A 72,089-nucleotide genomic window follows, 5' to 3' on the forward strand; every position below is an offset into this window, starting at 1 on the left:
GTCCCCTATGTACAGGGATATAACTACTATAATACTGCCCCCTATGTACAAGAATATAACTACTATAATACTGCCCCCTATGTACAAGAATATAACTACTATAATACTGCCCCCTTGGTACAAGAAAATAACTACTATAATACTGCCCCCTATGTACAGGAATATAACTACTATAATACTGCCCTCTATGTACAAGAATATAACTACTATAATACTGCCCTCTATGTACAAGAATATAACTACTATAATACTGCCCCCTATGTACAGGAATATAACTACTATAATGCTGCCCCCTATGTACAGGAATATAACTACTATAATACTGCCCCTATGTACAGGAATATAACTACTATAATACTGCTCCCTATGTACAAGAATATAACTACTATAATACTGTCCCCTATGTACAAGAATATAACTACTATAATACTGCCCCCTATGTACAGGAATATAACTACTATAATACTGCCCCCTATGTACAGGAATATAACTACTATAATACTGCCCCCGATGTACAAGAATATAACTACTATAATACTGCCCCCTATGTACAAGAATATAACTACTATAATACTGCCCCCTATGTGCAAGACTATAACTCCTATAATACTGACCCCTATGTACATGAATATAACTACTATAATACTGCCCCCTATGTACAGGAATATAACTACTATTATACTGCCCCCTATGTACAGGGATATAACTACTATAATACTGCCTCCTATGTACAGGAATATAACTACTATAATACTGCCCCTATGTACAAGAATATAACTACTATAATACTGCCCCTATGTACAGGAATATAACTGCTATAATACTGCCCTCTATGTACAAGAATATAACTACTATAATACTGCCCCCTATGTACAGGAATATAACTACTATAATACTGCCCCCTGTGTACAGGAATATAACTACTATAATACTGCCTCCTATGTACAAGAATATAACTACTATAATACTGCCCCCTATGTACAGGAATATAACTACTATAATACTGCCCCCTATGTACAAGAATATAACTGCTATAATACTGCCCCCTTGGTACAAGAATATAACTACTATAATACTCCCCCTATGTACAGGAATATAACTACTATAATATTGTCCCCTATGTACAAGAATATAACTACTATAATACTGTCCCCTATGTACAAGAATATAACTACTATAATACTGCCCCCTATGTACAGGAATATAACTACTATAATACTGCCCCCTATGTACAGGAATATAACTACTATAATACTGCCCCCTATGTACAAGAATATAACTACTATAATACTGCCCCCGATGTACAAGAATATAACTACTATAATACTGCCCCCTATGTACAAGAATATAACTACTATAATACTGCCCCCTATGTGCAAGACTATAACTCCTATAATACTGACCCGTATGTACAGGAATATAACTACTATAATGCTGCCACCCATGTGCAGGAGTATAACTACTATAATACTGCCCCTATGTACAAGAATATAACTACTATAATTCTGCCCCCTATGTACAAGAATATAACTACTATAATACTGCCCCCTATGTACAAGAATATAACTACTATAATACTGCCCCCTATGTACAAGAATATAACTACTATAATATTGCCCCCTATGTGCAAGACTATAACTCCTATAATACTGACCCCTATGTACAGGAATATAACTACTATAATACTGCCCCCTATGTACAGGAATATAACTACTATAATACTGCCCCCTATGTACAAGAATATAACTACTATAATACTGCCCCCGATGTACAAGAATATAACTACTATAATACTGCTCCCTATGTACAAGAATATAACTACTATAATACTGCCCCCGATGTACAAGAATATAACTACTATAATACTGCCCCCTATGTGCAAGACTATAACTCCTATAATACTGACCCCTATGTACCAGAATATAACTACTATAATACTGCCCCCTATGTACAGGAATATAACTACTATAATGCTGCCACCCATGTGCAGGAGTATAACTACTATAATACTGCCCCTATGTACAGTAATATTACTACTATAGTATAGCAATTTTTGCACTAGAATGTTGTGTTGCCTCCTTGCTGTATAGTATATATAGAGTTACATGTGTAGAGATGATGCAATGCTCTCTGTCTCTCTCTTGGTATCGGGGTGGACAGTGTGCCATGTGCTGTCCTGTGCACTGGGGTGTATGATATATACAATATTCTCTCGTCCTCCCTCGTGTTGTGTGCTGAGAGATAATAACCTGCTTTTGCTCCTCACGCTTAGTTCTCGCTGCAGTCAGCGGGGATGGAGTCACTTGGCATGAAATGCATTTGTGACTTAAGTTTCTAGTTATTGCAACTGGAAAATTAGTGTGAAAAGCAGAGAAGGCAGAATAATATCTCGCTGTGAGAGAGAATCAGGTTGGCAGGTATAAAGTGGCAACGAATGTTCCGCATAGCAGAACCTGGAAGTGTCGTGGGCACAATAGCTGAGAGCTACGTGCTGTAGTGTGTAACTGGAGCAGTTATCTGAGGGAATGGCGTGAAGATTCCAAAGGTCCCGGAGCTGAGATCAAAATGGATCATATGAAAATACCAAAAAAGCTGGTGGTTCCTCTAGAGATGGGTCTTGTATTAGATCTCTCCAACCAGAACCAACCTTGATTCATGGGCCATCGCAGCAGTCAGTACCACACTTACATTTTATTGTGTTTTTTAAGACAATTGAGGGGGATTCAACAATGGGGGGATTTATAAATGCACTTGCACCACAATTCTGTGGATTTTGTGCCAAAAACACTGTCTAAACTACCTTGCACCACAGTTAGACCTTTTTTTGACACTTTTCTGACTTGTCCGATTAAGGGGCATGCATAAGACTGTCGGTTCCTACTTTAGACCTACTTTTAGGTCGCCAGAATTTTGGGTGCGCGACGATTTCTCGCAAACCGCGCCCCTTTCTCGCGAGGTCATGCCCATTTAATGGAGAACACGGCCCCTTAATCCTTTCCCAAAATTGGAACTTACCTCCTCCTTCTGCCCTTTAGCTTCTTCCTAATCGTAGCACTTTTTGCTGCTAGCGCTAGAAGCAATGGAGAGCTCTGTCATCTGATCAGTCAGAGTGGCCTATCGCAATTCCCACTGGGTTATTTAAAGGGGTTGTCTGAAGGATTAAAACCATGGCTGCTTTCTTCCAAAATATGCACTTCTTTTAACCATGAGTGGTGCATGGTAGTTCAACTCAGCTCCATTCATTTCTATGCAGATGATCTATAACAGCAGCACAAACCGTGGTCAGGTGTGGTGCTATTTGCAGATGAAAGCAGCCAGGTTTTTCAACCTCTGGACAACCCCTTTAAGACACTTTCCTCCATGAATCAACTCCAAACCTTTTCACTTGTCCTGTCCTCCTGTGTTCTGCCTGAATTACTTTTAGGCATGAAATCTGCTCTGATCTTGGGTTTTCTGCTACTCACATCTCTGCCATTCTTTTACATGTCCAGATTTACAGATTTACATAAAGACAATGATGGAAGATTCCTTCAAGAAAAATCTCTATATGGAAGATAAATGTTGATTACTAGGGGTTAGGGGACCTGTTAAGGTTCGGGTGAAGATAATCACGGGGAGGGACGATCCTCAGGAAATGGCAGCAAGTGCGCCCCCGGCATTTAAATGGCAATGCACACACACTCCCGCAAACTCAGATGAGCCCTGACTTCTGTATGAAGTTTAAGTTCTGAGAGCCAAACATTGTGGGTTCGGGTCAGCTCATCACTAATGAGTGCCATGGAAGCACTTGGGTATGTCCCTCCAGAGTGGCCACAAGTAGTGGGTACATACATTCTACATTACAGCAGGACTCAGTGTGGAACATAATTATACAGGAGACATGTTTTTGATGAAGTTATCCAGTTATCCATGGGGGTCCTGGGCAGCTGACCACATCCATAATGCCCTGTCAATTTTCCCTTCATTATTATTTCAACAGCGCCAACACAGGAGATTTCCTACTATTGGCTTCGATATTTCAGATATACAGTACTGTAGTATCCACAGCTGATGGGTCAACAAGTATTTTGAGAGATCAGTAAGTAGAGAAATAATCTGCAGCCCTCGCTGTGACTTCTCTCTGTTTTTCCGGAGCAGTAATTACTGGAGCATTGAATCTTTAGGACTCCGACGTCAGTCTCAGGCCAAGATGTGGATTTATGCTTCACTAGATACAAAATACGACATTTACCTCCCCTGACCCAGCGATGCTGGAACATCCCTTTAAAGTCATGAGGAGGCCGGCTGGTATTACATATATAATCCTGCATACACGGCGGGCTACTGTTTCATCTGGAATGACAAGCACAGAGTCAAGAGCCCTAGAGATTTCCTGGATAATTCTCCTCCGCCTGGCGCGGACGACTGATGTGCCCTGGAAGTTCTGCTCATACCACTTGGGAATCTCTGAACTTCCTGAAACAAAGCTAAAGTATGCGCTGAGACAGCGAGCGTCTACGGGGCTGAAGTGGTTTGTTCTCCTCCAGGGATAGAAGAACGCGGCGGCATCATTGACTTCAGGAGATGCAGATAAAATTGCAGCTGTGAACATAGATAAACTTTATCTGTAGGAAATGGGAGTAAAACGGAACAGTTTAAAAAGTTATAAAAGGGGCCTGACACAATGATGGGACCCAAAGGTTGCGTAGTTTACATTGGATCCATGAATACATGAGAACATCATCATATTGCACATATTTTCCGATTTTTGGTGATCCTTTAGATTAATATCTTTTGGTAGGCCCTAGTAAGTTCCGTTTGACATAGAGGGGCACATTTATTAAGAGTCCATGGGTTTCCCGACTATTTCCGTTTTGCGCCGCTTTTAACAGGTATTTTTGGCGCAATCAAGACTGATTATCACTGAGCACGAGATTTAAAATTCAAATTGTGTCGCAAGACAATGCACCTACATACACTGGGAAGAAGAAGGTGAACTCCGGGGACCTGAGCGGGGAAGCGACACATGCAGGATCTCGGGCGGACGATCTTTTTGAATTGCGCCAGACTTCATCCTCGTCAGACAAAGAACCTCGGGGATTGCGCAAGGACTGGGTTAGTAAATGTGGCCCAGAAAGTTTGATTTCAGACTATTCGGGAATGGGCAATTTAGTTCCGGCTTTACACTGTTGTGGCCCAAGGGCCATCTCTTGGTTAAGATGAAGCCACAAGTATTACACATGCCAGCTACCGCCACAGGTCTAAAACTTGTCATACCGTGCAATGACATTTCCAAAAACTTAAAGGGGGAACTCCCCAGTATCCTTGTGCTTGGTTATAAGATCGTGTCCAAAAGTGACTGCCTGCAGATATTCCGCTGACCCCCGATTACTGATCCCAGTATGACTTTCTGATTGGGTATTTCCATGCCTATCACTGCCTTGTTGTTTACTTGCTGCTCACCCACATCTTTCCTGGCTATGTCTCCAGGTCAGCCTGGTATCGGCTATTGGGGACTATTCTAGGGACTGCAGCCTGTGTGTCCAACTGCTACCATGAAATCTCCTCCCTGCACTGCCTATAGACCCACCCAACCCTGGACCACCCAGCTCTATCAATATCCACCATCTAATATGGGTCAGGGTTTTAAAATTGTAAGTCCACATCCTACCCAGAAAAGTTGTGATGATCTCCGCAGTCCTGAAAAGCAATGCAGACCCAATATACATCCGCCGCTTCAGTATTTGTACAGAAATGGGGCTAGTTACCATTCATTGTAAAAATGTAGGATATCAAACCTTAGGAGATTCGGAAATTGAGGATATTGTGAGAAAGGAAAAAAAAAATTTCATGAATGTTACATTAATATTCATTCCCTATCACAATAGTGAAAAACCAGAAGATGACTTTGGGCTGAGACGTCACCAGAGAGCAGAGGGGTTAATTCCTCTATCTGTATCTTCACCATCTCAAATATAGCAGCAGCTACTACAATAAGACAATGGGGAAACCTTATCTGTCACACAGATGCAGAAGCCAATGTAGCCGGGATGCGGAGAACAATATATGTGATTGCCCGTAGTAGAATGATGGCTTCCTGATCCAATCACAGAACTGCAAGACGGAAAAGTCAAGACAAAATCTTTGCTTAACCCTTTCCTGGCAGCGGGACTGCGGCGTTGCAAAGATTTTGTTTTGAAACGATATTTGAAACGATAGCTCCTTGGGTCCACCAGAGGACATGTCTCTGAAGCCCACCCTCCATAGTGTACATATCATCAATAAGGTCTTACAAAGATTCCATATGTAATAGTCCCAGGTGGCACATGGTTTCCTTGAATCACCATTGGGGAGGTGTCTTCTAGGCCTTTGGATTGTATAATGATTGGATTGGGTCCCTTTGCGCACCCTCTGGTATCTTGTGATCCTGACTAATTTTTGTAATTGAATGAACAGACCAATTGTCGTCTTCAAGACGGGTTGTGAGACCACATACAGGTCAAAAACACCCGTTACTATGGGAATTCCTATCATTGAGGTATTATTGTCCTTATTGCTGGTTCACCTGCCCCTAGTTCCAACATTTTACTGCTGAGTGACATGTAAGCATTAACCCCTGGTATCTTGAAGGTCTACAAGGTCTACTAAAACCTAACATTGTAATCCTCTCCACTATCAGAGAGGAGAAGTTGGAGTGGAGGAGGGTGTGTGTTTTATGTCAATCTTCTCTGACACTGTCCACTGTCTGCTCATTTAACTCGCTGTCTAACTGATTGGACAGTGTCAGAGAAGATTAGTATAGCACACACCTCCTCCTCCTCTACTTCAGCACCTCCTATGTGACAGTGGAGAGTATTACAAAGAACAGATACCAGGGCTGATATCTCAGCAACTGTGGGGGCTACAAAGAAATTTCCTGATTGCCCCTGAATCTGTGTAGCAGTAGCAATTATTGTCACTGTGCACGAGGGTCTTATACCTGCTTTTTACCTTTGGACCCTTCCTCTTTAGTATTTCCATGTTGATAAATCTATTTTTCTTGTAATGTGACGGTAAATCTGATCACAATAAACTTCTAATAATACGGATTCATTACAAAGGTGCTCATTGAGAAAATCAATGCAGCAAACCAAATGCCCAACCTCCAGCAGCTGCCGCTACAGCCCTGGCTGGATGTCTGGAGCTCATTATCTTCCGCCTGGTGGTGTAATTCCTGGCTCTTCCTGCTTGGTGGTTCGGGGTGGTGAGTTTTTGCAGGAGGTGTTTTCCTGTCATGTGGAGTCTTCCTGCTAATGAAGCCGAGTCCAGGCATGATTTCCACTAATTAAAGGCACCCCGCTGGAGGGCTGGTCAGAGGTCATTAGTAAGGGGCACGCCTGGCTCCGAGGTGAAAACAGACTAATTATCGGGACATCTACACCTCTGCATGTGACGGAGGATCACTTCCACCTCTGATGTAGCTCATCGTCACACAGGGGCACATGGGACTGCAACGGTTAAAAGGGATCAACGCATTTTGGTGAATGATATCTCCCAATTGATGAGGAGTTCATTATGATAATTAAGTAATGATCTCTTATGGTAACTTGTAAACTTCCTCCACGGAGATCTGTCCTATGTGCAGGGAGAAGACCCATCCCCTCTGCAACACGTTGAGGTTTCTTAGCTGAAATATATATGATCCCAAAAACTTTTCCACGTCTGATTATTTGGCTTTGCAGCAGCTGCCTGACACTTGCTCACTGTGAGTTTTCTATCTATTAAACAATATTAAAGGTGTTTTATCATAGATAACTATCCTCAACCCAAATAAGTGAGACAACCGAAACTTCCTGCTGATTGCCCTTTGTGTATGTTGATAGTAGCAGCAGGACTGTGGTATTTGGATTTATGTTCCAGGATTGTAGCTTCTATAAGTGCACTGGGGGTCTGTCCTCACCTCCAAAGCACTTCAACCAGTGGTGTAACTAGAAGCTGATGGGCCCCAGTGCAAAGTCTGTGCCAGGCCCCTCAACTATAATGTATGGTTTATAGTAATAGTCTTCTCATATTGAAAGTGACACCATAAGGGCCCCCTAAACCTCTTGGGCCCAGGTGCAACCGCAACCTCTGCACCCCCTCAAGTTACGCCCCTGCCTTCAACTGTTTTGGCATTCAACTAAATGTCTTCGGCTGTGTTCACACCTAGCATTAACAGTACAATACAACAGCTGAAAAGAAGAGGTTTCCCTAATTACATTGCTATTAATATTTGTGTTTACAAAACATAATTTTAGCGTATAGGTTAACATCCCGTAAACATTTTGTGTTTTGTTATCATAATGTTAACATGTTGTTAGCTCATTTAGCTCATTTGTAAACACAATTAGGCAAACACCTCTGAGGACCCCCCCCCCCTCCCATGCACTTGGTGAAGCTACAATCCTGGAATATAAATCCATATATCACAATCCTGCTGCTGACATGCACCAAAGTCTCTCTAGGGACAACACATTACTGTAGAGAGCACAGAGCACAGCAGTGTAAGGACCAGCCCCCACTACAACCCTGGAATAAAAAAAATCATATATCACAGTCCTGCTGCTACTATCAACACACACAAAGGTCTGATTACACAACTCTCCAGGACCTATACATAACACTGGCTGCATGGTCACTCCTGCTGACAAGATCCCTTTAACAATGTAGGTGCTGGATTATGTGGATTTCTGGTGATTTATCTTAGCAGACAACTAAGTAAAATACACAGCAAATTATCCCACTCCATATACCATGCACAATGCTGAGCGCTCCCATTAACCCCTGGTATAGGAAGGTATTTGCACTTGAGTGATGTCTCACCCCAAACCACCAGACGGCGACTGCAAAGGGTTATAACAAGTGAGCAGCAAGTAAGGAAAAAGAGAAAAACTCATTACCTTATAAAACCCGCCATAACTTCTACACTGCTCAAGCTGTTCATGTGTTTTATTGTCAAATCTATGAGCAAGTCGCAAAGGAGATCTGTAAGATAGTTACATGTCCGATAGAAATATGTGCCGAACTGTGGGTTATAATTATGCTAACCAGTATAACTCCACCAGCAGGATAGTGAGTGCAGCTCTGGGGTATAATACAGGATGTAACTCAGGATCAGTACAGGATAAGTAATGTCATGTATGTACACAGTGACTGCACCAGCAGCAGAATAGTGAGTGCAGCTCTGGGGTATAATACTGGATGTAACTCAGGATCAGTACAGGATAAGTAATGTCATGTATGTACACAGTGACTGCACCAGCAGCAGAATAGTTAGTGCGGCTCTGGGGTATAATACAGGATGTAACTCAGGATCAGTACAGGATAAGTAATGTCATGTATGTACACAGTGACTGCACCAGCAGCAGAATAGTGAGTGCAGCTCTGGAGTATAATACAGGATGTAACTCAGGATCAGTACAGGATAAGTAATGTCATGTATGTACACAGTGACTGCACCAGCAGCAGAATAGTGAGTGCAGCTCTGGGGTATAATACAGGATGTAACTCAGGATCAGTACAGGATAAGTAATGTCATGTATGTACACAGTGACTGCACCAGCAGCAGAATAGTGAGTGCAGCTCTGGGGTATAATACAGGATGTAACTCAGGATCAGTACAGGATAAGTAATGTCATGTATGTACACAGTGACTGCACCAGCAGCAGAATAGTGAGTGCAGCTCTGGAGTATAATACAGGATGTAACTCAGGATCAGTACAGGATAAGTAATGTCATGTATGTACACAGTGACTACAGCAGCAGAATAGTGAGTGCAGCTCTGGGGTATAATACAGGATGTAACTCAGAATCAGTACAGGATAAGTAATGTCATGTATATACAGTGACTGCACCAGCAGCAGAATAGTGAGTGCAGCTCTGGAGTATAATACAGGATGTAACTCAGGATCAGTACAGGATAAGTAATGTCATGTATGTACACAGTGACTGCACCAGCAGCAGAATAGTGAGTGCAGCTCTGGAGTATAATACAGGATGTAACTCAGGATCAGTACAGGATAAGTAATATCATGTATGTACACAGTGACTGCACCAGCAGCAGAATAGTGAGTGCAGCTCTGGGGTATAATACAGGATGTAACTCAGGATCAGTACAGGATAAGTAATATCATGTATGTACACAGTGACTGCACCAGCAGCAGAATAGTGAGTGCAGCTCTGGAGTATAATACAGGATGTAACTCAGGATCAGTACAGGATAAGTAATGTCATGTATGTACACAGTGACTGCACCAGCAGCAGAATAGCGAGTGCAGCTCTGGGGTATAATACAGGATGTAACTCAGGATCAGTACAGGATAAGTAATGTCATGTATGTACACAGTGACTGCACCAGCAGCAGAATAGTGAGTGCAGCTCTGGAGTATAATACAGGATGTAACTCAGGATCAGTACAGGATAAGTAATATCATGTATGTACACAGTGACTGCACCAGCAGCAGAATAGTGAGTGCAGCTCTGGAGTATAATACAGGATGTAACTCAGGATCAGTACAGGATAAGTAATATCATGTATGTACACAGTGGCTGCACCAGCAGCAGAATAGTGAGTGCAGCTCTGGAGTATAATACAGGATGTAACTCAGGATCAGTACAGGATAAGTAATGTCATGTAGTTTCTCTTTAGTAGGATCCTCCGCTGGATGATTACAGGGTGGTTTTCTATAAGTCGGGGGCTTGGTCTGCGCTCGTCAGGTAGAGCTCAGCTCTTGATGGGTGAAGGATATTTGTAGTGAAACAATGGCGTCCTCCGTGCTGCAGTCAAGCAGTTAATGTTGGTAATGTCTCTGAATCGCGGCTGTGTCTCATTAAGCCATAGAGTAGGACGCTGGAGTCAGGTGGATTTATCTAGGTAATAATCAGTGACTTTTCTGAGATCTGAATAGATTGCAGCGTGAGTACTGTACTTTACTCAGCGGCGCCATTGACATGAGAGAGAGATGGCAGCCCCTCCATTCAGAGCGGGGCGCGGCGGCTCTATCACCAACCTATCATTACTACTATTATTTACCGCTCAATTGCTAACGACTCCACAAATAATTATGACATGACTTGTGATTTTCTCAGTGAAATTGCAAATGAGCTAAATGTCTGCAGAAATGGTGAAGACGCATAAACTTCCTCCATGGCGAGTCCGGGCGGAGGATGTGGACGCCTGACAGCTGCAAAAGCGTCTCCATGTGATGCCAGGTACAGGCAAAGTTTCATTTGATGCTGATAGTCGCTTGCTGTCAGTGAATATGAATGTCTAGACGCTGACCATGTCCTAATACTGCTGTGCTCCTAGCTCTCTGCATTGAGGTGTTGCACAGCTGCACTACTCTGTTTTGAGGAATTATTATTGCATTGCTTCTAGTGGATTACTACAGCAGTCACTCAGGACAGGGTGGAGGAGCTGTAAGAGCATTTAAGTGCAGAGAGCTAAGAGCACAGCAGTGTGAGTACACACCCTATTGCATTTCTTGTAGCCAGTCAGGTTCAATGAGCTGTAGACTGTCAATGAGGTTTGCCAAATGTGCAAGTCTGTCTAAGTAGCCATGATCCTCGCTCTGTGCTCTCTGCATTTATCAGCTTAACATCGCCTCCACTCTACTCTGAGTAACTGCTGTAGCACTGCAGTTTTTACTCTGAGAAGCATTCTGGGAAGCTCTAATCCTGGAGGATAAATGCATATATCACAGTCCTGCTGCTACTAACAACATACACAAAGATCTGATTGCACATCTCTGTTTCCCATCTTATCCAGACTTTTTATACTCTTGTGGATGGCTCTTTGTGACCCCCGGTCTCTGTAGACCCTTCTACATAAACATGGCCGCTCCACCTGAAACTTTCTGCCCATTGCTACTTTCCTGATGGAATTATAATCCCTGCTTTTACATCAATAATAGTTAACCATTTAGCTCCCTTTAAGGCTGCAGGCGGCCATTATAAGGCAGTCTCATTAGTTATACACGGCAATAAGGCACTAGGTAGGGGAAGTGAAGCGGAGGGCGATGATAGCCCTGATGGCAGGGATGTGTAATAAGAGCGCTATTAATGCCTCCGATGGCGGGAGATGCCTGCACTGCCTAATTGGCGTCTAACCATCTCCTTGTAGCGGGTGATTCCATACGCGTTAATTGCTGAGCCGCTGATTGACATTTAATAAGTCTGATAATGAGCGGCCGCCTCCTTACCGCTGCCCGCCTATCACGCCAATTTAATGCCTAAACGCCAGGCGCAATTAGATTAAAAACAAAGCGAGAGTAATGTATCGGAAAGAGACGAGACCTGCGCATCGCCACCCGTGAGGACGGCAGGGTGTCAGTGACAAGACACCAGCCTGGACCTATCTATCAATATACCAGGAAGAGGCAGTGCTCCAACATTAAGATTAATGATTCTCTATTCTGTGATACAACATTTTGGAGTGGGCAGCTTTTTAAAAAAACACCAAAATGTTGCATCATGGAGTAGAGAATCTCCGCGTGTTTCATCTCAATCCTGGAGCGCTGCCTCTTCCTGGAACTTGCACAGACTAAGGGTGAAGACACACGTGGCGTTTTTAGGCCGTTTTTGGGCCGTTTTTAGCTTTCAGATCGGAAAAAACGCATGCGTTTTTGAGCAGTTTGAATTAAGATAATTGGTCAAACCTGTCAAAAACGCATGCGTTTTTTACGATCTGAAAACGCACTAAAAACGGCCCAAAAACGGCCTAAAAACACCATGTGTGTCTTAACCCTAAGGCCGGCGGCACACGTGGTGTTTTGAACCCGCTTTTGGGCCGTTTTTAAGCAGTCCGTTAAAAACGCAAGCGTAAAAAAAGCATGCTTTTTATTATAACGCGTCCGTTTTTGACCAGTTTTTAGATAATTGAGAAGACGAACCCTTAGGGTGAAGACACACATGGCGTTTTTGGGTCGTTTTTACTAAGTGCGTTTTCAGATCGTTAAAAACGCATGCGTTAAAAAACGCATCCGTTTTTTAAAAACGCATCCGTTTTTTGAAACCGCATGCGTTTTTGTCCGTTTTTCCGAAATTGCGCAATGAAAAACGGACAAAAACGCATGCGTTTTCAAAAAACGCATGCGTTTTTAAAAAACGGATGCGTTTTTTAACGCATGCGTTTTTAACGATCTGAAAACGCACTTAGTAAAAACGGCCCAAAAACGGCCCAAAAACGCCATGTGTGTCTTCACCCTTAGGCCGGCAGCACACATGGTGGACTGCTTAAATACGGACTTCTTAAAAACGGACCATAAACGGGCTCAAAACGCCACTTGTGCCACCAGCCTTAGGCAGCGGACACGCGGTCGGCTGTAGCCGGGTGGACACGCATCGGTCACGCTGGAGGGGAGGAGAGGTGAGGGCTGCTCTCCCCTCTCAATAGATAATAGAGCCGCACAGCCAAAAATAGCGCATGCTACATACGTCCCCCATATGTTCATATGTGAATGCAGCCTAATCAGGGGCTATACAGCTAAGAAGCCACCAATAGTGAAGTGCTTTTTCTATCTCATATCTATAATAATAAAAAGTATAATTATTTCTTTATCTATATAGTGCACACAGATTACGCAGCGCTACACAGATCAGTCCCTGTCCCCATGGCGCTCACAAACTAATCAATCTACCAGTATGTTTTGGAGTGTGGGAGGAAACCGGAGGACCTGGAGGAAACCCACACAAACACGGAGAGAACATACAAACTCTTTGCAGATGTTGACCTGGCTGTAGTGCTAACCACTGAGCCACCGTGTTGCCCATATCTCATAACTGTCTATCTCTTTATCCCTATCATTTTCTCTATTTGCATATTAAAATATGTTTTTCCATTGTGAATTCTGAGACACTACATCTAAGCGTTGTAGACCTTTTCAGTGTGTAATTATTAACCTTTTTTTCCACCAAAACTGTTCTCCCCCTTCAGACCCCTTGGTCCATTAGGAGCTCATCGTCCAATCAGGGCAGGAATAGGAGCACAATTCACCCCTGTGGCTGCTGTTTTTGTGGTAAGCTTAGGGCCGCCATTGGTGGACGTGTGCGTGGAGCCTTAGGGTGAAGACACACATGGCGTTTTTAGGCCGTTTTTGGGCCGTTTTTACTAAGTGCGTTTTCAGATCGTTAAAAACGCATGCGTTAAAAAACGCATCCGTTTTTAAAAAACGCATGCGTTTTTTGAAAACGCATGCGTTTTTGTCCGTTTTTCTGAAATTGCGCAATGAAAAACGGACAAAAACGCATGCGTTTTTAAAAAACGCATGCGTTTTTAAAAAACGGATGCGTTTTTTAACGCATGCGTTTTTAACGATCTGAAAACGCAATTAGTAAAAACGGGCCAAAAACGGCCCAAAAACGCCATGTGTGTCTTCACCCTTAGTCAGCACTGCAATGCTTTCCTGCTATTATTACTCCAGGAAACACTAAGGACCACATTTATCAGGGCTTTTAGTACCTGAAATCCAGTGTACAAGCCCTGATATAGGCACAATTGCTGGCACACACGTGAAGCTGGGCATGCCTGGCGGATGAGTGGGCCGTTCCTGTGCATTGCCTATAGGTTAGATCTGGTGGGTGCCCATCATACACTGGTGCACTACTTACTGCTGGTGTATGATATATGTGCCCCATATCCTGCCTGGTGCTGGTGACATCTGGGTGGCCCTCGCTCCCCAAATAACCACAGAAAGCTTTGAATGAGCTCTCAGCCAGCGCCTTAAATTAAATTTCAAAACAGTTTAATTTCCTAATTGCTTGGTTATTTTGTGCAGTTTATTAGTGGAAGTAGTTCCACAGGCGGAGGCCGGGCCGGTAATGCAGAAAATTGGCATTTCAGCTGGAGGGAATGGAGCAGAACACATCGGGCGCCCGCACATGGGAATACTATCCAGAATAATTAAACAGACGTTGTGGGGATTCTTAGTTCATCCTAAGGTGCACATAAATCTCAGGTATGTGATGGTGTCGCAGCAGAGGGTAGGCTGCCCAGATGTATAACGTCCACCCTGCATTGGTGCCTGGGTCTTAGGACCCTCGATCTGGAAGATAAGCAATCAAATGTGAGAAGTCTGAATCTCCATACCTCTCATTAAAGAGATTTAGATCCAAATATGCCACTGTATCCTCCTAAAACGGTAGCTGGCAGGTGCTGGAGTATTAGTATGTGCATTGTTGCAGGTTAAGGCTCGCAACTTTTTTTTGAAATTTGACCAGTGTCTCTTTATATGGTTATAACTTTTGAACACTGTTACTTATCAAAGCGATTCTGAGATTGTTTTTTCCCCACATGTTGTACTTCATTTTAGTGGTAAATTTTGGCTGATACGTTTTGCGTTTATTTACAAAAAAAGAAAAAATTGATGAATTTTTAGAAAAATTTGCCATTTTCCGCGTTTTCAGGCAGATAGATTTAACACCTAAATAACTTGCAGAATAACATTTCCCATTGTCTACTTTACATTTTCATAATTTTTGAAATGTTTGGATAATTTATTTTGACGTCACGCGGCCTACAAATCGAATAGCGATTTTCCGTATTTTCGGAATTGACTATTTTGGGGATAAATACTGTTTGAAATCAAATTTTACATATTTAGCAACAAAACCGCCTATACAGGCAGTCCCCGGGTTACATACAAGATAGGGTCTGTAGGTCTGTTCTTAAGTTGAATTTGTATGTAAGTCGGAACTGTATATTTTATCATTGTAATCACAGACAGAACTTTTTTGGTCTCTGTGACAATTGGATTTTAAAAATGTTGGGTAGTCATAAAAATCAGGATTAACACTAAAGCTTCATTACAGACACCTGTGATAACTGTTACAGCTGATCATTGTAGCCTGGGACTAAAGTACAATAAATTACCAATATCCAGAGGTCCGTTTGTAACTAGGGGTCGTATGTAAGTCGGGTGTTCTTAAGTAGGGGACCGCCTGTATAACCAACCCATTTTCAAATCTGCACCCCTCAAACTATCAGAAACAGCATTTACAAAGATTGTTAACCCCTTGAGATCTTCATAGTAATTGAATCAAAATGGCGGTGAAATTTAGAATGGTCAAATTTTGTCGGTTATACGTTCATCTAGCCCTAAAATTTACACATTTCCAAAAGATAAAAAGAGAAAACTCACCATAAAATTTGTTCTACAATTTCTCCTGAGTGCAGAGACCCCCCACACGTGGCCGTTACTTGTGTTATGGGGGCACAGCAAGGCGCAGAAGGGAAGGAGCACCCTGCAGCTGCCAGGATTTTAGTTTCCTCATTGGCCCCTTTTGAAGGCTATAACATTTTCGCTTTTCCGTTATTTGGGCCATGTGACAGCATTTTTTTTGCGGGACGAGATGCTTTTTCCAGTGTTACCATTTTGGGGTTGGTATCACCTATTGTTGAAAATTTTGGAACTTTTTTTGAGGTCATGAGTAGAAAAGCATCAATTCTGTACTGGATTTTTTACTTTTTTTTTTTTTGTGTTCACCGTATAGCCTAATAATCCTGTTATCTTTATTCTATGGGTCGATACGATTACGGGGATACCAGACATGAATATTTTTTCCTATGTTTTACTAAATTTGCCAAATAAAACCCTAATGTGGGGAAAAATCTATCATTTTTGCATCGCCGTCTTCCAAGTGGCATAACATTGTTACGTTTTTGGCTACAGAGCTGGTTGATGGCTTGTTTTTTGCGGGACATGTTGTTCTTTGCAACAATATCTGGAGTACATATGTTTTGTTGATCACTTTTTATTGCATTTTTAGTGGGATATAATAGGTAAAAATCATAATTTTTGGCGGGTTTTTAACGTTTTTTTTTACGGCGTTCATCATATGGGTTCAATAGTTATTTAGTTTTATTTTATGGATTGTTACGGACGCGATGATACTATATATGTGGGGTTTGTGTTGTGATTTAGACTTTTTTGAGTGTTATATGTCTCTTTATATGTTTTGGGGCTTATGGGCATTTTTAGTGATTTATAAAGTAATTTTTTATTGAAAAACATTTTTTTTTACATTTTTTACATGATCCACCATGGGATATGAACAAGCAATCATCTGATTGCTTGTTCTTGATAATACTCTGCAATACTAATGTATTGCAGGGTATTATCAGTGCCAGCCTATGCAGATGCATAGGCTGACACTTTGCCTTTAAGATGACGTCACAGACGCCATCTTAAAGGTAAACCCTCCAGGCTTCTCTGGGGTCCCGATCGGACCCAAGAGGTGCCAAAACAGCAATCGGCCCCCCCGAAAACGGTGCGGGGGGGCCGATTGTGATGTAAAGACCCCTAGAAGGCATGTTAAATGCCGCGGTCGCGTTGACCGCGGCATTTAACGGGTTAAACACCCGCGATCGGAGCCCACTCCGACCGCGGGTGTTAGCCGGGGATGTCAACGGTAGATTACCGTTGAAATCCCGCGGCTAACGATGCCGGTTCGGCTGCTATACAGCGCTGAACCGGCATCGTCTCTGCGCAGTAGCTGTACTGCGCTGAGCGCTATTCACGGGACTCAGCGCAGTACAGCTACGGCGCAGAGCGCTAAGGGGTTAAGAGCTGTGGGTAGTAGGATTTGGAGTGTTGAGCCTACAAGGAGTATTACAAGGTTCTTTGTATCTCTCCTAAAAGAGGTTTAGTCACACTGTCATTGTACAGAGCGACTGCTGTCCAAGGTGCTGAACACCCCTGTATATACTGTATATGCACGGTCAGCACCAGCAATGGAGGGTTATACACTGCTCAAAAAAATAAAGGGAGGGAACACTCAGTGACCCAGATTGGAATGAATTAAATATTCTCATTGAACGCTTTGTTCTGTACATAGTTGAATGTGCTGACAACAAAATCATCAATGGAAATCAAATTTATTAACAAATGGAGGCCTGGATTTGGAGTCACCCACAAAATTAAAGGGGAAAAACACACTACAGGCTGACCCAACTTTGATGAAATGTCCTTAAAACAAGACAAAATGAGGCTCAATATCATGTGTGGCCTCCACATTCCTGTATGACCTCCCTACACCACCTGATATGGCTCAATTTTGAGTGTGGTGTCCTTGTGCCTGTATGAACACCCTACAATGCCTCAGCATACCTCCTGATGAGGCTCGGTATTGTGTGTGGGCCTCCACATGTCTATATGACCTCCCTACAATGCCTCGGGATGCTCCTGCTGAGGCTCAGTATAGTGTGTGGCCTCCAAATGTCTGTATGACCTCCCTACAATGCCTCGGCACACCTCCTGATGGGGCTCGGTATTGTTTTTGGCCTTCACATGTCTGTATGAGGTCCCTACAATGCCTCGGCATACCTCTTGATGAGGCTCCATTTTGAGTGTGGCCTCCTTGTGCCTGTATGACCTCCCTACAATGCCTCGGCATGCTCCTGCTGAGGCTCAGTACTAAGTGTGGCCTCCTTGTGCCTGTAGGACCTCCCTACAATGCCTCGGCATGCTCCTGGTGAGGCTCAGTACTTAGTGTGGCCTCCTTGTGCCTGTATGACCTCCCTACAATGCCTCGGCATGCTCCTGATGAGGCTCAGTACTTAGTGTGGCCTCCTTGTGCCTGTATGACCTCCCTACAATGCCTCGGCATGCTCCTGATGAGGCTCAGTACTAAGTGTGGCCTCCTTGTGCCTGTATGACCTCCCTACAATGCCTTGGCATGCTCCTGATGAGGCTCAGTACTAAGTGTGGCCTCCTTGTGCCTGTATGACCTCCCTACAATGCCTCGGCATGCTCCTGATGAGGCTCAGTACTAAGTGTGGCCTCCTTGTGCCTGTATGACCTCCCTGCAATGCCTCGGCATGCTCCTGATGAGGCTCACTACTAAGTGTGGCCTCCTTGTGCCTGTATGACCTCCCTACAATGCCTCGGCATGCGCCTGATGAGGCTCAGTACTAAGTGTGGCCTCCTTGTGCCTGTATGACCTCCCTACAATGCCTCGGCATGCTCCTGATGAGGCTCAGTACTAAGTGTGGCCTCCTTGTGCCTGTATGACCTCCCTACAATGCCTCGGCATGCTCCTGATGAGGCTCAGTACTAAGTGTGGCCTCCTTGTGCCTGTATGACCCCCCTACAATGCCTTGGCATGCTCCTGATGAGGCTCAGTACTAAGTGTGGCCTCCTTGTGCCTGTATGACCTCCCTACAATGCCTCGGCATGCTCCTGATGAGGCTCAGTACTAAGTGTGGCCTCCTTGTGCCTGTATGACCTCCCTACAATGCCTCGGCATGCTCCTGATGAGGCTCACTACTAAGTGTGGCCTCCTTGTGCCTGTATGACCTCCCTACAATGCCTCGGCATGCTCCTGATGAGGCTCAGTACTAAGTGTGGCCTCCTTGTGCCTGTATGACCTCCCTACAACCCCTCGGCATGCTCCTGATGAGGCTCAGTACTAAGTGTGGCCTCCTAGTGCCTGTATGACCTCCCTACAATGCCTCGGCATGCTCCTGATGAGGCTCAGTACTAAGTGTGGCCTCCTTGTGCCTGTATGACCTCCCTACAATGCCTCGGCATGTTCCTGATGAGGCTCAGTACTAAGTGTGGCCTCCTTGTGCCTGTATGACCTCCCTACAATGCCTCGGCATGCTCCTGATGAGGCTCAGTACTAAGTATGGCCTCCTTGTGCCTGTATGACCTCCCTACAATGCCTCGGCATGCTCCTGATGAGGCTCAGTACTAAGTGTGGCCTCCTTGTGCCTGTAGGACCTCCCTACTGAGCCTCGGCATGCTCCTGGTGAGGCTCAGTATTGTTTGTGGCCTCAAAAAACTAATTGCTGCCTTTGAAATTCTCCTCTATTGCAGGGGCCCAACCCATAACCTACACTGTATCAAGATACCGCCTTTAATTAAAGGGGCGTATACCACCTGTATTTTCTCTGGACTTGTTTCTGATGCCGGTGTCTGTGTGTAGTTTGCAGAAGGAGCATTGTGCAGAGCAGGGTGGATGTTGCAGGAATTAAAGGTGATGTTGATGCATGGATGTGCGGTGCAGAGCGGCCTCCTATCTGCGGCGCTGGGACGATTTCTCCGCATCTCACATTCATTTTCTCCATGTTTCTGAAATACAAATCAAAGACGGTTAATGTGACAGCTCGGTGGGAAAACATATTCCGTTCTTATTTAAGGGGAAATGGCTTATGACGGCTACACGGGAACCATACATCACGCCTTGTAAAAAATGGTAATTTCTTTGAACAGTGATGGGCTGCGGCTTAATAGACTATCCATAACTATTACGCTTTGATTTCTTCCTAAGGAGGAAGGTGTCTGATCAGAATATGATGGGCCTGACTCTTCTGCTGCTGCTTTTTTTCCAGGAAATTGGACAAATATCTCTCATATTTCCCTGAATTTAACCCTTTACTGCTACAAGTATGTGCACCAACTCCCCAATGCAACCACTACCAACACATACTGAATGTATCACTGTTAACTGCCGGTTATACCGGCTGTACATATATCATTATATACAGGAGATCCCCGGGTTATACCGGCTGTACATATATCATTATATACAGGAGATCCCCAGGTTATACCGGCTGTACATATATCATTATATACAGGAGATCCCCAGGTTATACCGGCTGTACATATATCATTATATACAGGAGATCCCCAGGTTATACCGGCTGTACATATATCATTATATACAGGAGATCCCCAGGTTATACCGGCTGTACATATATCATTATATACAGGAGATCCCCAGGTTATACCGGCTGTACATATATCACTATATACAGGAGATCCCCAGGTTATACCGGCTGTACATATATCATTATATACAGGAGACCCCCAGGTTATACCGGCTGTACATATATCATTATATACAGGAGATCCCCAGGTTATACCGGCTGTACATATATCATTATATACAGGAGATCCCCAGGTTATACCGGCTGTACATACATCATTATATACAGGAGATCCCCAGGTTATACCGGCTGTACATATATCATTATATACAGGAGATCCCCAGGTTATACCAGCTGTACATATATCATTATATACAGGAGATCCCCAGGTTATACCGGCTGTACATATATCATTATATACAGGAGATCCCCAGGTTATACCAGCTGTACATATATCATTATATACAGGAGATCCCCAGGTTATACCGGCATGCTCTGTATCCTGTATATCCTGTGCTTGATTCTGCTCGTCTCCTGTACAGTCTTGGTGTCTATTAACTTGTGATAAAAAGATTAATAATATTAATTTCCCTCTTTATAATGAGCTCCTTTATGCCACCAAAGAGAAAGTATATACAATTGCGATGACTACGGAGCTTGTGATTTAATTGGGACCCTGGGACCTTCCTCTCGCACAGAGGATTTTAGGAGTCTGCAAGTCAAAGGCAATTTGAAGTGATCATAATAGTGAGATCATTAAGCGTGGAGGCTTCTTCTCCTGCTAATTGCTATTGTGAGCAGTGACTATGATGCTCATGTAATGGAAGGAGGGGGGAGAAGAGCATGGAGAGATCAGTCTGTGTATTATCCCTGTACTGTGACATCACTGAGTGTATTATCTCTGTACTGTGACATCACTGTGTGTATTATCTCTGTACTGTGACATCACTGTGTGTATTATCTCTGTACTGTGACATCACTGTGTATTATCCCTGTACTGTGACATCACTGTGTGTATTATCCTCTGTACTGTGACATCACTGTGTGTATTATCCTCTGTACTGTGACATCACTGTGTGTATTATCCTCTGTACTGTGACATCGCTGTGAGTATTATCCCTGTACTGTGACATCACTGTGTGTATTATCTCTGTACTGTGACATCACTGTGTGTATTATCCCTGTACTGTGACATCACTGTGTGTATTATCCCTGTACTGTGACATCACTGTGTGTATTATCTCTGTACTGTGACATCACTGTGTGTATTATCCCTGTACTGTGACATCACTGTGTGTATTATCTCTGTACTGTGACATCACTGTGTGTATTATCCCTGTACTGTGACATCACTGTGTGTATTATCCTCTGTACTGTGACATCGCTGTGAGTATTATCCCTGTACTGTGACATCACTGTGTGTATTATCCCTGTACTGTGACATCACTGTGTGTATTATCCTCTGTACTGTGACATCGCTGTGAGTATTATCCCTGTACTGTGACATCACTGTGTGTATTATCCCTGTACTGTGACATCACTGTGTGTACTATCCCTGTACTGTGACATCACTGTGTGTATTATCCCTGTACTGTGACATCACTGTGAGTACTATCCCTGTACTGTGACATCACTGTGTGTATTATCCCTGTACTGTGACATCACTGTGTGTATTACTCCTGTACTGTGACATCACTGTGTGTATTATCCCTGTACTGTGACATCACTGTGTGTATTATCCCTGTACTGTGACATCGCTGTGTGTATTATCCCTGTACTGGGACATCACTGTGTGTATTATCCCTGTACTGTGACATCACTGTGTGTATTATCCCTGTACTGTGACGTCGCTGTGTGTATTATCCTTGTACTGTGACGTCACTGTGTGTATTATCCCTGTACTGTGACATCACTGTGTGTATTATCCCTGTACTGTGAGATCGCTGTGTGTATTATCCCTGTACTGTGACATCGCTGTGTGTATTATTCCTGTACTGTGACATCACTGTGTGTATTATCCCTGTACTGTGACATCGCTGTGTGTATTATCCCTGTACTGTGACATCACTGTGTGTATTATCCCTGTACTGTGACATCACTGTGTCTATTATCCCTGTACTGTGACATCACTGTGTGTATTATCCCTGTACTGGGACATCACTGTGTGTATTATCCCTGTACTGTGACATCACTGTGTGTACTATCCCTGTAATGTGACATCACTGTGTGTATTATCCCCTGTACTGTGACATCGCTGTGTGTATTATCCCTGTACTGTGACATCACTGTGTGTATTATCCCTGTACTGTGACATCACTGTGTCTATTATCCCTGTACTGTGACATCACTGTGTGTATTATCCCTGTACTGGGACATCACTGTGTGTATTATCCCTGTACTGGGACATCACTGTGGGTATTATCCCTGTACTGTGACATCACTGTGGGTATTATCCCTTGTACTGTGACATCGCTGTGTGTATTATCCCTGTACTGCGACATCACTGTGTGTATTATCCCTGTACTGCGACATCACTGTGTGTATTATCCCTGTACTGCGACATCACTGTGTGTATTATCCCTGTACTGCGACATCACTGTGTGTATTATCCCTGTACTGTGACATCACTGTGGGTATTATCCCTGTGCTGTGACATCACTGTGGGTATTATCCCTTGTACTGTGACATCACTGTGTGTATTATCCCTGTACTGCGACATCACTGTGTGTATTATCCCTGTACTGCGACATCACTGTGTGTATTATCCCCTGTACTGTGACATCGCTGTGTGTATTATCTCTGTACTGTGACATCGCTGTGTGTATTATCCCTGTACTGCGACATCGCTGCGTGTATAATCCCTGTACTGTGACATCACTGCGTGTATTATCCCTGTACTGTGACATCACTGTGTGTATTATCCCTGTACTGTGACATCACTGTGTGTATTATCCCTGTACTGTGACATCACTGTGTGTATTATCCCTGTACTGTGACATCACTGTGTGTACTATCCCTGTACTGTGACATCACTGTGTGTATTATCCCTGTACTGTGACATCACTGTGTGTATTACCCCTGTACTGTGACATCACTGTGTGTATTATCCCTGTACTGTGACATCACTGTGTGTATTATCTCTGTACTGTGACATCACTGTGTGTATTATCCTCTGTACTGTGACATCACTGTGTGTATTATCCTCTGTACTGTGACATCACTGTGTGTGTGTGTGCATAAAATATTGATTAGAATAAAACCTAAGAACTATAACTTCTATAAATTGTAATTATACAAGATACTATGTGGGAAAAAAACCTTTTCAACGTAAATGTACTGAATAATATTTGTTTCCTGAGTCTATGAAACAGTATAACCTTCATCAGATCCTCCTTAATAGACGACCTCAAGTCTGAGCTCATTATTTTAAGGCTAGAGAGCAGCCCCTCTTCACTGGCTTGGGTTGGTGGCAATGCAGTAACCACACAGGTAACATCACTGGATATAGAGGAATTGGCCAGCTTTGGTCAGGTTCTGGGAACAGCTCATTAAGTGTCTCACCTCATAGTGCAGCACAGTCTGGCAGATAATATGAAGGCTCGGCTTTTATGCCTATAGTAGTTTTTCATGTCTGGTTTTCTGTATTTGAGATTGTAGGAAACAGTTTTCCCCTTATATTTTCTGTATAGTGTATGGAGGGAAAGCAAACTAAAACATAAAGCAGTGTACAGAGAGAGCATACACTGGACAGTCCTGCCTTCATCCTGTTTTCCTGATCACTCTAATAGTTCTAAAATAACTGCAGCCATTCCATCCCCTCTGATCTGTAGCGGAGGAGCTTCACTACTGAGCATGTGCATAATGGGGGTCATTTACTAAGGGCCAGATTCGCGTTTTCCCGACGTGTTACCAGAATATTTCAGATTTGCGCAGATTTCCCCTGAATTGCCCCGGGATTTTGGCGCACGCGATCGTATTGTGGCGCATCGGCGCTGGCGTGCACGCGATGGAAATCGGGGGCGTGGCCGAACGAAAACCTGATGGATTCGGAAAAATCGCCTTATTTAAACAAAATGTGTCGCGGAGCCTGCACTTACCTTCACCAGGAATAGGCCGGTGAACTTGAGTGCGTTCCGATGCTCTTCAGCGCAGAAGCGCCACCTGGTGCACGGCGGAGGAACTACCTTAATGAATCCCAGCTGGACCCGAATCCACCGCAGAGAACGCGCCGCTGGATTGCGAATGGACCAGGTAAGTAAATCTGCCCCAATGTGCAGTGACATTCATTTCAACTAAAATCCTAAATCCTTAGATCAGAAATAGATCAGACATTTAATAGACATTCCATGATTTCCCCAATTCCTGATGAAATGGATAAGCAGCACATCCTGCAGTGAACTTATTGTAACAATGTTATATATCGTCGGAGTCGGTCCATTTTATTCCAACTACGACTCCACCAAAACAGTCTCCACCTCCACAGCCCTGCTAGTGTCACACAGTACACCCGTGCCTTTAAGTTTCTCTGTAATATTTTCTCTGCAGAGCCCTTTAGGGGGCGTTTCCACATTGAATATTTTTGATGCAGTTTTTGAAGCCACAAGCAGGTGAGAAGATACTTGATGAGAAGAGATTTTTTTCTCCTCTCTTTGTTTTCACTCCAATCCATCAAAAACTGCATCTGAAAATCTGAGTGTGGGAATGCAGCCTAAAAGAGCACAAATGAAATGTTACATTGTATCCTGCCTGTGCTCCTCTGATTTCTATCTGTCAGGGCCAAGTGGGCGGAGATCCAGGAGGAATATATTAGCTTTTTCTGTGAAGCCAAAATCATCATCCCACTCCCCGAACCTAAAGCCCCAGTGTGCATCAAAATAGAATACATTTTCATTCCAGGAGAGAAGCAGCTCCCGTACCCTGCACTTACCGCTCTGATAAGAAACACAGAGCAAATTGAACTCCTAAGTGAGACGCAAAATCTTAACCTTGAGAAGAAGAGACGGATCAATCCTGACATAAAGCTGCCTGAATATGTATGGACATAGCGATAAATGTGTCTGCACACAACACTCAGAAGACATGCACTACACTGCTCCTGAGTAACATCCTGTATCATACTCCAGAGCTGCACTCACTATTCTGCTACTGGTGCAGTCACTGTACATACATGACATTACTTATCCTGTACTGATCCTGAGTTACATCATGTATTATACCCCAGAGCTGCACTCACTATTCTGCTGGTGCCGTCACTGTGTACATACATGACATTACTTATCCTATACTGATCCTGAGTTACATCCTGTATTATACTCCAGAGCTGCACTCACTATTCTGCTGGTGCCGTCACTGTGTACATACATGACATTACTTATCCTGTACTGATCCTGAGTTACATCCTGTATTACACCCCAGAGCTGCACTCACTATTCTGCTGCTGGTGCAGTCACTGTGTACATACATGACATTACTTATCCTGTACTGATCCTGAGTTACATCCTGTATTACACCCCAGAGCTGCACTCACTATTCTGCTGCTGGTGCAGTCACTGTGTACATACATGACATTACTCATCCTGTCCTGATCCTGAGTTACATCCTGTATTATACTCCAGAGCTGCACTCACTATTCTCCTGGTGCAGTCACTGTGTACATACATGACATTACTTATCCTGTACTGATCCTGAGTTACATCCTGTATTATACTCCAGAGCTGCACTCACTATTCTGCTGGTGCAGTCACTGTGTACATACATGACATTACTTATCTTGTACTGATCCTGAGTTACATCCTGTATTATTCTCCAGAGCTGCACTCACTATTCTGCTGCTGGTGCAGTCACTGTGTACATACATGTACATTACTTATCCTGTACTGATCCTGAGTTACATCCTGTATTACACTCCAGAGCTGCACTCACTATTCTGCTGCTGGTACCGTCACTGTGTACATACATGACATTACTTATCCTGTTCTGATCCTGAGCTACATCCTGTATTATACACCAGAGCTGCACTCACTATTCTGCTGCTGGTACCGTCACTGTGTACATACATGACATTACTTATCCTGTACTGATCCTGAGCTACATCCTGTATTATACTCCAGAGCTGCACTCACTATTCTGCTGCTGGTACCGTCACTGTGTACATACATGACATTACTTATCCTGTACTGATCCTGAGTTACATCCTGTATTATACTCCAGAGCTGCACTCACTATTCTGCTGCTGGTGCAGTCACTGTGTACATACATGACATTACTTATCCTGCACTGATCCTGAGTTACATCCTGTATTATACACCAGAGCTGCACTCACTATTCAGCTGCTGGTGCAGTCACTGTGTACATACATGACATTACTTATCCTGTACTGATCCTGAGTTACATCCTGTATTATACTCCAGAGCTGCACTCACTATTCAGCTGCTGGTGCAGTCACTGTGTACATACATGACATTACTTATCCTGTACTGATCCTGAGTTCGGTCAAGCCGCGGGATTTAACTTAAAAATTGTGTCGCAAGACATGCACTTACATACATGAATCGCTTCTCTTGTCTGCTCATTGCAGTCTTCTCTACCTCCTTCCTCTCCCCCTGAATTATAAGACCAGCTCAGACACAGGCACTTCCTGTTGGCAAGCTGCAGCTTGGAGAGACTTACTCTACAAGCTACAGGCAAGATAAGGTCTTTATCCAGGAGGGAGGCATGTAGCAGGGATGACCCTGTGTGTGTTATAACTCAGAAGTAGTGACGCTGAGAATGTCATTGTGTTGATCCATCTCATGTATGTCATCATCTCTGATCTGTCTCATCTCTCTTTCTATGTGTCAGATACTATTGAATGTTCAGAAGCTAGATAAAACTGTATGTAAATCCTGTTTCCTGATAATCTAAGCACATTGTCAGCACACAGCATCTCATAGCACAGAGGGATCATGAAGTGTCTGCTCAGACTTTGGAATCTTACACCGACCATCACTGAGTGATAGGAGCTAAATCAGCAATAATACTGAGTGCAATTGTAAAGTAAGGGGTTACATTTATGTTTAATGTGTAAGCATCACTTGGGGATTGAAATTTGCGGACTTCCTTTCATGAGCAAACCTCTTCAAATATCGGTCAGGGACTAGACTCCGTATGGAGGGTGAGGTATTATTGGCCACTTTTGCAGGCGCACAGGGGCTTAAAGGTCATGTTTCCTCTTTCTTCCCTTACCTTTGTCTTCTGTCTGTCATCTAGCGAAATCAATTCCCTGCACTGTGCTAACGAGATGCAATCACATTGAAACAGAACTGTCTACAGTTGGGATTCTGTTACTTTGGACTCGATGGGGGACATTTACATAAAGTGTCGGTGTCTGCATTGGCTTTGTTACTGACCTGCTCTACTTTGGACTCGATGGGGGACATTTACATAAAGTGTCGGTGTCGCATTGGCTTTGTTACCGACCTGCTCTCGGTAAGAAGACACACATTTAATATTGTGGAGCTGTGCAGAGACATTTCTGGCGGCGAGACCATTTTCTGTCTCTGGGACCAAAATCTGTCCCGAGCACCAGAAATGTGTCCAACAGTCAGAGAACAGGCAATAGCACTGTTTTGTGTCCCTGCTAGACCAAATTTCTTTTGGTCTACTTTACGCCAGTTTACAGCGCCCAAAAATGTCTGTGACACATATTAATTGTGTCTGAGTTTCCACTCCGCCAAAGCCACGCCCCTTTTCGAGAGAAGAGTCGGAGCAGGTGGAAAACGTCATTTTTTCTGGCGCCGCCAGCTAATAAATAGGTCTGAGAGCAGAAGATGCGGTGAGACAGCCACAAAACTGGCGGAAACGCCATAGTAAATGTCCCCCGATATGTTGGTTTGGCTATTATAAGGATTCCTGGAAGTCACGCTTGGGGTCACGGAGCTGCCTTACATTGTAGCTTGGAGGCAAAGTTTTCCTTAAACATATTTGCACAAAATCTCTAGTGGAGCATTCCTGGCCTTTAATCCTGCAATGGCGGCCTCTAATTCTCCGTAAGGAGTCCAGTTTCTTCCTTGATCCGGTATTGCCCTCATTACATTCTTCTGACAAACTCATCTCTGCTATGCGTACTCTGCAGATCTCCAGGTTTAGGAGAAGGTGTGTGACATGTGTCTCTATGGGGGAAATGTAGGACATTGTGAGTGACATGTCAGGCGTATTAGGGTGGTAGTGACACCCCCTGCAGCATGGCCATAGTGCGTCTACCTGACAGCCCGTCACCTGCAATGTCCGTCATCCCCCTGAGCTGTCATATAGGATCTATCAGGCCCCTGCTCTCTGCTGAGTCGTCTCTACTTCTCCTACTGAAAAGGGAGGAAAAAGATATTTTCCTAATTAACTCTATCAGTGACCCAGGTATGAGCCCCCCCCTCCATCCCGCTGGGCCGTTGGTGCGTTCCGGCGCGGCGCAGCGATGGGTTTGTAATTTTCTGTTAATTTATGCTCACACAAATCATGCATAAATAATGGGTAAATTTTTCCTTGCACCTGATTGAAGCCCCCTCTTATAGCGACGGCGCGATATCCTCATTTTCATATTTAGCGGTGAATGACTCAAGGGTCTGTTTACTTAAGTGGCAACAAGTTTAACCCTCTCCGCTCCGCAGAGGCCTTCAGTACATGGCCTGCAGTGTAATCCGGGATTGGGGTTTATTGTAATCACCGGCCCGAGCTCCTGAGAATGTATCATTTTTCATCATTAAGTCACATCGCAAATATTTGAACACAACATAATCTCCTAATGCTGAAAATTCATTAATCCGTCACATAGTTACACACCGCAGAGATGAGAGCGGCAAATCAGAGGACACCGGGGGGTATGGAGAAGAGGGAAATTATCTTATACACAAGCACTCATAAACACACATATGCACAGGCACTCGTACATACACAATGGAAGTCATGTATACTTATATATACACAGATACAAACAATCACACTCGTATTCACACATCAAAACTCAGATTAATACACAGACACTCATACTTATTCATATACACAAAGTTATACTCAAGAACTCAGAAATAAGACTCATGGGTACTAATGGATATGGACACATAAAGGCACCAATACACACACACAATCACATATATACATACACACACACACACACACACACACAAAACAATACATACATACATACATACAGAACCACATATATACATACACACATACAATCACATATATACATACACACACAAAATCACATATATACATACACACAAAACAATACATACACACACAAAAAACAATACATACATAAATACATACACATACACACAAAACAATACATACATACATACATACACACAAAACAATACATACATACATACAGAACCACATATATACATACACATATCTACATTCACATAGGCTCTCCTGCATATATAAAGGAACTCATACAGGCACACACATATACACAATAATAATACTCAGGAAATCAGAAATGTACAGCGGATCTCATACATACTGATGGATATGCACACGTAAAGGCAGCCGAGCACTGACATACCGGTGTGCGCCCCTGCTGGCAGGATCTGCTCTTCTTTAAGCTTCGAATGTGCTTGTTTCTAAGAAAAAAAAGGCTTTAAAAATTATGCAAATGAGCCTGAGGGGCTCCAGGCTCCATTAGGGGGGCGGTCATACATACTGCTAGTGTACTGGGGTGGGCTTTGGCCCATACATATACGTGTTTCTATAGAAACACATGGGATCGGTCACCATTGTTTAAACGCAAGATACTAGGTTGTGGTTACCAATCACTTGCGGTTTAATAGAAACACATCTGCCATCGGTATGCTAGTGGTATGTGTGACCACACCCTTAATGGGGCATGGAGCCCCTGAGGCTCATATACCTTTTTTCTAAAAAAAAAAAAAAAAAGGACATAGGAAGCTCAAAGGAGAGCAGATCCTGCCAGAGGGGGTGCACACCAGTATGTCAGTGTACTTGGTTTACAATCCTTCATCCTGGTGGTAGATAAGTCGGGGACCACCTGTACATACATATGGACTAATGCACATGCAGGTCATAATATAAATATAGACATAAATGGACAATCCATACCCACAACATTTTTGTTTGGAAAAAGAAATTGAGGTTTTTGTTGTTTTCTTTAATAAGCCATTACAACACAATGCAAACTATAGAAATTTGGTCTCGCTGTGATTGGGCTGACCCATAAATTAGAGGTAACCCATAAATAAAATATGCAAGAATATGGTGCAAAAAGGGAAACGTTGTCAGGTATAGTAAGATTGCACACAGATGTAGCAGAGCTGAGAAGATGTAAGGGGTCACCTGCGGGTGCTGCACCCACTGATGTGCTGCGGCTCTGGTGTGGGTGATCAGGCCGGCCTCCAGTTTGTGTGACAGCTGAGATCCACAGGTTCTCTCCTCCATAATGGAATTTCCTCCCATTGAATGAGATGCAGGTGCCGGAGCGGCAGAAGGTTTCCAGCGGCACCTGTCAGCGATTGTGACCTTGACAGGTGCCCTCTACAGGCTGGAGGAAGGAGCGCGCCACTTGACATTAATATCCTCCCACTTATCCGGTAAAGTGTTTCCTATATCCCTGGCCCATGTTGTGCACTGGTGGCTTCCCCTCCCGTGGGATCATTAGCCGCCATTGTGTGGGTAATTATCCCTGAGCTTGTTCACTCGCACAAACAATTGGAAGCTGATGGGATGGGGGAGGGGCGACAGCCTAATGAAGCGGAAAAATGTTTAGACTTTTTTCAATTGGGATGAGGTCTCCCCCCTCCTCCTCAATGTACCTGGCGCAGTGGACGGTGATGATGATGATGAGAGTGCTTCATGTAATATAGGAACAGCTGGGCACTGATATGGCAGAATCCTGGCCCTTCCTGCTGGACACCATCCATTCTCATTACTCATTACCCGGCCTGCTGATTCTGCAAGAAAAGGTGTTTCTGATTATTAATATCCTTTACTTTACCCTTAAATTGCATCACGCAGCACTTTACAGCCCGCTTTATTTCCATCCCGCTAATAATATGCTTGCCGAGCAAAGTCAGGGGCATAAAATTAGCCGCTCGCTTACAAAAGACTCAGACTGACTGGAATAAACTCGCTCCATCCAAGGTCTGAAGCTCCTGCCAAATGTGGACAAATGTGATGAATTGATGTCAACGAGTGAGAACATTCTAGTTTAATTTGATGTAGTTGTATCATGACAAAGCTCTACGAGTTAAACAGAATGGTATCCAGTCTAGACAATCCTCTGTGAGCTCAGTATTATTGTATCCGGTCTAGACAATCCTCTGTGAGCTCAGTATTATTGTATCCGGTCTAGACAATCCTCTGTGAGCTCAGTATTATTGTATCCGGTCTAGACAATCCTCTGTGAGCTCAGTATTATTGTATCAGGTCTAGACAATCCTCTGTGAGCTCAGTATTATTGTATCCGGTCTAGACCATCCTCTGTGAGCTCACTAATATTGTATCCAGTCTAAACAATCCTCTGTGAGTTCAATATGATTTTACCCAGTGTAGAGAATACTCTGTCAGCTCATTATGATTGTATCCTGTCTGGACAATCCACTGTGAGCTCTGTATGATTGTACCCAGTCTAGACAATCCCCTGTGAGCTCAATATTATTGTACCCAGTCTACACAATCCGGTCAGCTCAGTATTATTTTATCCTGTTTTGACAATCCTCTGTGAGCTCCATATGATTGTACCCTTTCTAGACAGTCCCGTTAACTCAGTATTATTATATCCAGTCTAGACAATCCTCTGTGAGCTCAGTATTATTGTATCCGGTCTAGACAATCCTCTGTGAGCTAAATATTATTGTATCATGTGTTGACAATCCTCTGTGAGCTCCATATGATTGTACCCATTCTAGACAGTCCCCTGTGAGCTCAGTATTATTGCATCCAGTGTAGACAGTCCCCTGTGAGCTCAGTAGTATTGCATTCAGTGTAGACAGTCCCCTGTGAGCTCAGTATGATTGCATCCAGTGCAGACAGTCCCCTGTGAGCTCAGTATTATTGCATCCAGTGTAGACAGTCCACTGTGAGCTCAGTATTATTGCATCCAGTGTAGACAGTCCCCTGTGAGCTCAGTAGTATTGCATCCAGTGTAGACAGTCCCCTGTGAGCTCAGTAGTATTGCATCCAGTGTAGACAGTCCCCTGTGAGCTCAGTAGTATTGCATCCAGTCTAGTCCTCTTTGAGATATACCCATCAGCAACACAGACCTCTCTGCTCTCTCGATACAGGTGGTCCCCGAGTTACTCCAGGCAAAGTATTTTTGGGGACCTGTGGTATTAATTATTTTAGTTTAGTTACTGCTGGGTCTGTTTGTTTAGAGACCCATTAGTGGGTCAAAATCCTTGGCAAACAAGTGATTTTCTGTAGGTTAGTTGCAGCCGTGTAACCTTGGACCTGCTGAGGAGTGAGCAGCGTCAGGCAAGTGGGCAGAGTGTTTATTATTTCTATATTGTGTAAGTACGATGCATGGACAAGGGCATGTAAGTACCCAGAGAGCAGGCACCGAAGCTGCAGAGAAGCTGTAAGTGACACAGGCAAATGAGGGCAAAACTCTGCTATAGTCATGTGAATTATGGCTCTTCTCAGTGAGCTGGTGCAGTAGGCTCCGCTCACTAAGAAGAGCCGGCTCTTCTGGCTCCTGAACGGCTCCCTATTACATGTATGATAGTAAGCCACAGTCCAGCCAGTCGCCCCGCTACATACCACTTTTAAATGATTGACACCATACCCCAAACTTCAGGAGATCAGATCAATGATGTCCCTGGACACATCAATTACAGTGAAGGCGGGATTCTAAGGCCGGGAACTTCAGGGTTAGACTCTCCGCCTCCTTGACGTCATAAAAACAATTTACATCTCACTTCAAATTTGATTTTGTGGATGATGCCACCACATCAGGCCATGAAAGACACATCATCCAGACGCTGCTCAGCTGCTTGACAACATAATTGTTATAATTGTAGCGGTTTATTAGGCCAATGTCTGCTGACAGGTTCGCTTTTACATTTACTGCATTGTAAGTGTAACAGATACATTGTAACAGGAAGTGTAACCCCTGTGTGCCGGAACTTCCTCTGCTGCAGTGAGATTACATCAGGCAGAGGGATGAAGAAGTGCTGAGGGAGAGAGAGTAACAGCCTGTGAAGCTACAGCACAGAGGGGCTCTGGTAACACCCCACAAAATTCTTTTGGCTCCTTAGCATAATTGTAAAAGTTGATTTTATAAAGAAGTAAGCCATGCATAACAAATATATGAAATATATGAAAGATCCCGGTGCCTGGATCTATGAGTAACGATGGGTTTTGATGGTAGATTTCCTTCAATCCCTTTCCAGTGGGCGGTCCAAATCAGTGATTGACACCTATTTCTGTGTGTACTTATACAGGGAGGGGGATGTCATTACCCAAAACAGCAGGGATATAAAGGAGTGGATATAAATCAAACTATCGCCTGGCTACAGGAGAGTTTAACACCAGGCAGTCTGTCTATAACATAGTGCAGTGCACCAGAATTCTGCCACATTTTTCTCAGTAAATTTCTCCCAATTTTACTTTAGTTTTGTGAGTGTGTAGCGTGTCCCCAGTTTCAGGCAGCTGCTTACAATCTCCACGGGGCAATAGGTGTACCCCCAATCTGCTACCAGTTGTCTCAGGTTTAGGAGCAGGGGTACAGCTTGAGGTCGCAGTCACGTGCCCGGCCCCTTGTTCAGTAACACTTAGTATTCTGGGATACAGTATCTGCATGTTTCCGGAGAGATGTGTTTATCACAGTTTTACTTTTTCCCTCCTGCGGCGCAGATATACATTACAGGCAAACATAGGGGGAGGGGTGTAATAACAATCTGCATTTCCACAGCCGTCCTCGGGTCATGGTGCCCCGTGCTGTTCTCTTCCTCACTTTATGCATTACATTAGCATTTTACTTTAAAGATAAGCTGAGGGAAAATAAAAAGTGCAGAAAGTCGCCGTTACCCAGGAAATCTGGGAGAGATCGGAATCTGATGGCCGAGGAGCAGTCTGAGAGACTGGAAGATGGGTCTGAACTCATGCATGATGGTAATGTGTATTTGAGGGGCGTCCATTCTGATTGCACCTACATTATCACTAGTAAGTCATATCACATATTAATATTATATAAAGTGTGAAAAAGGAACATTCTAGATCAAATGGACACAGTGGGGCACATTTACTTACCCGGTCATGCGGCGTTCACGAAAGTGCATTGTCCGAGTATAATGCGCTGTGCGGGGAGTCACTAAGATCGTGCTCCCAAGATCCTACATGTGTCGCTTCCCCGCTCAGGTCCCCGGAGTTCATCTTCTTCCTCCTGGTGCATATAAGTGCATTGTCCGTGTATAATGCGCTGTGCGGGGAGTCACTAAGATCCTGCACCAGATATCCTGCATGTGTCGCTTCCCCGCTCAGGTCCCCTGAGTTCATCTTCTTCTTCCTGGTGCTTGTTCTTGCATCACAATTTGAAAGTTTAATCCCGCCCTCAGTCTGAATCAGTCACCCCACCCCTGATTTCTGTTGCATGAAAGCAGCGCAGCTGCACCACAATCCGATCATGTGCAACACAATCCCCAGTTAAATATCTGTCCCCCTGTGTAAATCCCGAAAACATTGTAAAAAACGACGAAAGTAAATAAGCCCCATTATGCCAAGTGCAAGGAATACTGGATTGGTCCATTGTCTCCCTCAGTGTAGAAACCATCCCTCTTCGTGTAATATCTTCTCCTTTGCAGCATCCTCTCTGTTCACTCCCTGGACTCATCTATATGATCAGAATTGAGTGCAGGGGTTACCCCTTTGTTGCCCTACACCCCAAGAAGCCTTAGGCCCGTTCCACACTTGCGAGTGTGATGCGATGAACTTGCATCACACTCGCAACGCAAGCTGCTGGGAACGCACGGCCTGAACACTGCACCGCGGGAGTGAACTGACATGCTGAGTTCACTCCCGCGGTGAAGCGTTCGGGCCGTGCGTTCCTGGCAGCATGCGTTGCAAATGTGATGCGAGTTCATCGCATCACACTCGCAAGTGTGGAACGGGCCTTATACTGACCCTGATCACTGAGCACTTCTCCTCCCTCTGACTGATGTTATCTCACACAATGGGAGGGGGTAATTGCTCCTGCACAGTGTTACAGCCTGTGATGGTTCAGCACAAAGGAGCTCTGGTAAGCCATATTGCCTCATTTGCATAAATTGATTTTAGGAGGAAGGAGGCCATGGATTACAACTATAAGAAGATCCCACAGTCCCGGTGCCTGGATCTATGAGTAATGTCCCTGGTTTATCAGGACAGATTTTCTTTAAGGGATATGGATAGCAACCTTCGCTGCACTCTACCTGCCCACATCCAGCCCCTCCTCCCCTTTAATATACGGCCATGTATTACCCATTGCTGGGCGTCCAGGTCCAGTATTTCCATTGCTGATGAGCACAATCCTGCACTGAGGGATCACTTTGCAGATCAGTAGAGGCAGAAAGCGATGGTTTCCTTGGCCGGGGGAGTCGGTGCCTTCATCTTCCAGAGCAGATGTTCGCAGGAGCGGGGAAACATGGCTGGAGCCATCGTAGCGCAAATCCGAGTCTGTGTGCCAGCGCGGCAGAGACGAGTGACAAAACAGATGTTCACAGTCATTTGAGGTGTTTTTAAAGGCAGCTATTTACTAAAGTTACTAAGTAAATGTTTGCAAATTCACAAGTGTTCTCCTCACATCAAGGAAATGCCAGCAGCAGGATCGTCTTCAAAGGTTACTGCGCTCTATTAGCTGCAGAGGAGCACGCGCCTGCGCCGCATCCCGGAGTAGGAAACATACCGTACATTCACTAATAAACTGTAAAATCAATGATGCGTCTTTCCCATTCACATCAGATTATGGGGCTCATTTACTTACCTGGTCCAGCGAGTTCCCCGAAAGTGCATTGTCCGGCGATAATGCCCTGTGCCGCGATTCACTAAGATGTGCGCCCGATATCCTGCATGTGTCTCTAACCCGCTCAGGTCCCAGGAGTTCACCTTCTTCTTCCAGGTGCATGTAAGTGCATTGTCCGTGTATAATGCGCTGTGCGGGGAGTCACTAAGATCCTGCGCCCGATATCCTGCATGTGTCACTTCCCCGCTCAGGTCCCCGGAGTTCACCTTCTTCTTCCTGGTACATGTAAGTGCATTGTCCGTGTATAATGTGCTGTGCGGGGAGTCACTAAGATCCTGCATCCGATATCCTGCATGTGTCGCTTCCCCGCTCAGGTCCCCGGAGTTCACCTTCTTCTTCCTGGTGCATGTAAGTGCATTGTCCGTGTATAATGTGCTGTGCGGGGAGTCACTAAGATCCTGCATCCGATATCCTGCATGTGTCGCTTCCCCGCTCAGGTCCCCGGAGTTCACCTTCTTCTTCCTGGTGCATGTAAGTGCATTGTCCGTGTATAATGCGCTGTACGGGGAGTCACTAAGATCCTGCACCTGATATCCTGCATGTGTCGCTTCCCCGCTCAGGTCCCCGGAGTTCACCTTCTTCTTCCTGGTGCATGTAAGTGCATTGTCCGTGTATAATGTGCTGTGCGGGGAGTCACTAGGATCGTGCGCCCGATATCCTGCATGTGTCGCTTCCCCGCTCAGGTCCCCGGAGTTCACCTTCTTCTTCCTGGTGCATGTAAGTGCATTGTCCGTGTATAATGCGCTGTGCGGGGAGTCACTAAGATTGTGCACCCGATATCCTGCATGTGTCGCTTCCCCGCTCAGGTCCCCGGAGTTCACCTTCTTCTTCCTGGTGCATGTAAGTGCATTGGATGTGTCACAATTTGAAAGTTAAATCCTGCGCTCAGTCCAAATCCATCAGATCGTCCGATGGCCCGGCCTCCGATTTCTGCCACATAAAAGCAGTGCAACTGCGACACAATCTGATTGCGTGCGACACAATCCCAGCGCAGACACCTGTTAAATACCTGTCAAAGCTGCGCAAATCTCGAAAACTGTGCACAGTCCGAAGAAAGTGTGATCTGCGACCCTTAGTAAATAAGCCCCTATGTCTGTAAACAAAGCTTAAAGTTAAGCTATCAGCAGCTGTTTTCATACTGACTGCAGCCAGTGTTATGTATTGTCCCTGGAGAGATGTGTAATCAGACCTTTGTGTATGTTGTTAGTAGCAGCAGGACTGTGAGATATGGATTTATATTCCAGGATTGTAACTGCTCCAAGTGCACTGGGGTTGGGTCCTCACACTGCTGTGCTCTCTGCAACCAGTGTTATGTATTGTCCCTGGAGAGATGTGTAATCAGACCTCACACTGCTGTGCTCTGTGCTCTCTGCAGCCAGTGTTATGTATTGTCCATGGAAAAATGTGTCATCAGACCTTTGTGTATGTTGTTAGGAGCAGCAGGACTGTGAGATATGGATTTATATTCCAGGATTGTAACTGCTCCAAGTGCACTGGGGTTGTGTCCTCACACTGCTGTGCTCTCTGCAACCAGTGTTATGTATTGTCCCTGGAGAGATGTGTAATCAGACCTCACACTGCTGTGCTCTGTGCTCTCTGCAGCCAGTGTTATGTATTGTCCATGGAAAAATGTGTCATCAGACCTTTGTGTATGTTGTTGGGAGCAGCAGGACTGTGAGATATGGATTTATATTCCAGGATTGTAACTGCTCCAAGTGCACTGGGGTTGGGTCCTCACACTGCTGTGCTCTCTGCAACCAGTGTTATGTATTGTCCCTGGAGAGATGTGTAATCAGACCTCACACTGCTGTGCTCTGTGCTCTCTGCAGCCAGTGTTATGTATTGTCCCTGGAGAGATGTGTAATCAGACCTCACACTGCTGTGCTCTGTGCTCTCTGCAGCCAGTGTTATGTATTGTCCCTGGAGAGATGTGTAATCAGACCTCACACTGCTGTGCTCTGTGCTCTCTGCAGCCAGTGTTATGTATTGTCCCTGGAGAGATGTGTAATCAGACCTCACACTGCTGTGCTCTGTGCTCTCTGCACCTAGTGTTATGTATTGTCCCTGGAGAGATGTGTAATCATACCTCACACTGCTGTGCTCTGTGCTCTCTGCAGCCAGTGTTATGTTTTGTCCCTGGAGAGATGTGTAATCAGACCTCACACTGCTGTGCTCTGTGCTCTCTGCAGCCAGTGTTATGTATTGTCCCTGGAAAGATGTTTAATTAGACCTTTTTGTATGTATGTTAGTAGCAGCAGGACTGTGATATATGGATTTATATTTCAGGTTTTTAGCTTCTCCAAGTGAACTGGGAGTGTTTCCTCCCCTCACACTGCTGTGCTCTGTGCTCTCTGCATTGAGCTACTCCACAGATCTTCCTCTCTATTTTGAGTTACTGCTGTTATATTCAACTGGTAGTTTTGTTCAGGTTTTTATTGGTGCAGAGAACTAAGTGCAAAGCTGTGTGAGGACATATGCCACATAGTCCTGCTGCTACTAACAACATACACAAAGGTCTAATACATAGCACAGGGTGCAGTCTGGTTGATCGCACCTGCTGACAGGTTCCCAGTAAGGATGCAGAGATCCGGGATCTGAATATTTTTGAGGTCTTAATCATTTAGGGGTCTGATCTGAGGTGTAATGTTGTGGTATTTCCTGACCCTATAGAATCCATACAGTAATTGTAGTGTGTATAGCTGGGGTCGCGCTTGTGACAGTGACATGTATTGGCATCACTTAATCTCCGAGGCTTTCATCCATTATTTAGAGTCCACGGAGCCCGGAGGGTCACCCACAAATACCAGCTCCTTCTTATTGTGGCCCCTTCTATTGATCATTTTAGGGGGTCAATCCAAAACCTTTAAATATCAACATCTTTATTAACACAATACTGCGAGAACAAGCAATCATTAGATGAATGAGGATCCTAATTATTTCCAGTAGATTGGCCCCGGCATAAAGTTTTTTGTTCGTTCTTTTTAGCTCTGTGCCGCGGACATCACACAGAATAATTACCGCAGAAGGTTTTTTTCTTCTTCCCTGGTTTATTTTTAATGAAATCTTCTGAAATCCGTGACATCAAACGTGGCGAGCGGCTGACAATCTCTGCTCCGTCACTTGCAGTGTCTCCAAATAAAAATTGGCTGAGAAAAAGTTCCCATGAAAGCGCTGCCTGGCGCGGTTTTCGCAAAAGTTTTCCGGATACCCCGCTGACGGGAGAAATCTCGGCTTCATCTTAAATAAAATATCACAGTCTGTCGCCTCGCGGTTCATCCATCTCTCCTGCTGTCTCCTAGAGAATTGTCCACATTATCCATCCTTCAGCTCCTATACGTATAACCTGTACCAAGTTCACAAGTGCAGGTGAATTCTGCATACAAATGCATCTTATACTCCACTCACATCTAAAGCTGCATGTAAAATTCTTTAATTTGTATATTAACCATGTTGCACATGATATACATTAATTACCTTGTATATATCCTGCAATACATTTATTATTCTTCTCTGTTATAAAGTTGCATTCATTACATATTTAAAGTTGGCTTATGCTCTAATCACTTCCAAAGCTGCATTCGGAATTCTTTATTTTACATCTGCTTTAGATGCTTTGCTTACTTAGTACTTATCCGGAGCTGTCACACTTATACTATGGTCAGAACCAAAGCTGCATTCCAAAAGCCCAAATATTTAAGTTACTCTATTCACACCCAAAGCTTGTTTCACAATTTTTAATTTGCATAAAATATATAATCATTGTGATTGCGCCTTCTAATTGAGAAATGTTCATATTAAATTCATATAATTTACATTGTACTAAATACACAAGTTCGGAGGAATCTTAATAAAGAATTTACATATTATACTCCAAGCACATCCAAAGTTGTAGTATGAATTCTTACATCTATATATATGTATAGCATCACTTTCTCAGATCTTTACCTCCCTAGTCCTAATCCTGAATGAAGTCACATGTCTTCCTACGGTCAGATCCAAATCTGCACAACAAAAGTTTAAATTTCCATTCCTATTACAAATTGCTACAATCACACCAAAAGCTGCAGTCACAATTTTTCTATGTTTGTAAAAAGTCACTTTATCAGGGATTTACATGTCTTGTACTGAGCCACAGCGATGTCCTGCCTTATGCTAAGGTCAGATCCAAAGCTGCTTTTAGAAATCTTTGCACTGATTTTAGTAATTTTTTTTTATACTTTGTGTTACTTACATTCTTAATTTCATAATCCATTCACACCCAAAGCTGCATTCAGAATCTGACAGTTGAGTAATTTTGTGGAACTGTTACCAATTTACATTGTACCTATAAATAACAGTAGGTCTTATACTCCAGTCGCATCCAAAGCTGCATTCAGAATGAGACAGTTGAGTAATTTTATGGAACTGTTACCAATTTACATTGTACCTATAAATAACAGTAGGTCTTATACTCCGGTCGCATCCAAAGCTGCATTCATAATGTTTAAATCATTGTACAAGTAAATAATAAAAGTGTACCGCAGCTTTAGGTGTGACCAGAGGATGGATCTCTTGTCACATTTCATCCTGTTTTCTTCTCTCTCGCTCCCGTGTGACGTCCGGGGGATTATTCTGCAGAGGGATGATGTCGGAATAGTCGCATCTCTCCATTAAACAGTCTTTAATTGTGTTTGTGAACAGGACTAGGGACACACTGCTGACATTTCTGAGCCGAGCAAACAGAGAGCGGCAGCTTAGTATTGATTATGTTTGTTTGATAAAGGGATTGTGGAGTGAAGATGATCAGGAGAGGGCTGAACGTCACTGACGATGAAGACCCCCGACTTCTCTTAATCACTCCCAGCATCAGGTGTAGCAGAGCCGAGTGAGGAGTCATACACCATCCCTATGCTATATGCTCTATGGATGGAGGGAACCCGTCAGCTGTTATCTCTCACTAATTCTGACATCATTACCTTTTAGATCAGCTCACCAGGATTCCATCCCAGCGGTTATCTTGTTGATCTATGTATCAGTCATCGGAACCCCCCCCCCCTCCCCCCACACACACACACATTTTCTTTATTATGCAAATGAGCTTCTGCAGGGAAGTTAAAGGGGTTGTCTGAGTTTAAGAAATAACTTAGGGCCGGGTTGGGCTATTTAAAAAAATTAAATGTGTATTTACTTCCTTCATCGTTGCTGGTGACCTGTGTCGTGGTCCGTATGATCCGTGCCCCTGTTTGTTTTCATGAGCAAAGAAGGCTTCCGGCTGACCGTGGTGGCCGCCCACTCCATCCGTCCCTATCTCTCAGCATTGTGTGAGGTGTCGGATGGGAGCTTCCAGTCGTCCGGAAGCTCCCTGTGCGCCCCCTGTCAAGACGGACCGCGGAGCGGGACATCAGCAGCGCTGGAGGAGGTGAGTACACGTTTATTATTAATGCCTGACCCAGCCTGGCCCTAAGTTATTTCTTAATCTCGGACAACCCCTTTAATACTTCCTTGCTACCCCTCCCATCTTCTTCCCCATGCTCATTTCTCATTGTCTTGGTAGTTATTTTACATTAGCTGCTGCCTATGAGAGACACAGATAAGGCAGTAACTGCACAAAGTACCTGACCTTTTTTCCTGTCTACACTATTAGCTCCCTTCCCATGTACAGAGACCGCATCCTGTAATCTTCCCTCTGCTCCTCTCAAAAACTACTAGAGTTCTGTGAGAAGAAGGAGGAAGACGGAGCTGAGAGAGGAGCAGACATTGACCTCCGGCTCCTCTCAGCACCAGGAACTATACAGATCGTGCACAGCTCTGCATTCAGGATCATCATATAAGCTGTCAATCAAGGATTGGGAGGTGTGGCTGCGCAGCAAACTCATGAATACGTCGGATTCAGCTTCAGGGAAGACGCTGATCGGACTCACTTTGTGTGATTTCCATACAACTTTAGGAACCGAATGTTTACGTTGACAGGCTTGGAGAGGGACACTGTAGGGATACGGGCAAATCTTTCTAGTTGCAACTTATGAAAATATATTTAGTTTTGAGGGGTAATTTGGCTGACAGGTTCCCTTCAAGGTACTTAACAGTCTTGAAAGCTTGAAAGACCTAGTAGATGAGCGGCAGATATCACGTAACATCAGCAAAGGACATGTATAATGTTGACACAGAACTAGTCACAAGTCAAGACACAGGGTGTCATTTACTAAGGGTCGCGAGTCACGTTTTTCCACCGGGTTACCCAAATATTACCGATTTGCACCGTTTTTCCCTGAATTGCCCCGGTTTTTTGGCACGCGTGATCGGATTGTGGCGCATTGGCGCCGGCATGCATGCAACGGAAATCGGGAGGTGCGGCCGTCGGAAAACCCGACGGATTCGGAAAAAACGCGCTATTTAAAAAAAATGTGTCGCTTGACACGCGCTTACATGCACCCAGGATAGGACGGTGAACTCCGGTGGACCTCGGCGAAGCAGCGACACCTGGTGAACATCAGGCGCACTACCTTAGTTAATCGCCAGAAGACCCGAATCCTCGACGGAGAACATGCCGCTGGATTGGGACAGGACCGGGTAAGTAAATGTGCCCCACAGTGTAAGGTTTCGGAATATTGAGGCAGGGATGTGATGTTACACAATGCCAAGGGTTGGGATTGTAATGTTGGAATTGTATGTCTTTTACTTCTTCTTCATCTAAACTTGACCACCATGAAAACTTTTACATTCACTTTGGAAACGTCTTTGGCCCTAAACTTCTTTGATCATGCCTCTGTAAAGACGGCTGATCTTTGGGCTTAGACTTCTCTGACCCCATTGTGACAATAGCTATTGGGGTGCAGCGAAGGCTGTGGGTGTATTGGGAAGGGTATGTCTAAATGTTCTTCTATAACCCCATTGACACATTTTCTTTCCAATACTTGACCATCTGATCCGGATCACCATGATGACTCCTCCTGATGGCTGCATTCTACTGTATTACCTACAGTTTCTTGGCCGCGCAGTGGTGCAGAGAATGTTGATAGTGGAAGTTTGTGATAAGGAAAATGAAAGGTATTTCCGAATATTCCTCTAAAAACACAATGATTCATGTTTTCCTTCCTTTGCTTCTCCACCCAGCCCAGACCACTACGACAGCTTCTCCTAATGGCTGCTGTGGAGACATTTTTTCACTTCTTGCTTCTGCAGCCGTCCCTAATTTCTGTATCTACAGATAATATACTCAGACTAAACCCTTTAATGACTATTTAACCTCACACCAGAACTTTTAGGCAATTGACTCTAAAATATGGGCTCCAGATCCAAAATCTATTAATACTAATCTCTTCTTGCTGTTCTTTGATTGGCCAGACTTCTTTTTGGCTTTCAGCTCTGATGCGTGGAATATGCAGTGCTGGTCAGGTTGTGCAGTAGGACCCAGGTCAGATCGCTGGGGGTCCTATGGGGTCCCATGGGCCTACTGATGAAGATCACTGCCAGCGGCAGTCCCATATGTGTGAATGGAGCAGTGGTCACACATCTGCACTGGCTATACTGGAGTGTAACAAGCTTTATCGCTGTTATCATAATTGACTATACGGATACAATGTGACAATAGTTTTATGCATCGACAACAAGCAGATATTATGGAATAAAGGAGAAGCTTCATCCCATGGAAATGCTCCTCACTCCTGGTCCTGTGGAGGTGACTGATGGATGGAGGCGTTTGGTGCGGGGGGCGGCTTTAGCCGTCAGTAGAGTTCTGCTGCAGCAATTCATGGCGGAGACTATAAATTCCAGAATGTATCCAGATTGTAGCGCTCAGATTCCGAGTGTGTGAAATACGAGCGGATCAATAGTAACTCAATGAAGACTGCAGCGCGCGACCATAAATACGTCCCCTGCCAGATCTTCTGCTTCCTTCTCCTCTGTGCTTTTCCCTTATTTAAGATTCGAAAAATATCTTGTCCTGTCTCCAGCGTCATCCTAGGGACAGGCGGCCATCGTGTCTGACTCTTCTACTTTCCAGGAGAGGGGATAGGAATCGTATCATCTTAATTGACTCGACTCACTTAACTGCATGCAACCGATCAATTTGGACAGTGTCAGCTCAGGTGCGCCTCGAGAATATACTTCCCCCCGCTACCAGCAGAGATAAGATCCTTATCAGGAAGAGGCGATAAATACAAAATGACTCCAACACTGTGTCGTGTCTGTGCAGAAGAGAAGCAGCTGGGATGTAGGCAAGAATGGAAAAAAGAATTGTGGTGGAACTATTGTTCCTTAAAGGGGTTGTGTGTGAGTGCAGCTCTAGAGTATAATACAGGATGAAACTCAGGATCAGTACAGGATAAGGAATGTCATGTATGTACACAGTGACTGCACCAGCAGCAGAATAGTGAGTGCAGCTCTAGAGTATAATACAGGATGAAACTCAGGATCAGTACAGGATAAGGAATGTCATGTATGTACACAGTGACTGCACCAGCAGCAGAATAGTGAGTGCAGCTCTGGAGTATAATACAGGATGTAACTCAGGATCAGTACAGGATAAGTAATGTCATGTATGTACACAGTGACTGCACCAGCAGCAGAATAGCGAGTGCAGCTCTGGAGTATAATACAGGATGTAACTCAGGATCAGTACAGGATAAGTAATGTCATGTATGTACACAGTGACTGCACCAGCAGCAGCATAGTGAGTGCAGCTCTGGGGTATAATACAGGATGTAACTCAGGATCAGTACAGGATAAGTAATGTCATGTATGTACACAGTGACTGCACCAGCAGAATAGTGAGTGCAGCTCTGGAGTATAATACAGGATGTAACTCAGGATCAGTACAGGATAAGTAATGTCATGTATGTACACAGTGACTGCACCAGCAGCAGAATAGTGAGTGCAGCTCTGGAGTATAATACAGGATGTAACTCAGGATCAGTACAGGATAAGTAATGTCATGTATGTACACAGTGACTGCACCAGCAGCAGAATAGTGAGTGCAGCTCTGGAGTATAATACAGGATGTAACTCAGGATCAGTACAGGATAAGTAATGTCATGTATGTACACAGTGACTGCAGCAGAATAGTGAGTGCAGCTCTGGGGTATAATACAGGATGTTACTCAGGATCAGTACAGGATAAGTAATGTCATGTATGTACACAGTGACTGCAGCAGAATAGTGAGTGCAGCTCTGGGGTATAATACAGGATGTAACTCAGGATCAGTACAGGATAAGTAATGTCATGTATGTACACAGTGATTGCACCAGAAGCAGAATAGTGAGTGCTGGCTCATTCTGCTGTGTGCTACTGACGGGTGTGGTTGTGTGCTGCTGAGCTCCTGCACCACCTGGTGGAAGACCGATCCACCCAGGCCTGCTCTCTCCTCCCCAGGGAGGGAGTGGGTTCTGTGGGATGAATCCTGCAGGAAAATCCCAGGCTTCTGCCTCCCGGACCAGGCCGGCGGGAGGCAGGAAAAACCAGTTACCGGCCAAAGCGGAGGGGGTGAGAAGATCTGCCCGGAGCCAAGGACGCAGCGATGTGACCTCGGCTGCCACCCCCAAGATCCAGGGAAGCCGCAAGGTCTCCGGTTCACAGAAGATCAAGGCAAGTAACATCAGCCTAAGTGCTCCTCCTGGAAAGCTGAGTGACTGTGCGGGAAAGCTGGGTGGTTCAGCTGAAAAGCTGGGTGCTCACGGAGGTGTTGAAAAAGCATGGGGTGATCTTAAGGCCCGGGAGTCTGCTTCCATCTATGGCTCCCGGATTGCTGAGCACCTCCGTGAGTACGAGGAAGCTGGAAAAGCGCTGAGGAGGCTCCAGGAGGAGATAAGGGAGACCTTGGCCCTAGCGGGGGTGGCTACACAGAGAAAGAAAAAGTCTGATCTTCTTACCACCATAGACAGACTAAAAGCCGAGGTCACCGCTCTGCAGGAGAAGCGACATTTTATCCGGGAGCACAGCGGTCCGTTCAGGGAAAAGCTGGAGAATGACGCCCGGTTTGAGGAGATGCGCCTGGAGCAGCTGAGAAAGCAGAAGGGGCTTGAGATCCAGGCGGATGAAGGCGATGGCGATGATAATGAGGAGGAGGATGAGGAAGACCTGCCATGTCCGTCTGGTGGCCTGCACCAACACCAGCAGGCCTCGCACGACAGGCTGCCTGCGGAGCAAGCGCCATTACCATCAGGCTGCGGCTCTGCCAACCTGGAGGAGGAAAGTGATGACAGCGGCCAGGGGGGGCGCTAATGGCTCAGATCCGACAGCTCGAGTCCCCAGTTCACCTCCAGAACTTTTCCTTCGGCGATGATATGCCAGATGACGACCAAAAGAGGAAGAAGAGACCCAAGAAAACCAAGGCGTCGCAGGAGGTGAATCTGGTGTTTCGTCCCCTCCCTGTTCCCTCCGGGCGGGCAGCAGTGCCAGCCTGTCGTGTAGGCCCCGTTACCCAGCCCAGCACGAATCCTGCAGTGGACTCGGTGCCAGGGTGCGGGGAGATTGCAAAGCCACGTTCCATCATGGCGCAGAGCACCAGCCTTGTTTATAGTAGCAAGGATGGTGCAGGGAAGGCATCGGCCGAAAGGCCGGACAGTGAGGGCGATCCAGCAAGTCCTGGTACTGTGCGCTGCCCCCTGGTGGGAGGGGGGGTGGCCCAGCGGCTGTGGCCCCTAGCGCTGTGGCTGCATCTAGCAGCGGCAGTGTGATGGGGCTGCTGGGGCTTGTGGTGCAGCGCCTCCCAAGCGTCCTGTGCAGCCTGCGGGAAAGGGCGAAGGAAAAATGTTGTTTTGCATTGGGGCATCAGACCCAGGAGATGGTAATAAGAGACTGTCCGGACTCAATAAAGATAAGAGGCCTCTTCCATCCAGAGAGCAGCGGTGGACAAACATTAAAAGAAAAGCTGGACAACAAGGGGTTAATGCCAATGAGGCAGAGGGCACAAGTAAGATCGGGGTTGGAGCTGCCTCTTCTCAGGCTGAATCAGCTATGGAGGTGGCTCTACCCCCAGTGTCCAGTGACGCCGAGGCAACCCCAGGTCCTCCTGGCCCAGCTGGTGTGAGTGATGCAAGGAAGCGAGGGAAGCGAGGCAGTACTGTACATAGTGTGGTGAATGTGGGGGTGGTGAATGGTGATGGGGGGGATCCTGGTAGGAGTGCTGATCCATCTGCACCCCCAGTGGTGGCCGCTCCCATAAGGAGCTATGCGAGTGTCACCGCTGGGGCAAGTGGGGTTAACTCCTTGTCTCCTGGCTCTGGGAACAGCGTTTTGCAAAGGCATCTTCTGGAGGCTCTCAGGAGAGGGGAAAAGTCAATCAATGTAGAGGGGAGAGAGGTTGATCTGTCCTTCTGGACAGACAGGCATGGCCTGGCAGCCTTCCAAGAGAAAAGGGGGGGAGAGACTGTATGGTCTTTACCCACAACTGGGCCCGGAGCTGCCCGTAGGAATGTGGTTCGTCTTCGCTGGAGGGGCATTGACGCATGCCCACCCAGGTCAAGGGTGGTGGAGCTCCTCCTGAAGATGAACTTCAGGGCTAGTGACATCTTTGCCCTGATACATCCTTATGGTACTCCGGAGTTCGATGTCAGCTTTGTTCGGCCGGAGGGCTTAGAGCTCTTCTGGTCGAATTATGAGCTGGCAAAGAACGAGCCTGGCTGGCGAGACTTTGCTGTGCAAGCAGTGTCTCGCCAAAACGCAGTCAAGAAGGTGACCGTTTTGACCCGTAACGAGTCACTTTCTTGCATGGACATCATGACATGGCTCAGCCGTTATGGTGAGGTTGTACAGGTACCTCAGAAAAACCGTGATGAATTTGGCATTTGGTCTGGACCTTCATGATGAAGTTGAAGTGTTCAGGCAGCACAGTCGCCCACATTCCTTCTTCAGCCTTTCTTGGGCGAGTCAGAATCCTGCTTTTCTACCAGGGGCAGCCGAAGGTCTGTCACAGGTGCGGTGACCCCACACACTTTAGCGCCAGCTGCCAAGTGCAGAAGTGCGCTTTGTGTGGTGGGCTAGGTCATCTTGCTGCATCCTGTAAGGACATTAGGTGTAACCTGTGTGGTGAGCTCGGTCACCCTTTCAGCCGTTGTCCTCGCTCCTTTGCCAATGCGGTTGTGACCCCAGTGGAGGAGAGCCATGAGGTTGCTTCTGCTGGGGAAGGTACCAGCAGAGGTGGAGGAGCTGAGGGGCCTGTGAAGAAAAGAAAGAATAAGTCACCTTCTCAGTTGAGGCGGCTTGAAGCCAGACAAAAAGGGAGAGAACTGGGGAAACCTCAGGTTGATGGGGTGACCTTTGGTCCTTTCTCAGAGGCTGGTCTTGCTACTGAGGCCCTGAGGGATGATGAGTTGGATGAGGAGGTCAGGAGGATGGAGCGCGAGAAAGGTGCCATGTCCTCCACGTCCTCCCATTATGAGAGTATGGATGAGTATAACAGGATTTGGCTAGAAAATAAGCGCAAGCCGAAAAAGAAAAAACGCGGCGTATCTAAGGTACCTAAGGAAGGGAAAACTTCCTCCCCTCTGGTTGAGCTTTCCAACCGGTTCTTCACCCTCGATGAGATCGCCTCTTCGGGGAGAGAGACTGAGGGTGGGGTTCTGGAGGTGGCGGCGGAGCAGCCTGCAGGGGGCGCCGAGTCTCTATCCTCTGGGGATGCTGGGTCCTCAGAGTGGGAGACTGACTCAGAGTCAGGAGACAAGGACGAAGGAGAGGGTGGTCCGGGTGGGTCCTTGGGGGCCAGTAATAACATGGACACCTCAATTTCATTAAAAAGAAGTTGCCCCAATTCTGAAGGGAAAAGGGATCCTCTTCAGAGGAGAGTCGTGGGAAGGGAAATAGTAAGAAAAATCACTCATGATGGCGGCACCCACTCCGTTGACGCTGGCGTCCATTAATGTCGCCAGCATTACGTCTGATGCGGCTAGATTTGCGGCCTTTGATTTTCTCGGCCGCGTTGAAGCCGACATTTATTTTTGCAGGAGACCAGGCTGCCAGATTTGGCGGCCGTGTTTAAAGCTAAGAGGGAATGGAGACACGGGCCTTCCTATTGGTCTCTTGCGGCCGAGCCGTATAGCGGAGTGGCGGTCCTTTTTACCGCACCGGTAGAATGCCGACGAGTTATTGAGTTAGAAATGGGGAGGTGCCTGATCCTGGATGTCCTCATGAAGGGACAAGAACTTTGCCTAATTAACATATATGGTCCCCAGTCCAAGTGGGACAGGAAGTGCCTCTTTATGAGGATCAAGCCCTACCTTTTTACAAGTCGGCAGGTGGTCTTTGGAGGGGACTTCAATGCTGTCACGAGGTCCCAGGATAGGGGAGGTTCCAGAGACAAGCTGACTTATGATAGCGTCGCTCTTAATAGCATAGCTAGTGAGGCTCGCCTGGTGGATGTCCACATCCGGCACACCCCAGGCCACGCGGGGTTCACCTATTATAGGGGTAGCTGCAGGTCTAGAATAGACAGGTTTTATTTAAAGGAGGAAGCCATTTCTTCAGCAGTGTCCGTTGTTGAGGTGGAGTTCTCCGACCACTGTCTAATTTTGTTTTCTCTGAATGTTACAGAGACCCCCCGGATGGGAAGAGGCTACTGGAAGCTCAATTCGTCTCTCCTGGAGGAAGCGGAGATCAGACAATCCTTTGAGGACTTTCTTCAGAGCCAGGTACCATTGCTGGGCCTTTGTAGCAGTAAGTCAGAGTGATGGGAGATGCTCAAGAAAAGGGTGGCGAGATTCTTCCGCCAGCTCTCGAGCCTCAGGAGCCTGGACAGGTACCGCCTGTATCAGGGCCTGAGGAGGAAACTCGAGCATCTCGTCTCGACTGGAGGTAGTCGTGAGGACATCTCCAGAGTGAAATCCTTGCTGAAGAGGTGTCAGTACGATAGACACGCATCTTTGGTTTTTGAGAGGGATTACGGGAAATACCGCTCACCCGACCCTTACAGAAACTGCAAGATGTCAGTGAATGGTAAAGTTGTCACGGGACTGGTTGACAGTACGGGATCCCTGAAAAGGTCCAGATCAGGGATTCTGGAGGTTGTCAGATCCTTCTACTCAGGGCAGGAAGGATCTAGATCGGGATGTGATGTCGGCTTTCCTGGCTGAAACTGTCCCTGAGCCAGGAGTAGACCCCTCTCTTGATGTTTTGACAGAGATGATCAGGGAAGAGGAAGTCAGCCGGGCGATTGAAGGGCTCGCCCTCAAGAATTCGCCAGGTCCGGATGGCTTAACATCTGAGTTTTATAAGACCTTTAAGGACGGCTTGGTTCCCCTCTTGACTGAGGTATTCAATGAGTGTCTTTCCTCAGGCGCTCTGCCGAAGTCAATGAGGAGGTCTGCCCTGATCATCCTGTCAAAGGGTAAGGACCGATCTCGTATTGAGAACTGGCGTCCCATAGCGCTTCTCAATACGGACAGAAAGGTTTTGGCAAAGGTGCTGTTTAATCGGCTGGTGCAGTTTGCGCCCCGGCTCCTTTCGGGGACCCAGCACTGCTCTGTTCCAGGCGGCAGTACATTTAGTGCTGTGCTTTGTGTCCGGGAGGCAGTGGAGCAGGGCAGGGCTGGTAACTGGAAGGGGTACTTGCTGTCCTTGGATCAGGCAAAAGCGTTTCATCGGGTTAACCACGAGTACCACCGGGATAAGTGTGAGAGTCTCTGGCTGGGAGAGGGAGGTCCAGGCTTTCATCTCCCGGACACTCTTCCAGGGCCCCAGGACTCTGCCAAAGTTCTCGGCATCGAATTTGGCCAGGGGGATTACCCCATGCAAAATTGGGACGGCAGGCTTAAGATCGCCGCTCAGAAAGTGGACCAGTGGAAGGGTTGGTCTTTGACCCTCAGAGAAAGGGTGAACTTGATTAAAACTTACCTGCTCCCATTGCTGATATATCTGGGCAGTGTGTGCATGTTGCCAGAACCCCTCTGGACTCGGGTCTACAGTCTGTTCTTCCAGCTGTTATGGGGGAATAGGCTGAACCTAATCAAGAGGGAGGTTACTTACCGCACGAGGAGACAAGGAGGGTTGTGTATGGTCAACCCTGTGGTGTTCCTAGTGAATACCTTTCTTAAGATCAATGTAACAAACCTCTGGAAAGAGAGGGCTCCTCCGTGGGTATACTCCTGCAGGGGATGGTTTCGGCCTTTCTTCCAGGAATGGGAGACAGGAGGGCAAGTGAAGGATCTTCGCACACCTCATGGGCATCTTCCGGGTTACGCTACCCCGGTTCTGAAGGTGATTCACCGGTGGGGTCTGGGAATGTGGGAGATCAGGACCATGTCGAGGAAACTCCTTGACAAAAGGGTTCTGTTGACCCATTTCCAGAAGCCTCTGGCCCTCAGGGATTGCCCAAGTCAGGATCTGGGGGTGGGTTTGAGTTTATTGAATTCCATCAGGATCCCCTTGAAGTTTTGGGACTTGGCTTGGCGCTGCTTCCATGGAAAGCTGTGTGTGAGGGACAATCTGAAGTGTAGGAGCTCTGAGGAAAGGGGTTGTCCCCGGGAGGGGTGCGGTGGCCTGCTGGAGAGCATGGACCACTTCCTGCTTCAGTGCCCCTTTAACACAGAGGTGTACAACCGGGTGGGCGCTTCCATCCATTGGCCCGGGTTGGCCGGTCTCTCCTATGCGGAGTGGGCCTATGGAGCATTCAGAGGCCTGGGTGGCCGGGACCGCTGCACGTTTTTTCTAGTTAGTCTAGTGGTCAGGTACCACACGTGGAACGCACGGTGTTTAGTATCGACGCAGCGTAAAATCCTCCCGGTGGCTGAGGTGGTTAGGAACATTCTGGGTGACCTGGTGAAGGTGCGCTCTCTGGAGTATGAGAGGCTGGGCACGGGGAGGGCCTCTCTCCTTTGGAGGGGGTTCTCCTTTAGTGTCCCTTAGTCTGTCGTCTCCTCTCCTGGTGTTGGGCTGAAGCTGACACTGTAGATTTTTGTTTTGTATCTGAGCATGTAGTGATGTAGCGGCTTGCAGGCGCCGAACCTGGGCTTTATGTTATTGATTTGTTTAGAGATTTGATGTGTGTTACAGTGTATTGTTTTATATAGATTATTATGGTATTTGTGTATATTAGTTGGTTTGGGGTGTAGGAATTAGGTTGGGAGGGTGGTGGAGAGGTTTTGGACATTACTATCTTGGGCACTGGTCTGGACTACTCAATGCAAACTTTGGATGTTAGACCAGTGTCCGGGTGGCGCGGGATTTGGTTAGTTATGTCTAATTTGCTGTGTATTGTTTAGTTATTTATTAAGAGAGAAAAAAAAAAAAAAAAAAAATTAGGTGGTGGGATTGGGTGAAGGCTTTGGTTTATAATGCTGCTTGTGTGGTGTGTGTGTGGCTGGGCCAGGAGATGTTCGTAAGTCTCTTTTAGTTTATATTATTGTTTTATTATTATTATTATTTTGTTTTATTTTGCCAGAAGTTATGGCTTGATTTATGTTTATGATTATTATGTTTCTTATTTTTAAATAAAATAAAATATTTACAGGATGTAACACAAGATCAGTACAGGATAATAAATAATTATTCGTAATTCCAAAAGATAAATATGGGCCAAATTAGTAAAATGTTTTAAAATAATGACATTCAGAATATCAGAGTTGAGATGAGCAGTAATGATATGGAGCATCATATGACTACTTTACGTTCATAAAATTATAATTTTCAGAGAGATTTTAACGAAAAGAAAACACTGTGTGTATTATCCCCTGTACTGTGACATCACTGTGTGTATTATCTCTGTACTGTGACATCACTGTGTGTATTATCCCTGTACCGTGACATCACTGTGTGTATTATCCCTGTACTGTGACATCACTGGGGGTCATTTACTAAGGGCCCGAATCGCGTTTTCCCGACGTGTTACCCGAATATTTCCGATTTGCGCCGATTGTACCTGAATTGCCCCGGGATTGTGTCGCACGTGATCGGATTGTGGCGCATCGGCGCCGGCATGCGCGCGACGGAAATCGGGGGGCGTGGCCGAACGAAAACCCGACGTATTCGGAAAAACCGCCGCATTTAAAACCCGAAAAAGTGTCGCTTGGTGACCGCTTACCTTCACCTGGTCCGAGGTGGTGCATTCCGGCGCGTGGAGATGATTTTCAGCGCAGCAGCGCCACCTGGTGGACGGCGGAGGAACTCCCTTCATGAATCCCGGCCGGACCCGAATCCAGAGCAGAGAACGCGCCGCTGGATCGCGAATGGGCCGGGTAAGTAAATTTGCCCCACTGTGTGTATTATCCCTGTACTGTGACATCGCTGTGTGTATTATCCCTGTACTGTGACATCACTGTGTGTATTATCTCTGTACTGTGACATCACTGTGTGTATTATCCCTGTACTGTGACATCACTGTGTGTATTATCTCTGTACTGTGACATCGCTGTGTGTATTATCCCTGTACTGTGACATCACTGTGTGTATTATCCCTGTACTGTGACATCACTGTGTATTATCCCTGTACCGTGACATCACTGTGTGTATTATCCCCTGTACCGTGACATCACTGTGTGTATTATCCCTGTACCGTGACATCACTGTGTGTATTATCCCTGTACCGTGACATCACTGTGTGTATTATCCCTGTACCGTGACATCACTGTGTGTATTACCCCTGTACCGTGACATCACTGTGTGTATTATCCCTGTACCGTGACATCGCTGTGTGTATTATCCCTGTACCGTGACATCGCTGTGTGTATTACCCCTGTACCGTGACATCACTGTGTGTATTATCACTGTACTGTGACATCACTGTGTGTATTATCCTGTACTGTGACATCACTGTGTGTATTATCTCTGTACTGTGACATCGCTGTGTGTATTATCCCTGTACTGTGACATCACTGTGTGTATTATCCCTGTACTGTGACATCACTGTGTGTATTATCCCTGTACTGTGACATCACTGTGTGTATTATCCCTGTACTGTGACATCACTGTGTGTATTATCCCTGTACTGTGACATCACTGTGTGTACTATCCCTGTACTGTGACATCGCTGTGTGTATTATCCCTGTACTGTGATATCACTGTGTGTAGTATCCCTGTACTGTGACATCACTGTGTGTATTATCTCTGTACTGTGACATCACTGTGTGTATTATCCCTGTACCGTGACATCACTGTGTGTATTATCTCTGTACCGTGACATCACTGTGTGTATTATCTCTGTACTGTGACATCGCTGTGTGTATTATCCCTGTACTGTGACATCACTGTGTGTATTATCCCTGTACTGTGACATCACTGTGTATTATCCCTGTACCGTGACATCACTGTGTGTATTATCCCCTGTACCGTGACATCACTGTGTGTATTATCCCTGTACCGTGACATCACTGTGTGTATTATCCCTGTACCGTGACATCACTGTGTGTATTATCCCTGTACCGTGACATCACTGTGTGTATTATCCCTGTACTGTGACATCACTGTGTGTATTATCCCTGTACTGTGACATCGCTGTGTGTATTATCCCTGTACTGTGACATCACTGTGTGTATTATCCCTGTACTGTGACATCACTGTGTGTATTATCCCTGTACTGTGACATCACTGTGTGTATTATTCCTGTACTGTGACATCACTGTGTGTATTATCCCTGTACTGTGACATCACCGTGTATTATCCCTGTACTGTGACATCACTGTGTGTATTATCCCTGTACTGTGACATCACTGTGTGTATTATCCCTGTACTGTGACATCACTGTGTGTATTATCCCTGTACTGTGACATCACTGTGTGTATTATTCCTGTACTGTGACATCACTGTGTGTATTATCTCTGTACTGTGACATCGCTGTGTGTATTATCCCTGTACTGTGACATCACTGTGTGTATTATCCCTGTACTGTGACATCACTGTGTGTATTATCCCTGTACTGTGACATCACTGTGTGTATTATCCCTGTACTGTGACATCACTGTGTGTATTATCCCTGTACTGTGACATCACTGTGTGTACTATCCCTGTACTGTGACATCGCTGTGTGTATTATCCCTGTACTGTGATATCACTGTGTGTAGTATCCCTGTACCGTGACATCACTGTGTGTATTATCTCTGTACCGTGACATCACTGTGTGTATTATCCCTGTACCGTGACATCACTGTGTGTATTATCTCTGTACCGTGACATCACTGTGTGTATTATCCCTGTACTGTGACATCACTGTGTGTATTATCCCTGTACTGTGACATCACTGTGTGTATTATCCCTGTACCGTGACATCACTGTGTGTATTATCCCTGTACCGTGACATCACTGTGTGTATTACCCCTGTACCGTGACATCACTGTGTGTATTATCCCTGTACTGTGACATCACTGTGTGTATTATCCTGTACTGTGACATCACTGTGTGTATTATCCCTGTACTGTGACATCACTGTGTGTATTATCCCTGTACTGTGACATCACTGTGTGTATTATCCCCTGTACTGTGACATCACTGTGTGTATTATCCCTGTACTGGGACATCGCTGTGTGTATTATCCCTGTACTGTGACATCACTGTGTGTATTATCCCTGTACTGTGACATCACTGTGTGTATTATCCTGTACTGTGACATCACTGTGTGCAGTAGATTATGCTGCAGTATGACCTCTCAGCAGCTGGCTGGGTAATGGGCAGGGGTAGTGGTGGCGGTGGTGTTTTGCTTGCACACATATTGTCTTTTCCAGCATTTCTCGCCTTATTTATTCAGCTTTCTATTGAAAACAAGTTTTCCGCTACATTTAGCGCAGCTGGATCCGGCTCACTTACAGCAGGAAAATCTCACTTCACCCCGCGCCGCGTATCATCTCCATCCGGAGAATAGAGGATCAAGCGCCACTACATCCTTCATACTATATACTGCAGCCCGAGGATCCCCTACATCTCCTGTATATAATGATATATGTACAGCCGGTATAACCTGGGGATCTCCTGTATATAATGATATATGTACAGCCGGTATAACCTGGGGATCTCCTGTATATAATGATATATGTACAGCCGGTATAACCTGGGGATCTCCTGTATATAATGATATATGTACAGCCGGTGTAACCTGGGGATCTCCTGTATATAATGATATATGTACAGCCGGTATAACCTGGGGATCTCCTGTATATAATGATATATGTACAGCCGGTATAACCTGGGGATCTCCTGTATATAATGATATATGTACAGCCGGTATAACCTGGGGATCTCCTGTATATAATGATATATGTACAGCCGGTATAACCTGGGGATCTCCTGTATATAATGATATATGTACAGCCGGTATAACCTGGGGATCTCCTGTATATAATGATATATGTACAGCCGGTATAACCTGGGGATCTCCTGTATATAATGATATATGTACAGCTGGTATAACCTGGGGATCTCCTGTATATAATGATATATGTACAGCCGGTATAACCTGGGGATCTTCTGTATATAATGATATATGTACAGCCGGTATAACCTGGGGATCTCCTGTATATAATGATATATGTACAGCCGGTATAACCTGGGGATCTCCTGTATATAATGATATATGTACAGCCGGTATAACCTGGGGATCTCCTGTATATAATGATATATGTACAGCCGGTATAACCTGGGGATCTCCTGTATATAATGGTATATGTACAGCTGGTATAACCTGGGGATCTCCTGTATATAATGATATATATACAGCCGGTATAACCTGGGGATCTCCTGTATATAATGATATATGTACAGCTGGTATAACCTGGGGATGTCCTGTATATAATGATATATGTACAGCCGGTATAACCTGGGGATCTCCTGTATATAATGATATATGTACAGCCGGTATAACCTGGGGATCTCCTGTATATAGTGATATATGTACAGCCGGTATAACCTGGGGATCTCCTGTATATAATGATATATGTACAGCCGGTATAACCTGGGGATCTCCTGTATATAATGATATATGTACAGCCGGTATAACCTGGAGATCTCCTGTATATAATGATATATGTACAGCCGGTATAACCTGGGGATCTCCTGTATATAATGATATACGTACAGCCGGTATAACCTGGAGATCTCCTGTATATAATGATATATGTACAGCCGGTATAACCTGGGGATCTCCTGTATATAATGATATATGTACAGCCGGTATAACCTGGGGATCTCCTGTATATAATGATATATGTACAGCTGATATAACCTGGAGATCTCCTGTATATAATGATATATGTACAGCCGGTATAACCTGGGGATCTCCTGTATATAATGATATATGTACAGCTGGTATAACCTGGGGATCTCCTGTATATAATGATATATGTACAGCCAGTATAACCTGGGGATCTCCTGTATATAATGATATATGTACAGCTGGTATAACCTGGGGATCTCCTGTATATAGTGATATATGTACAGCCGGTATAACCTGGGGATCTCCTGTATATAGTAATATATGTACAGCCGGTATAACCTGGGGATCTCCTGTATATAATGATATATGTACAGCCGGTATAACCTGGGGATCTCCTGTATATAATGATATATGTACAGCCGGTATAACCTGGGGATCTCCTGTATATAATGATATATGTACAGCCGGTATAACCTGGGGATCTCCTGTATATAATGATATATGTACAGCCGGTATAACCTGGGGATCTCCTGTATATAGTGATATATGTACAGCCGGTATAACCTGGGGATCTCCTGTATATAATGATATATGTACAGCCGGTATAACCTGGGGATATCCTGTATATAATGATATATGTACAGCCGGTATAACCTGGGGATCTCCTGTATATAATGATATATGTACAGCCGGTATAACCTGGGGATATCCTGTATATAATGATATATGTACAGCCGGTATAACCTGGGGATCTCCTGTATATAGTGATATATGTACAGCCGGTATAACCTGGGGATCTCCTGTATATAATGATATATGTACAGCTGGTATAACCTGGGGATCTCCTGTATATAGTGATATATGTACAGCCGGTATAACCTGGGGATCTCCTGTATATAGTAATATATGTACAGCCGGTATAACCTGGGGATCTCCTGTATATAATGATATATGTACAGCCGGTATAACCTGGGGATCTCCTGTATATAATGATATATGTACAGCCGGTATAACCTGGGGATCTCCTGTATATAATGATATATGTACAGCCGGTATAACCTGGGGATCTCCTGTATATAATGATATATGTACAGCCGGTATAACCTGGGGATCTCCTGTATATAGTGATATATGTACAGCCGGTATAACCTGGGGATCTCCTGTATATAGTGATATATGTACAGCCGGTATAACCTGGGGATATCCTGTATATAATGATATATGTACAGCCGGTATAACCTGGGGATCTCCTGTATATAATGATATATGTACAGCCGGTATAACCTGGGGATATCCTGTATATAATGATATATGTACAGCCGGTATAACCTGGGGATCTCCTGTATATAATGATATATGTACAGCCGGTATAACCTGGGGATCTCCTGTATATAATGATATATGTACAGCCGGTATAACCTGGGGATCTCCTGTATATAATGATATATGTACAGCCGGTATAACCTGGGGATCTCCTGTATATAATGATATATGTACAGCTGGTATAACCTGGGGATCTCCTGTATATAGTGATATATGTACAGCCGGTATAACCTGGGGATATCCTGTATGTAATGATATATGTACAGCTGGTATAACCTGGGGATCTCCTGTATGTACATATATGATTGCACGTCATATATTATAATACAGGATATATAAATAATTGTGTCTCACTCAGTTTTCTGTTTTTCACTCACATTTCTCTTGTAGCGTAAATCATTTAGAAAAGCGACAATTTTCCTTGTCAGTTTTACACGTTGTTGTGTTTAACATGCGCCTCACCTGCTCCAGAGCTGCGCTCAGTGTGCATCCAGATATTTATTAATTTGCACTAATTAAAAGCTTCACTGTTTCTTACCCTCAAGTCAATGAACAGAAAGAAAGAGGAGATTGACAGTCGACGCTTTAGCTCATTTTCATCTTTCACCCACAAACCCGACCTGCAGCTCAGATACAGGAGTGACATGAGGTGTGAGATATTCTGGAGATGTTTCTACTTGTTTAGACTTAGCGCCCCCTGCACTATTGTTATTTTTCATTTGGAATTAACATGACACCCGGATTCATTTCTCCTTATAACTTTCAGCTCATCACATATCATTTGTCCATTACATTGCTGCAGACTGCTAGATATATGTCTCCCTGCACCCGCCACTAGATGGAGCTCCTACTCCTACTTTACCTTCTTCCTACATTAATGTTTCATCCGTCACATTATTTTCCTGCCTCTTCCTTTTTTCTCCTCTTTCCTTCATTCGTTTTCTATTTTCCTTACCGAACTTCATCTTCCCTCCTTATACTCATCTTTACTCAGTATTACAGTAGTAGGTATATTCTTGTACATAGGGGGCAGTATTATAGTAGTTATATTCTTGTACATAGGGGGCAGTATTATAGTAGTTATATTCTTGTACATAGGGGGCAGTATTATAGTAGTTATATTCCTGTACATAGGGGGCAGTATTATAGTAGTTATATTCCTGTACATAGGGGACAGTATTATAGTAGTTATATTCCTGTACATTCGGGGCAGTATTATAGCAGTTATATTCCTGTACATAGGGGGCAGTATTATAGTAGTTATATTCTTGTACATAGGGGGGCAGTATTATAGTAGTTATATTCCTGTACATAGGGGGCAGTATTATAGTAGTTATATTCTTGTACATAGGGGGCAGTATTATAGTAGTTATATTCTTGTACATAGGGGGCAGTATTATAGTAGTTATATTCTTGTACATAGGGGGCAGTATTATAGCAGATATATTCCTGTACATAGGGGGTAGTATTATAGTAGTTATATTCCTGTACATAGGGGGCAGTATTATAGTAGTTATATTCTTGTACATAGAGGGCAGTATTATAGTAGTTATATCCCTGTACATAGGGGGCAGTATTATAGTAGTTATATTCCTGTACATAGGGGGCAGTATTATAGTAGTTATATTCTTGTACATAGGGGGGCAGTATTATAGTAGTTATATTCTTGTACATAGGGGGCAGTATTATAGTAGGGGGCGGTATTATAGTAGTTATATTCTTGTACATAGGGGGCAGTATTATAGTAGTTATATTCTTGTACATAGGGGGCAGTATTATAGTAGTTATATTCTTGTACATAGGGGGCAGTATTATAGTAGTTATATTCTTGTACATAGGGGGCAGTATTATAGTAGTTATATTCTTGTACATAGGGGGCAGTATTATAGTAGTTATATTCTTGTACATAGGGGGCAGTATTATAGTAGTTATATTCTTGTACATAGGGGGCAATATTATAGTAGTTATATTCCTGTACATAGGGGCAGTATTATAGTAGTTATATTCCTGTACATAGGGGGCAGTATTATAGTAGTTATATTCTTGTACATAGGGGGCAGTATTATAGTAGTTATATTCTTGTACATAGGGGGCAGTATTATAGTAGTTATATTCCTGTACATAGGGGGCAGTATTATAGTAGTTATATTCTTGTACATAGGGGGCAGTATTATAGTAGTTATATTCCTGTACATAGGGGGCAGTATTATAGTAGTTATATTCTTGTACATAGGGAGCAGTATTATAGTAGTTATATTCTTGTACATAGGGAGCTGTATTATAGTAGTTATATTCTTGTACATAGGGAGCAGTATTATAGTAGTTATGCAAAAGGGTGGGATGGAACAAAAGTGTAAGCTCACCTGTAGAAAATGGGTGGGTCGCTCCGAGTAGATGCTGCTGTGCTCGCCGGGACTAACAAGCCTGGTCCAGTCCCAGGTAGGGTATGCAAGAATAAACAAGAGGAGAAAAGCGTCCTTCGGCACCAGCTTGAGTAAAAATCTTGAAAGTTTATTAGTATCAACAAAGAGTGGTTAAAATCGAAAACATAGTGAAAAAATAACAAAACATGATAAAAACATGTTTGTACAAACAGGACTGGGTGACGCGTTTCGGACCTTTACATTTTTAGCGGTCCTTACTCCTACCTAGTTGTAAAGTTAGAAAAAGTGGAATGAAGAAAAAGAGTTCAAATAGGCAAATGATACACAGTAAATGTATGTGTTTTAGTATACATATATAAGAGTAACAGTAGCCCTGGTGATGTAAACTGTAAACATACAAATGTTTACAGTATGTTGTAAACTTAGAAAAAATGGAATGAGGAAAAAAAGTTCAAATGGGCAGGTGATAGACAGTAGATATATGTGTTAGTATACATATGTAAGAATAACAATTGCTGTAGAGATGTAAACTGTAAACATGGAAATGTTTACAAGATGTTGTTAACTTAGAAAAAGTGGGATGAGGAAAAAGAGTTCATATGGGCAGGTGATAGTAGATAAATGTGTTAGTATACATATGTAAGATCGTTTCTATAGTTTAGGCCCTGTGGATGGCGTGTGCCTAAGGTGAGTATCCATTTTGCTTCTTTGAGATACAACTGTTTGTTTCTATACCTCCTCTTTTATTGGGAAAAACTCGATCTATTCCTGTAACTCTCATGTACTGTGTGTTCCCCGCATGTAGGTCTGGAAAGTGTTTGGATGCGCCCGTGATGCTCCGGGTGCTGGCTAATGTCTTGGGGTTAGCGCCTGTGATGTGCTCTGAGATGCGATCTTTGAGTTTTCTTGCTGTGCATCCTACATACTGGAGACAGCATTGTGTACATTCAATGACATAGATGACCCAACTGGTTTCGCAGTTTATGTAGCTGTGAATGGAAAAACTTTTTTCACTGCTGTAAGATTTGAAGGTCTGTGTTTTGGGCATGAGTTTACATATGGTACATCTTGTGCCGCCACAACAGAAACTGCCTTTATGGGTGAGCCAAGGAGTTTGTCATTCTTTGGATACAAAGACATTGGGTGAAAGTAAATTGCCCAAAGTAACAGCTCTGGTGGGGACAAAGTTTATGCCATTGTCTAAGATGTTTTTAAGAATGTCGTTATGGTGCAAGATGGGTAGATACTTTTTGATAATAGAAATGATTTGCTCGTATTGATTACTGTAACGAGTACTGAAGTATATTTTTGTTTGGTTATTGGAAGTGTCGGGGGTTTTGTCTTTAAGGTAATGCGATCGCGGTTGTGCGTCTGCTATCCTTTGCGCTCTTCTACATAATGCTCTACTGTATCCTCTTACTTTTAAACGAGCTTCAAGCTCTTTGCATGTTTTATAGTAACTTTGTTGAGAGGAGGAAGCCCTTTTCGCTCGGATATATTCACCTATAGGTAGATTCCTTATAGTGTGTTTGATGTGATTGCTGTCTGCCCTGAGTAATGTGTTGCCTGATGTTGGCTTTCTGTAAAGTTCTGTAGTCACTGTATTAGTGTCTGGGTGCCCGGACAGACGGACATCCAAGAAAGCAATAGTGGATTCCTGAAAATCATAAGTACATTTCAAATTAAATTCGTTATTGTTGAGGTACGCCACAAAATCGGCGACTGTCTCCCGGTGCCCAGACCACACCAGGAGACAGTCGTCGATGTAACGCCCATACCATTGAATATCAGACAAAAACGGATTAGATTCGTGGTATAAGACTCGCTCCTCCCACATGGCGACAAAAAGATTTGCCAGGGAGGGGGAAAAACGGGCCCCCATGGGGCACCCCACCTGTTGGAGAAAAAACTGGTTATCAAAAGTAAAAAAGTTATTGGACAATAAGAAATGTAAAACGGAAACAATGTAGTCCTGCAAAGTCTCAGGATACAGACTGTATTTAGCAAGATGATATGCTATTGCACTGCAAGCTAAGCCATGGGGGATTGAGGTATACAGTGCTGTAACATCACATGATAGCCATGGGGGATTGAGGTATACAGTGCTGTAACATCACATGATAGCCATGGGGGATTGAGGTATACAGTGCTGTAACATCACATGATAGCCATGGGGGATTGAGGTATACAGTGCTGTAACATCACATGATAGCCATGGGGGATTGAGGTATACAGTGCTGTAACATCACATGATAGCCATGGGGGATTGAGGTATACAGTGCTGTAACATCACATGATAGCCATGGGGGATTGAGGTATACAGTGCTGTAACATCACATGATAGCCATGGGGGATTGAGGTATACAGTGCTGTAACATCACATGATAGCCATGGGGGATTGAGGTATACAGTGCTGTAACATCACATGATAGCCATGGGGGATTGAGGTATACAGTGCTGTAACATCACATGATAGCCATGGGGGATTGAGGTATACAGTGCTGTAACATCACATGATAGCCATGGGGGATTGAGGTATACAGTGCTGTAACATCACATGATAGCCATGGGGGATTGAGGTATACAGTGCTGTAACATCACATGATAGCCATGGGGGATTGAGGTATACAGTGCTGTAACATCACATGATAGCCATGGGGGATTGAGGTATACAGTGCTGTAACATCACATGATAGCCATGTGTAGTTTTGTGACTAAGTAAATTTGTCCATTGCTGCGAGGACTGCTTTACTATCTCTGATGTAGGCGGGAAGTCGCTTGACAAGGGGCTGCAGAAGGGTGTCTAACCACGAGCCCAGTCTTTCCAGGAGTGAGTTGTTTCCCGACACGATGGGGCGATATGAATAAGGAAAAGTGCCTTTGTGCGTCTTTGGTAATGCGTAAAAATGAGGACATATCGGATGAGAGGGTAGAAGGAAGTCCATGGTGTTTGTATCGAACAACTGTAGATGCAAACCTTCTTGTAAAAGCTTCGTCAATGTTTGGGTAACAGACGGTGTGGGGTCCTTTGATAGCTTTTTATATGTGACACCATCGTCCAGTAATTGTAGAACAGATCTACGATATAATTCTTTATCCAGAACCACTATGGTTCCCCCCTTATCCGAGGGTCGTACCATAATGTACGGGTTATCTTTGATGGCGAGTTGTTCGCCTCTAGTCAGATTATGATCCATGGATAGTGAGGTTGTCATATGTAGTTGATTGAGGTCTCTTTCTACTGCCTCTTGGAAGAGATCCATTTCTGGGACTCTTGAGTTGATAGGATAGAAATTTGGATTACTCCTCTGTACTAGAGTAGAAGTATCTACATTTTCTATTGTCTGGCTGGGTTTGGGATTTTGGAGTTCTGAAAGTTGAAAAAGGGTATACAAGTCTAAAAACCGCATCTCAAGATTGTACGTATTGTCCCTTGTGTCCCCTATGTTTGGGGGCATTGTGGTTGGAGCGTCCATGATATTCATGGTATCTAGGGGCGCTGTAGTTGGAGCTTCCGTACATAATTGTAGTGGAGTGTGAAAATGTTTTTTGACTGTAAGAGCTCGAACAAATTTGTTTACATCACACATGGTGGTGAATAGATCCATGTTCTTCTTAGGTGCATAGCTTAGACCTTTATCTAATAGGGATAGTTGGTGTTGAGATAAAACGCATGCAGACAGGTTGATCACACTGTTGCCATATATTAATTTTTCTTGTTGTTCTTGTTTTTGTTGGTCTGACGTGTTGTGTATTGACTTTCTCCTTGCTCGCCGCGTTTTTTTGGAGGAATGTGTGGAGAGGGAGATACACCGTTTTTTGGCTGGCTTGTAGTGGATCTTTCCCAGTCTGATTGTTCCATGTTTAAGTCCGACTCATATTTGGACGATGAGAAGGAAAATTTGCTGGATGAACGTCTCCTCTGATAGCGTTTTCTTAGAATTGAGCGAGGTGTTCTAGATTCCCTCACATAAACTCTGTCTGTTAGGTAATCAACATTATCCCGATTAAACTTGGTTTTCTTCACTTCCATCATTTGTTTCTCTTGTTGGTCTAAGCGGGTTTTAGTCTGTTGTAGGAAGAAATCATAGGAATCAGCAGTGATCTGTTGTTTCAGCTGTGTACTTAGAGTTTCAATATTGGTTTGTATATTTTGAATAATCTTCTGTTCTTGTTCTATAATTAGAGACATCAGCTGGAAAGAGCACTCTGAGAGAGTTTGATTCCATCGATTTGTAAAGTCTGCATCGTATGATATAGTAGTTATATTCCAGTACATAGGAGGCAGTATTATAGTAGTTATATTCCTGTACATAGGGAGCAGTATTATAGTAGTTATATTCTTGTACATAGGGGGCAGTATTATAGTAGTTATATTCCTGTACATAGGGGGCAGTATTATAGTAGTTATATTCTTGTACATAGGGAGCAGTATTAAAGTAGTTATATTCCTGTACATAGGGGGCAGTATTATAGTAGTTATATTCTTGTACATAGGGGGCAGTATTATAGTAGTTATATTCCTGTACATAGGGGGCAGTATTATAGTAGTTATATTCCTGTACATAGGAGGCATTATTATAGTAGTTATATTCTTGTACATAGGGGGCAGTATTATAGTAGTTATATTCCTGTACATAGGGGGCAGTATTATAGTAGTTATATTCTTGTACATAGGGGGCGGTATTATAGTAGTTATATTCTTGTACATAGGGGGCAGTATTATAGTAGTTATATTCTTGTACATAGGGGGCGGTATTATAGTAGTTATATTCTTGTACATAGGGGGCGGTATTATAGTAGTTATATTCTTGTACATAGGGGGCAGTATTATAGTAGTTATATTCTTGTACATAGGGGGCAGTATTATAGTAGTTATATTCTTGTACATAGGGGGCAGTATTATAGTAGTTATATTCCTGTACATAGGGGGCAGTATTATAGTAGTTATATTCCTGTACATAGGGGGCAGTAATATAGTAGTTATATTCTTGTACATAGGGAGCAGTATTATAGTAGTTATATTCTTGTACATAGGGGGCAGTATTATAGTAGTTATATTCCTGTACATAGGGGGCAGTATTATAGTAGTTATATTCTTGTACATAGGGGGCAGTATTATAGTAGTTATATTCTTGTACATAGGGGGCAGTATTATAGTAGTTATATTCCTGTACATAGGGGGCAGTATTATAGTAGTTATATTCTTGTACATAGGGGCAGTATTATAGTAGTTATATTCTTGTACATAGGGGGCAGTATTATAGTAGTTATATTCTTGTACATAGGGGAAAGTATTATAGTAGTTATATTCTTGTACATAGGGGGCAGTATTATAGCAGTTATATTCTTGTACATAGGGGGCAGTATTATAGTAGTTATATTCCTGTACATAGGGGGCAGTATTATAGTAGTTATATTCTTGTACATAGGGGGCAGTATTATAATAGTTATATTCTTGTACATAGGGAGCAGTATTATAGTAGTTATATTCCTGTACATAGGGGGCAGTATTATAGTAGTTATATTCCTGTACATAGGGGGCAGTATTATAGTAGTTATATTCCTGTACATAGGGGGCAGTATTATAGTAGTTATATTCTTGTACATAGGGAGCAGTATTATAGTAGTTATATTCCTGTACATAGGGGGCAGTATTATAGTAGTTATATTCCTGTACATAGGGGGCAGTATTATAGTAGTTATATTCTTGTTCATAGGGGGCAGTATTATAGTAGTTATATTCTTGTACATAGGGGGCAGTATTATAGTAGTTATATTCCTGTACATAGGGGGCAGTATTATAGTAGTTATATTCCTGTACATAGGGGGAAGTATTATAGTAGTTATATTCTTGTACATAGGGGGCAGTATTATAGTAGTTATATTCTTGTACATAGGGGGCAGTATTATAGTAGTTATATTCCTGTACATAGGGGGCAGTATTATAGTAGTTATATTCTTGTACATAGGGGGCAGTATTATAGTAGTTATATTCCTGTACATAGGGGGCAGTATTATAGTAGTTATATTCTTGTACATAGGGGGCAGTATTATAGTAGTTATATTCCTGTACATAGGGGGCAGTATTATAGTAGTTATATTCTTGTACATAGGGGGCAGTATTATAGTAGTTATATTCTTGTACATAGGGGGAAGTATTATAGTAGTTATATTATTGTACATAGGGGGCAGTATTATAGTAGTTATATTCCTGTACATAGGGGGCAGTATTATAGTAGTTATATTCTTGTACATAGGGGGCAGTATTATAGTAGTTATATTCCTGTACATAGGGGGCAGTATTATAGTAGTTATATTCTTGTACATAGGGGGCAGTATTATAGTAGTTATATTCTTGTACATAGGGGGCAGTATTATAGTAGTTATATTCTTGTACATAGGGGGCAGTATTATAGTAGTTATATTCCTGTACATAGGGGGTAGTATTATAGTAGCTATATTCTTGTACATAGGGGGCAGTATTATAGTAGTTATATTCTTGTACATAGGGGGCAGTATTATAGTAGTTATATTCTTGTACATAGGGGGCAGTATTATAGTAGTTATATTCCTGTACATAGGGGCAGTATTATAGTAGTTATATTCTTGTACATAGGGGGCAGTATTATAATAGTTATATTCTTGTACATAGGGAGCAGTATTATCATCCCTCTCGCCAAGAAAGGAGGCTGAACTATAGATGCTGTGGTATGAGAACATTGACAATCATATATGTGCAGTGCGGTATTATATAGTTACGGTGTATTATAGAGACACCTAACAATAGCAGACTGTTGACGAAGAGAAAGGTTAGTGGTATTTGACATCTTGTCACATCTCTTAATAAGACGCCTGTTCCCCCTTTTCCTTGAAGCACATGATGTATGGGGAATATGATGGAATTTCCAGTAATGACATCTGTGCTCGCCGCTGCTGAGATCTGCAGATTGTGTGTAAGTGCAAAGACTGACGATTAAATGTCAATTCTCCTATGAAAACATAAAATGTTTGGGTGAGTGCACCTCCAGCACCTGACATAAGAGGCGCACAAGACACTTACCGCCATCTTCACTGCATAAATAAGACAGATAGGGGCGGTGAAAAGTGTACAGAAGTGAACTGTTTTGAGAACTGGATACAAATTACTGCAATTTCATGTGTTGTGTGTCTGAAATATGTAGGAGGATTCTCAGAAAATGAACAGAGAATAAGGTCAAATTCAGAATGTGAGGTGCTAGGAGATGCATAAGCCAAATTTAAATGGACTATCACTCCCGTCATACGAATGGCTTGGGGCACAGATTACAATACACTACAATACAAGAATATAACTACTATAATACTGCCCCTATGTACAAAAATATAACTACTATAATACTGACCCCTATGTACAGGAATATAACTACTATAATACTGCCCCCTATGTACAGGAATATAACTACTATAATACTGCCCCCTATGTACAGGAATATAACTACTATAATACTGCCCCCTATGTACAAGACTAGAACTACTATAATACTGCCCCCTATGTACAAGAATATAACTACTATAATACTGCCCCCTATGTACAGGAATATAACTACTATAATACTGCCCCCTATGTACAGGAATATAACTACTATAATACTGCCCCCTATGTACAGGAATATAACTACTATAATACTGCCTCCTATGTACAAGAATATAACTACTATAATACTGCCCCCTATGTACAGGAATATAACTACTATAATCCTGCCCCCTATGTACAAGAATATAACTACTATAATACTGCCCTCTATGTACAGGAATATAACTACTATAATACTGCCCCCTATGTACAGGAATATAACTACTATAATACTGCCCCCTATGTACAAGAATATAACTACTATAATACTGCCCCCTATGTACAGGAATATAACTACTATAATACTGCCCCCTATGTACAAGAATATAACTACTATAATACTGCCCCTATGTACAAAAATATAACTACTATAATACTGCCCCCTATGTACAAGAATATAACTACTATAATACTGCCCCCTATGTACAGGAATATAACTACTATAATACTGCCCCCTATGTACAGGAATATAACTACTATAATACTGCCCCCTATGTACAGGAATATAACTACTATAATACTGCCCCCTATGTACAGGGATATAACTACTATAATACTGCCCCCTATGTACAGGAATATAACTACTATAATACTGTCCCCTATGTACAAGAATATAACTACTATAATACTGCCCCCTATGTACAAGAATATAACTACTATAATACTGCCCCCTATGTACAGGAATATAACTACTATAATACTGCCCCCTATGTACAAGAATATAACTACTATAATACTGCCCCCTATGTACAAGAATATAACTACTATAATACTGCCCCCTATGTACAAGAATATAACTACTATAATACTGCCCCCTATGTACAAGAATATAACTACTATAATACTGCCCCCTATGTACAGGAATATAACTACTATAATACTGCCCCCTATGTACAAGAATATAACTACTATAATACTGCCCCCTATGTACAGGGATATAACTGCTATAATACTGCCCCCTATGTACAAGCATATAACTGCTATAATACTGCCCCCTATGTACAAGAATATAACTGCTATAATACTGCCCCCTATGTACAAGAATATAACTACTATAATACTGCCCCCTATGTACAAGAATATAACTACTATAATACTGCCCCCTATGTACAAGAATATAACTACTATAATACTGCTCCCTATGTACAGGAATATAACTACTATAATACTGTCCCCTATGTACAGGAATATAACTACTATAATACTGCCCCCTATGTACAGGAATATATCTGCTATAATACTGCCCCCTATGTACAGGAATATAACTACTATAATACTGCCCCCTATGTACAAGAATATAACTACTATAATACTGCCCCCTATATACAAGAATATAACTACTATAATACTGCCCCCTATGTACAGGAATATAACTACTATAATACTGCCCCCTATGTACAAGAATATAACTACTATAATACTGCCCCCTATGTACAAGAATATAACTACTATAATACTGCCCCCTATGTACAAGAATATAACTACTATAATACTGTCCCCTATGTACAAGAATATAACTACTATAATACTGCCCCCTATGTACAAGAATATAACTACTATAATACTGTCCCCTATGTACAAGAATATAACTACTATAATACTACTCTCTATCCCTTCCGTATCATGCATGTGTTTGGTATTTCTCTGATTTTCCTCGATTACAGGTCCTTGTGCCTCTCCCGCTATAATTTGCTCCTGTGTTAGTTATTATACAGGGAGCGGTCTCTGGGAGGGGGATTTCTCAGCAGCCTCTGAGTTTTGCGCTGTATCGGGCCGGCAGTCATGTGTGACCCATTTTCAGTATTCTTTCCCCCGCTGAGTGTATGGACTTCTAACGAGACCCTGATGGGATTGCGGGTTTTAGACATTCCTCTCAGCGGGTTATTTGATCTTTATTTGCGGGATGCATTCAGCTGTGTCCCTATCTCTAAACAATATGAGGAATGTAATGCGAGGCACGCTCCATCAGCTCCCCAGCTCATCTTGATTTGCAGAGACAATTACAAGAGGCTTCCTCCAGCCGCCGCGCTCCTCTCAACCTCTGCAAGTGCCTGGGTTGTGCTCTGACCCTCTGCCTGCTGGGAGGGGGCGCCCCCATAGGGATCGCTGCGACATCGGGGTCATGCACAGTGTAGGGGGTCACTTCCAATCCAAACTCTTCCTACACTTTCCTCCAACGTTGAAATGGGGTGCAAAAATTCTTAACATTTTCATATAATAAGCCACACCCTTTTCTCACCCTTAACCACACCCCTTAATAAACGGCCTAATAACATTTATTAGTGGTCCTGATTCCATACAATGTAACTTAATGTATTCCCTCCTCAGTGCCCGCTATTTCATAGAACACTCCCCTTAGTAATTCTGGCCCCACCTGGTATTCTCATTGGCTGACCACCCTGAAGGCCCCGCCCTGTGGTTTTTAGGGCACAACTTTACCCAATTCTCTGTATCATCCGACTGATTCCCCCTCCCTCCTCCTTAAGAGTTTGCAATAGATTTTTCACAGTGCTGCTTCTACAAACAACAGTTGTATGATTGCAGATCTCTCCAGGAACAATAACTTACACTGGCTGCAGAGAGCACAGAGCACAGCAGTGTGAGGACACAACATATACAAAGGTCTAATTACACATCTCTCCAGGAACAATAACTTACACTGGCTGCAGAGAGCACAGAGCACAGCAGTGTGAGGACACAACATATACAAAGGTCTAATTACACATCTCTCCAGGGACAAGGACTAGTGCTGCCTGCAGAGAGCACAGAGCACAGCAGTGTGAGGACACAACATATACAAAGGTCTAATTACACATCTCTCCAGGAACAATAACTTACACTGGGTGCAGAGAGCACAGAGCACAGCAGTGTGAGGACACAACGTATACAAAGATCTGATTACACATCTCTCCAGGGACAGAGAGCACAGAGTACAGCAGTGTGAGTTCACACCTCCAGTACAATCCTGAAATGTAAATGAATGGGGGTCATTTATCTTCAGCCAGGACATTTGTGTGTGTCATTTTTTGGGGGGGGGGGGGGGTTCTGGGTTTTGGACTTGTTTGTCTTATCTTAGAGGTTGATA

At 44.0% G+C, this 72,089-nt stretch overlaps 1 long non-coding RNA gene across 1 annotated transcript; it reads right to left on the reverse strand.

Annotated features, from left to right (window-relative positions):
- Nucleotides 1-18,921: 18,921 nt before the first annotated feature.
- LOC140104332 (uncharacterized) lies at nt 18,922-35,157 on the reverse strand. The gene is made up of 3 exons (XR_011850293.1): nt 34,892-35,157; nt 31,456-31,593; nt 18,922-20,066 (listed from the first exon to the last, which is right to left on the reverse strand). It is a non-coding gene; the product is annotated as an uncharacterized lncRNA (long non-coding RNA).
- Nucleotides 35,158-72,089: the final 36,932 nt, after the last annotated feature.

Source organism: Engystomops pustulosus, chromosome 10 (assembly GCF_040894005.1).
Source record: "Engystomops pustulosus chromosome 10, aEngPut4.maternal, whole genome shotgun sequence".
NCBI classification, from domain to species: domain Eukaryota; kingdom Metazoa; phylum Chordata; class Amphibia; order Anura; family Leptodactylidae; genus Engystomops; species Engystomops pustulosus.